The sequence below is a fragment of the Hevea brasiliensis genome, chromosome 10, assembly GCF_030052815.1.
Source record: "Hevea brasiliensis isolate MT/VB/25A 57/8 chromosome 10, ASM3005281v1, whole genome shotgun sequence".
Classification (NCBI taxonomy): domain Eukaryota; kingdom Viridiplantae; phylum Streptophyta; class Magnoliopsida; order Malpighiales; family Euphorbiaceae; genus Hevea; species Hevea brasiliensis.
In genome coordinates this window covers 6,767,660-6,837,924 of record NC_079502.1, presented here as the reverse complement: position 1 = coordinate 6,837,924, position 70,265 = coordinate 6,767,660, and the positions used below count along the sequence as shown (strand labels likewise).

Below are 70,265 nucleotides of genomic sequence, written 5' to 3'. Positions count from 1 at the left end.
TTTTTTAATTGACTTCTTACAAGCAAATCAGATGTTATTTAAGTTTAATTATTATCACAGTTAAGAATATAAATAAATTAAAAATAAATTAAATTTGAGTTTAACTCTAAGCTTGAATTGGAAGTTCAAATTTGACCTTGGTTGCATTTAATTCATTTATTGAGTTTAAATTTCACTCCTTAGGGGTGTGCATTATTTAGTTATAACTAAATAATTAAAATGAATCAATAAAATTTAATTATTTTGATAAAAGTAAATTCGATTCGGTTTTTTTGTTAATAATAATAATTATTATTAATTTTTTATTATCGATTTGGATTACCTTTAATTTGATAACCGAATTAATTAAAATAATTAAATTTTAATTAATTAATATATTAATTATAATTTTATTAATATTATATTATTTATAATTATTATTTTTGTGATTTTATAATAATATTTAATTTATAATTATTATCTTATTAATATTAAATCATATTTATTATTTTTTATAAATAAAAAAGAATATAAATACATTTTTTTAATATTTTATTAATTAATTAATAATATAAAATATATTTTTATATTTTTTAGTTAATTCGATTATAACTGATAATCAATCAAATATTTTTTATTTCGGTTAATTTTAATTTTCTCTTGTTTCTATTCGGCTAATAATTTTAGAGTCGGTTAATAATTCGATTCGTTGAGAATTCAATTCGATTCGTTGAGAATTCAATTCGATTCGGTTCAGTTAATTGAATACTCACCTCACTCATCAAAATTAACTAGCTAAATTATTAGAAAATTATATTTTTTATTAATTATCATATGAAACTCATTTTATGATAGATAAAAAAATTATAATAATTAAATTAATTAATTAAATTATATATAATTATAATTCTATAATTATATTAATATTTTTAAAAAAGTGAAGTTCTATATATCTATTAGATATTTAGACAGGGATAATAGTAAGAAAAATTATAAAGTTTATCTAATATATTAAAAAAATAATATATCACATATTCATATAAAAGTAGTTACAATATAAAAATAATCGTAGGCTTTGTGGCAATAACAGCTCCTTCAAATTTTAGTTCTTTTTTATAATTATTTCATTAAAATTATTAATAAAAATTTGTAAACTTTAATAAAAATGATAATAATAGAAAAATATGATTACGATAACACATATGATACAGAGGCAGGCCAATATTATTCACATGTGAGTCCAAATTCCAAGTTCTACCCATAATAAAATTCACAAACCCTAAACACTTAATAAAAATTAGAACTCCAAGGGATTGATTATGATGGTGAGGGTCTAAATATCGCCATTTATTTCTCAATGTCGCAGCATAGGTATGATGAGGGTCTTATGTGAATTTGAAAAACTATATAATTTTTATTGATTAGCCTATTTATAAATTTATGAGGTAATATTTGATTAATTAAATTAAATTGAACTAAACTTTTAATGTACTCTAAATTAAAATATTAACTAAATTAAAATTAAGAAAAAAATTAAAAATAATTAAAATTGAAAAATATTTTGTAGTTATTTATTGTAATTAAATTAATTGAAAAAGTATATTTATTATATTTTTATTTATAAAAAATAAATATGATTTGTTATTAATAAAATAATAATTACATATTAAATATTATTAATAAAATTATAAAATTATTAATTATTAATAAAATTATAGTTAATATAATTAATAAAAATTTAATTATTTTTATTAATTAAATTATCGAATTAAAGTTAATAAATTAAAAATAAAAAAATTAAAATTATAAAAATTTAAATTAAATTAAATCAAATATGTACTGTACATGTTACGTATACCCATTTTTTATTTTAAAAAAAAATTGAAAAAACTTATTTATCATTTATCCCCAATTAATTAATAAAATAAAATGGGAAAAACAAATTTTGCTGTTTTGGCAACGTACCCATACGGCCTTCATGTTCTAAAATCGAAGCTAGAGGGAGTCTGTGGAAGGCGAATCCTCTCCGTTCTGCCGCCGCCATTAGATTTGGGGTTTCACAGCTTAAAAAGGTTAATGGGTCCTAAACAATGCCAAGTCTGCAATGAAGCAAAATCAAAGTACAAGTGCCCTTCATGTCTTGCTCCTTAGTAAGCAAAGCTCTAATACACCCAGACCCATTATTCCTTTTTCCTAATTCTTGTCTCTGTTCACTTTATTTACCACTTTGTTTTCATTGCAGCTGCTCTCTGGGTTGCTTCAAGAAACACAAAGGTTTTTTTTTTTCTTTTAATTTTGTTTTCATCTCCTGTTTCGTTTATATTTCTCAGTAGATCTCTCAAAAAATTGAAGTTGATGAAGAGATTTCACGAAACACAAGGGTGGGGAGGAGGAGAAAAGAAAAATACGATTTTTTTGGGGGGTTTGTTTCAATTCTTAATCAGAATGTTTTCCTATTTACTTTTTTAACATTCGTTACGATTGATACAGTTGAACTTTTGGGTTTTCTTGATTATAGTTACAGACACAAAGGAGAGAGAGAGTGCGTGTAAAAGAGATGAATATCTGTGTTTGATTGCTGTTTATACTCTTGAAATAGGATATTTGCCTATTGCCAAGCTTGAATTGGAGTGATATAATTGGACTTGTAAATTCATAGTTTATTTTCTTGTCAAAAAGTATTTGTTTCACAAGATTTTAGGGTTCTCTGCTCAGAGGCTCAAATTATGATATACTATAGAATAGACAAAGTGATGGCAATAAAGTTATTCTTTCTGGGGCTAAATGATGATGACTGTTTACTAATTGGTGACATGATGTTCTGAACATAAAGAATGGCTGATAAGATTGGAAGAAGAATTGAATTTGCCATTTTAATAAATCATAAAGATTGGTAGAAGAATTAAATTTTCCATTTTGATACATCATAGGTGTCTGAGTGTGTGAGTGTATGTTCTTTGAGTGAAATGCAAGTCCAGTCTAGTTTCTAACTTTCAATGTAAAATTCTCGAGTTATCAGCATCAATGATTACGTGAAATTTTATCTACAAGTTCACCGTAGGAATCTAGATATATTTTGTAATTGCACTATATTTACATTCTTTTTGATGATGGCAACATGGTACTAGGAATATATCTGATTTCAGTTTCAATGAATCATGCAGAAACCCCTTGTGCTAAACCAGTATCTGCAGAGGAAAAATCAAGTAAGAATTTTTTTACTCAATTGCATGTTAATCGACATTCTGGTACATTGCTTTACTCATGTTCTTGTGAAGATTAAGATGTTTTAATTGTTTACTCTTAGATCTTAACTTGATCTGGTGTCCAAGATAGTACTGAGATATCTCTGTTCTTTAATTGAATATTTTCTTTCTCACTACCTCATCCTTGCATGTTGTATTATCTATGTGCTAAGCCAGTAATATTCTCTGGTTTGCTGGTAGCTTTCAGAGTTGCAGATAATTTTAAGGAAATTGAAAAAATTGCTGGTTCCCATTTTTTTAAAGAATTAAATTGTTATTGAAGCACTTATTCATACTCTAAAATATGATTTTTCTGTTGTTTATAGTTCTTCACTCTAATTGCTTGGATATTAATTCAAGAATATTGGAGAACTTCAGTAATTGCAACTGCATTTGTTTTCAAATCTGTCAGCTGCTGATCCAGAGCTAACTGTAGAAAGGTCATTAAAAGTTGATGATGCAAGTGAGGTGCTGCTAAAGCCACAACTAGAATCAATAGGTACAGTATTATGATGAGATTGAAGATAATACTTTGAATGGTTCTTTATTGCCAAAAGATTCCTTTAGTTTGTTTACAGTAAAAAAAGGTGGAACTTTATGATAAGTTAGGACATGTAAGGAGATTAGGGCTCTTTTTCTATGCATGATTTTGTAGATGAAAACAGAAAGCTTGCATAACTAGTATGTAAGGGTTTGTGCTTCTTGAAGATCATATCTTATTCTCAGAATAAGACCATGGAATATTCTTGGTCTATATATTCATTAGTCATTACTGTTGGTGGCTAATGTATTATGATAAAAACCGTTGACCATTGGATCTACTTCAATTGCTCTTATTCAGTCTTAATTTTGGTTCCTGTCCCATAAAAATTATTTGAGTAATTATCACAGTCGGTCATTTAATTTTATGAGTGTTTTCATAAAAGTTACTGAATTTTAATTTCTTTCATAAAACTCACTGAATTTCAATTTGATTTCATAAAACCCATCTTTATTTGTAAAATAGTTGATAGATCAGTAAGTTAATCTAGAAACCTTTAATTTTCGATCACAATGACTTTTATAAAATCAAATTGAAATTCAGTAAGTTTTACGAAAAAAATTAAAATTCAGTGACTTTTATGAAAACACTCATAAAGTTGAATGACCGCATGTAATATTTACCCAAATTATTTTTGATGGCTTAAAGTTCCACACTGCTTCATACTCCTTTCACATAATGGCTCAAACACTTAAACTTAAGAGCACTGAGTAGTAAAATTAAGCTTGCTTTTTTTCCCCCTCCATTTTTTTCTATTTTGAAAGCAAGAGTAATATTTGGTGAAACATCAAAGAACAATTTTTAAAAAGTTGAAAAGTAAAAAATTACTTCTGTTGTAGTAGCCGCATTTGAACTGAAATTTGTACATTTATTAAATATACATTCTCATTTTTGCTTTCTAGCAAAATAAAAATTTGCTGAGAGTACTTTTTAGAAAGCAAAAATCAATAAACAAACAAACTAATGGGTTCTATACGTCTATTAAGCAATCAATGCTCATATGTACTCCCAGAAGAAGCAAATCTTAATGTTCCTTTGATGCAGCTTCTTCCAGTGAAATTCGCAATGCTTTGAAGGATGACAATCTTCGGAAACTTATACACAGTATTGATTGTGCGCCAGATCCAGCAAGTGTAAGCATTCTAATTTTCAGTTAAATGAGAGGAAGAAATCCTTCTAAAATCTGCTGTTACCATTGGGTAGGAACTTGACAAAGCTATGGGAGTGGAGGAATTTCGCATCTTCACAGAGAAGGTATTTTAGGGTTTATCTTAATTCCATTCTGAAGTTGAATCGTTGCTTTCATCATTCTTAAATACAGTGATGATATAAAGCTTGTAATATAGAAATTTTAATGTTGTGGTGTTATTAATCAGCACTGACATTTCCTCTGTTCTCAGATTTTATCTGCTATAGGTCAATAACTTCAAGCAGTCGTAGACAGAAGGAGATTGTGCCGGTTTCATTTTTATTGTAACAAGTGTATGTAGACTTTGTGCCATCTACTTCAACTTCAATGTGACGTTCAATTTTTGGAGTGAGAACTCTTTAGGCGAGTCTTTTATCTAAAATCTATAATTTCAGTTGTTCATAGCAAGTTGAATTAATGTAACGTGGAAGAAATGGTGCAGCTTTCTCTCATTTTCTTGTCCAAAATAATTTCGTCTTTGGGTTATGCTCATGATGAATTGCCTTGTATGCAAACCACAACATAAAGAAGAGATTTCTTCCTGATTCTCTTTCTTCTTTCTTTGTGCACGTATCCTCATATGGGAGTAAACCTGGCCATGGCCCGAAACCACCGGTTCGGCCAGCCTCATGGTTCAGGTCAGTTTTATTTCATTACGGTTTCAGGTTGATGCAGTTCAATATGGTTCCCGTCTGGTCCCAATTCTGTTTCAATTCAAAATTTTTGAAAATTACAACAATATTAATATTTGATACATTAAAAAATATAAATTTATAAGTTTATACGACATCATTTGTTTAGTTTTTAAAGAATTAAAGAGACCCAATATATATATATATTAAATAATTTTTTGAATTGGGTTGGTTTTGGCTTGAATCACTGGTTCGGTTTCAGCTCAGAATTGCCGATTCAAACCGGCGGTTTAACCTGATTCCAGGTTGATTTATGAACCAAAACCATTGAACCAGGGTGGTCCTGGTCCCGTTCACAATTCGAACCAGCCCTTTACGAAAGTTCTGATTTGAATAGCAATTACTGTTTGCTAGAGTTTTGGTCCACAATCACATGATCTTTCTTATATTCCTGTATGGCTAAGCTCTTGGATAAACATTGAGAATGCGTCCATTTCAGAGAGAACATAACCAATGGACCAGGATTATGATAAGAATCTGAAGATAATCTATTGTCCCTTTCAGAACTACAAGTTGACAAGAGAACCATAGAACCATCTATCAGCATCCTCCTGCCTGAACTAGTGGACCCAACCTATTCATATTTATATTCATTAGATCTATCCTTCAACTTTCACAGGTTTGAATGACAAAAAAAATGTTAAAAAAGAAAATAAATAGACGCAGAAGAGAGCAGCCAGAACACAGAAAATTTCATTTCTATGAGTGATATATAATTACAATTTAGCTGTCTTATTGTTGTATTAGACATTCGCAAAAGCTGCTCTGGGATGTTGCTCTTCTTGCACTACAAAACTTGCAGGGTCTTCCATAAGAGATCTGCCCAAAACTTCAACCTAAAAGCACAGGAAATTCCATCACCTGTAATATCTTCTTGAGCAGAGGCAGTCTACCAGCAATCCTTGGTTGGAACAGTGATATTACAACGCACCACTATTATGAGAGGCCAGCACAACTATACAACTTATTGCTGCAACTTGTGAATGTTTTGCCAAGTGGGGATTCTATTTTTAGGCATGTCATGTCCCTACAGAAAACCATCCAGTGAAAAAGTTTGGAGCTTGAATATGGAGGTTAATTAAACAATAACGACTTATTTCCTACTCTATTTTCATTCCAATTTTGAGGAAAAGGAGACAGACAAGTCAAGAACCTAGCCTTAATTTTGTGCCGCAACATAAAAAAAATAAATCACCAACACCTCTTCCCAATGTTTTCAATTGCACCCATTTTGCTTTGAATTCGACATGATATCAAACACCTACTCATGACCAACACAAATTTTCATATGTTGCAAGTATACATTAGGGTATAGCGTAGAGTCAACGTAGAAGAGCAATCCATCAAGCAGTACAAGCTGTGTCACTAACCGATATATTCCCATCAAAACTATCTTTCATTATTATTATTTGCATCAACACTCTCCTGTGGCTAATTATACATACACTAGAACTGAATCACAAAACACCGTTTATGGTAAGAGTGTTTTGGGATTTTTTTTTCTTTTTCTTTTATAATTTTTATAAAAATTGTTTATATTTTTCGCACTAATCCATTTATTAATATATTCAATTTGAGATATTATGTTATAATAAAATTTACTAGTTAATAAGTGATTTTTTTTTTTTATCAATGAGTCAAAATCATATAAATACTATATATAAAGTTCAATTGATAAGTGATATATTAGTTTTTTATTTTCTTTATTAAGTCGAAAGTAAATAAACATTTCATACAAAATTCAAACTTGACATCCTTATATACTAAAACTCAACATCATTTCATTGTATGTAAAAAATATATTCTTTTTTTCAAATTTTTTACTTTTAATTTTTTTTAATTATTTATTCTTTTTTATACAATAGATTAAAACCACAACCACATTCACTATTCAAAGTAATAGAGCTTTTTTTTATATTTTTTTAATTTTTATACATTTTGCAAAAAAATGCCAGGCCATTCAATAAGCCAACCAGTCCATAACTCCACAAGGCACCAAAACACTCTTTTCCTTTAAATATTTTTGTAAAACTTTTTAAATTTTTTTATTTCAATTTATTTTAATTTTTCAACCATTTAATTATCACTTATATAAATATTTTTTTTTAATTTTCCGTTATATTTCATAATATTATTCCAGCGAATAGTATTTCTTCATTTTTATTTTTAGCTTCTTCAAATTCTTTATTTTAGATTATTCACTCGTTTTGTATAATATATTAAAGCCATATTCACATCTATTGTTCATATGAATAATGCTTCTTTTTTTCAATTTTTTACTTTTTAAATATTTTTTTTCAGATTTTTTATTTTTTTGCGCAATAATTTTAGACCATCCAGTGCTATATCCATTCATGACTCTACAACCCACCCAAACCCCTTTTCCTTTGAATACTTTTTTTTTTTAATTTTTTTAAAAAAATTTAATTTTCTAACCACTTAAGTATAACTTATCTGATCATTTAATTTTTTTCCTTTTCATTTGTTTAACTATGTATTTAATTTATTTAACTATTGAATTTATACTAACTATTATTTTTTATTAAAATAAACTTGAATGACTATATTTATATTTAACATTGTATATATACTGAAATTATATTAAAAAATAATTATATTTTTTTTATCATGAAAAGATAATAATAATCTCATTACTAATCAATATAAAGTATAGGAAAAAAAAAATTCAATGATTTATAAACCCTCGACAAGGCACGGGCAATTGCGCTTGTAAAACCCTATAATTAAAGAGATGGAGTGCCTACCTGACTGGTGATTATCAAGATTCTCAGCTGCTTGACTGGTACCTGGTTTGCTGGTGATTGGCCGAGTCTTTGCTTGGTTCTGTAGATATGAGCAGATGTAATTAGTATCAACTAATAATTCTCCTTAAATGATAGGTGATGAGATGGCTTAAAATAAATTCAGCAGAAATATGTAATTATATCTAAAAATATAAACAGATAGAGAAAAATGGAAATGAATTGGGAAGTTCTATATCAGCCCAGCCTAGACATGTCCTTACCTCAACCCTGAAAATTAGCTGCTCTTAAAATAATATAGAAAATACATCATGCACGCACAAGTGCAAATTCCTTGCAGATAACAATAGGATGCAACACAACAGTGGCAAGTGTCATAAGGACAACACATCATGCTTTTGCTTAGATGAAAATGAGAAGGTTTGAAGGAAAAATAATATACTACCTGTGATACTGGCGTTTGCGTCTGCTGCAGACCAAGGTACTGCTGATAAGGATCAGAAAAATTTAGTACTCGATGCTGCAGGTTTGGATTCTGTGTGCTTATTGCGCTTAGCATGGGATCTGACTGGTTTGTTGCTTGGATTCTGGATGGATCAGGAGCTGGTGTAGGGATAGTGGGCATATGAAAAGTTGGGTTAGGGAACCTTGGACCCAAATGAGCTGCTGCAGCCGGTGTAGGCATGGGTGCACCAGCTAGAACATTGGGAAATGGCATCATAGGCCGATTCATGCCCATTTCCGTTCCCATGCCCATCCCCATTCCCATCCCCAATGGCAGCATATACTGCTGGATGCCAGGAAACATCATTGGGACCATGCTGCATCCCATGGACATCATCTGTGGAGATTAATTACAATCTAATTTTGTCGTAAATAATGCATAACCTCAGAATTTTCCTTTCATAAAGATATAAAAGCATGCCATGCTCAAATTTGCGTAAGCAAGATTGATAATCTTTCATACAATCATACTAGAAGACAATTCGAAGTTCAAATCAAGTATCATGGTTTGAACAGGCTTGATGAATATCTTGAACAATATACTCCGTTAAACAACAGAGCTTGAGGGGAGCATATTGAATGGCTAGTCACTGTAGGCAAGGATTATGCTGGAGTTTTCTCCAATACAGATTTTCAATTCTAAAGGACAATATCCAATTGTAGCTATAAAAGCATGGATTCATGGAGGAAGAATTAGGAACAGACCTACTCCAGTGATTTTGTACTAAATGGCTATCTCAAAACTCAAGCATTCCCCAAAGCTTTTATTATTTGATGAAACTCTTTTCTAACATTCATCGAGTTGCAATATTTATCAAACTTCATTTATGAAAGACGCCTTTAGATTGGCCTGTGTGTTGCCTGGCCTTGCCATACAAACAGAGGACTTACTGCAAAGTATCCAATTATGACACTGTATCTTTTATTTGTTAAAAATTATACCCTTCATCAAAAAAGCATCCACAAACACAAAGATAGATGCTGAATTCAACATTCATTCCGCACTAACAAGAAAAACCAAATCATAACCCAAGTTTCTCCATAAAGCAGGTAAACAACAAAATTACAAACAGCTCAACCTTGAGTTACAAGCTGGTTGAGGTTTAGCAAAAGCATGACCATCATTTCCTTAATTCCGCTCGGAATTATCACGTACAAGAAAACTTTCACAATGCATTTGGTGGGTGGACATGAATGAGGCATTCTGAATGTGGCTCACTAAACTCATCATCTTTAAATTCGTGATGGTGATGTTGATAAAACATACAATATTTCCAATGCAATATTTCCAAGGCATGTAATATAACTTAAAATGCAAAAACAGGATAAAAGCTGGAGCTCAGTGCAAATGATTAATTAAGAATTTAAGACTTCATAATCCTAAAAATTAAGATCATTATTGGAGGTGGAGTTATGTCAAACAATATCCAATAAAACCACAGGACAAAATTAAATAGGAAATATTACCTGTATTTGCAACTGAAGTGATTTCAGGTACTCAATTGCCTCGTCTAACATAGAAGCTTTGTCTGACTGCAAATCAAATGAACAAAAAAGTTGAGGAGAAGAAGAAGAGATCTTCAAAGCCTACTAAAATATACATAACCTTGTTGCATCGAGGTATAAGCTCTTGCAAAGCCCTCATCTTTTCATTTATCCGGTCTCGCCGTCTCTGAAAGAACATAACAACTAACATATTTAAGGGTACTGACCATATGGAGAATCAACTGATCACCAACAATTTAGCAATACTAGTAGAAGCACAAACCCTTTCTGACAGGTTGTGAACTTCAGCAGCACGAGATCTTTTCATAGATGTTGATCCGCGTAGTTGTCTCTTTGCATCAGTAGATTCAAACTCAACATCCTTTGACAATATGAAAGAAACAGGTAAAAAGTAAATATAACCCATCTTTTGAGAATTATCACACAAATTTACTTTATCATAGACCAAACAAATAAAAATGATTCACTTTTTTTTTCTATGATAATTATGGGAAGGGATTTTTTTTTTTCCGTTGAACCAGAATCCCCAACACAAATAGTTCCACCTTTACCGATAAACTTTTAGATATATGCTTTTATTTCTTTATTGGTTTGATAAACGGCACCCTACTAGGCCATGAAACACCCACAACTTCATCTCTAAAATCTCTCTTAAACATTTGGACATGTTGGAGAATCTGATACACTCAAGCATGGGCAAAAGAAGCTTTAGCTAACCAACCTAAACAACCCTGATTCCCTCCCCATAAGCATGACAAAACCTAACCTCCCAATCTCCACCAAGAAATTAAGATATTAGTATGAACAAATTACTATAGATCTGAAGAACACGAGCTTTTCTGCAATAACTCAGGTGGTATCAACTCATATTTAGCACAACCTCAAAGGCCATTTGTATTAGAACCTTTGAGTTTGTCCCATTGACCTTAATTGTGCCATAGGGGATATTGATATCATTCACTATAATTTACAGTAAGGCCCACTCCATACCAATTGTCATTTCTTAATATTCATGTTATGGGGAATTTTGGTATTTCAATGAGATTGTATTATGGCCCGGTGATCTACTGATCTACACAAAACTAGGAAATTCACAATGGAGTACTTGTGAGGAACAATTTTTTATAGCTTATATTTAATACAAACCCGATTTTTGTATAAAAAAAATTTAATAATGATTAAATTAAATATTTATATCAAAATTTATATTAAATTAAATAAGATGTTTATAATTAATATAAAATTTAAATATAAATATTTAATATTATTAAATTTATTCTATATATAAGATCGAGCTTACCTGCACAATCCCAATATGGAATATATAATAGAACGAAAAAATAAAAAATATTAATATTAAACCAGGAAAAATGAAAAACAAAAAAGCATGGCCAAAAAAATGGTAAGAAAAATCATATCAAAAAGCACACGGACAAGCGGGGGAAATGGGAGGAGAAATCGCAGTGCCCGTGACGCGCCGTCAATCGAACATCCCAAAAAAAATTGTGGGAATTTGGATTCTCTGTGAGACATTAACTGCAATCCTACATCATCTACCGTCAAATCGATTAGATCGAAAACTATTCTCACCGAAAACGTTGCAACCACGTGTACGGACACAGAACCGAAAGCGACGATACTCTTATCGCGTACACCAACATGCACCGAAACCTTTTCTTTTTTTTTTAATAAATAATGAAAATTATAAAAATCTAAAAAGAATAATTTATCTTGCACTGGTGAAAGGTGCTCACGTTTACCAACGTCACTATGGCTGCGCACGATAGCCGAAAAGCAGTAAAACACAAACATGCTAAGAATGGCAGTTAATACAATATATTAACACAGTAATTATCTCGAGAGTCGAGACTCACCTCGCTGTGATACTCCGTTTCATCCTCCCTTCCCTTGCGCTTCCTGTCATCCGTCGCCAGCTTCTGAGACGGCGGTTCGGCACTGGCGCTGGAGCCACCGGGGGACGAAGTCACAGTCATCTCGCACGTTATCAAATCCTTATTATTACTCCCACCTCCCCGGGAAGAGGTACCAGCTACTGCAGCGCCGCTCATGATCCCGCACGCATTATCGCCGCTGGATACACCGGCAGTACTCCTCGCGAACGCCGCCTCCGAAATTCTAGATTCAGACACCATCGCTGGTGTATCACTAGAGTCCACAACCGTCGATTCCTTCAACACGGTTTTCAAATTTGACGGCCCTGATTCTGACACGCCACCCCTCGCTCTATGTCTGGAGAAGTAGGCGAAGTTCTGCACCACCTCCGCTCTCCTCGTCGGTGGTATTGGAGGTCTGGAAGCCGTAGCTGTATTCGTTGCTGTAGCCGTAGCAGTAGCAGCAGAAACCGCCGGGTGTAGGCGAGCCTCTGGATTGTGAGTTGAACGTATGGGAGCGGCGCTGGTATTTGTGGTAGTGGAAGTGACACAGGCAGTGGAAGGATAGAGGAGATCGGCACAGAAATCTTGGTCGAAATTAGTGTCGTTGAGAGGGTAATGAAGCCAAGGAGCCATCTCGTCCTCTTGCATTAAAAGATGCTGCTGTTGTTCATGTGACGATCGGATCTCCCTGGGGGTTGATTGTTCGATGGGAAGCACAGTGTTGTCGTATTTGTGGTGCTGGGATTTCTTAAGAGACATTTGGGTTTGGCTCTGGACGACCACCTGACCGTTCTGCCATAGCAGCTCCATGATCTCGTCCTCGGACCTATCAATTTCAGCTTGTAAGGATACAGAAACGTAAAATTTCAGGGGAAGAAAATAGAAATAAAGAAAAAGGGTTTACGTGATTGATCTCTTAGAACGAGTTAAGGTCGAAGAAGTGGGGATTGCGCAGTCGTCGTCCTTTTCGAAATCAGAAACATAGTGATTCATTTTACAAGTGAAATTCCAAACTAGAAAGGATCACAATAAAAGACTTGTTAGATAAATAAACCTGAAAATTTGTGGAGCAAGTTGAAATGTTGGATAGTGAAACTTACCTGAACCGACCTAGACTCAGAGATATATAGAAGCAGCCATTAGTTACACGGAGCTAGCAACACATGAAGCAGATTTCGACTTGCTGTTGTTTTCTACCAATTCCTTAGAAAGTTGAGGAGTATGAAGCTGAAGAGTGATTGGAAATGGAGAAAATCTAAAAATTTTGCTGAAAAAAATTTTATGTTGGTTGTTTGCTTTGCCTTTTGGGTTAATGTCAGCTTGAAAACCAGCCCCAAGATAAGGTCCTTCTCTCTCTCTCTCTCTCTCTCTCTCTCCGAATAATGTGAAGAAAAGGACGAAGTGGATTTTTGACAGTACGTTCTCAACTCAAATGCAGTGCACCCTCTTTTTTTCATTTTTTTCTTTTTTAAATGAAAAACAAATTATGGTATGTGGCTATAATGGGAGAGGCATATAAGCAATAAATGGGTTGACATAGCTGGTTTTGAAAAGGGATATTTCAATTTAACGTTAGTACTTTGACAAAAAAAAATAATAATGTTAGTAAAATTTGTTTTTTTTTTACTTTGGTTTAACGTTTTTCACATTGATTGAAAAAATAATTAAATTATTTAAATTATAATAAATATTTTTTAATTTAATTAAATTTTTATCGATTTCACCTATTTAAAAGAGAGGAAAAAAATATTAAAATGAATTTTATAAAATTATAAAAATAATTAATAAATTAATAGTAAATAGTAATTCTTTTATGGCAAATGAAAGTGAATGGGGGATAATATGATTTTTAAAGTGATTTTAATTCATTATTTAATTAGTTAAATAATTAATTACTAATAAAATTAATTATAGAGAATTCTTGTCTACACTCAAATATATATATTAATATTTTATTTTAACTTAAATTTTAGTGGGTCTCATTTAAAAATACATAAATGTAATATTTTACTTATTGGGTGTTTGCTCAATTACGATTATACTATCCATATTTGATGCTGTGTTTGAATATCAAAATTTATATTTATAATGTATCTTAAAGCCATATTTAAATAAGATATTTCCATAGTTGTAAATGAGCCTAGTTAGCTAATATAATATTAAAATTTTCATTCAAACACAAAATAAAAAAAATTGATCATATAATTTTGATTCTATTAATAATATAATTAAAAATATTAAAAATATCCTTTGACCATAAAAGGAAAAAAAATAACTTCGACCCTCCTCTCTCTCTCTCTCTCTCTCTCTGCCTCCCAACTGCAAATTCACCAAACCACATCCTCCGATCACTAGCCCCCTCCCTCGCAGCACACCCACTCACCTCCTCCCTTTTATCTCGCGATCTCTAGCATCTTTTTTTCTCATTGTTATACAATCACCCTCCCTCTCTCTCCTTCTGCCTTGCGTTCCACAGCCAACTCGTAAATAATAATAATAATACCCTTGTCTTGCAAACCTAGCTCACCCCATCCAATGCCCTATCACACAAACCTTACATATTATCTGGCTTTTATGGATACATCATTTTCTTCTTTTCCAATTATACTAATCGTCAACTGTTTGCACAACGAAACTTTTCAAGTGTGATGGCCAGGCTCAGTTAGATAATATTGTCTGCTGTGACTCATTTGAACTCACGAATTTATCATTTAAATTTTTTATTTTTGATCTAAATTTGCTATATTAAAAAATTAAGAAAGTATTTTTTTTTTAATTTTACTCTTGTTAATTATTATCTGGATATATTTATTTCTTTCTTATCACATTTTGATATTTTTTTATTTTTTTATTTTGATTAAATATAATAATATTTTAATTATTTTTTATAAAAATAAAATTATCTAATTATTTCTTTAATTCTTATAAAAAAAATTCTAAAAACATTTAAAATAGAACATAAGAATATATTATTACACTAATGACTATTTAAATGAAAATAATTAAACATATAATTATTAAAGTTTTAGTATAAATTTAAATTTCATTTAACATAATTAATTAAAATATAATTTTAAAAATAAATATTAAATTATATTATTAAGTGAAACAATAAATAATTTACGCAATCATCGGAAGGCCAAAATTAGCGTGGGAATCCGTGTAGGTTCGCGCCCAAATTGTAGTTGCGTGGGGCCATGCACTGACAAGTACCAATATATATATATGACCCAAAAATAAAAAAGGTGGCTCTTAGCCAGGAGCTGGAGTCGGAGGATCACAGTGCTCAAATTAAAAATAAAATAAAATAATAATTACTTTCCGAGGTATAAAATAAACAAATAAAAATACTCGCTCTTTTCCTTATACAGAAAACTATATTACCGTACAAAATCTGTACACCATTTAAATTTATTTATTAATAACATATTTTCATTTAAATGTTAATTTATCATTTAATGGAAATTTTTCGTTAACTCAATAATTTTGTACCATCATGATCTTTTTTGATAAATTTTAACAGTTATCTCAATACTTACCTAATTATAATATTATAATTTTTTAATTTAAAAATATAACATAAAATTTTATCAATTTTTATATTTTATATAGTAAAATTTTTTTAATTTTTAGTTATCAGTTTTTTAATTAGACACTGATCTGAGCAGTTTCAGGATGAAAGTTAATTAATATTTCTCTTTTCTCTCTCAAGCCATGTATAAATTGAATTATTTTTCTCTCTATAGATAGAATAATTTTTTACGCGTAGAGAGAATAATTTTATACTTTGCATAAGAGATGAGAAATAAATATTAATAAAATACTATGTGTAAACTGTTCACATCAATTTTTAACTGAAAAATTAATAATAGAAAATAAGAGAGATTTTATTATGTGAAATTTAAAAGTTTAAAGAGTTTTGTGTTACATTTTAAAGTTGACGGATTGTAGTATTACAACTATATAAGTTCAGAGACAACTGTTAAAATTTTATTTTTTTTCTAAAACACTTCAATTAATTTTCTCAGCTCTGAGGGAGATCTAGACTTTTATCGTCAATCCTCTCCCTTATCTCTTTCTTTTCTCAGTGTTTTTATTTTGTTTAGTTTTATATTTTGTGACAAATGTTTCTATATAGTCTTCAAATTTAGAGTTTAGTTCTTCTCCTTGAATGGGGTATGTGTTTTTCTTTAAATTTGCTTGTTTATTTTAGGGGTTCCCTTGCTTAGATTGCAACTCAATGGAGCAAGTAATCATTTATAGGCACTGATCTTTTTATGGGCTTAAGCAGAGTAAGAGGTCAAAGTTCTGCCATCCTTATCTCGAGTCCACCGACATATACATGGATCCTAGCTTTCTTTCAATTTGTTAGGGTCTTTCATTTTGGCTTGCCTTCTTTGAGGGAGACTTTTTGTTTGGGAAGCTTTGCTCCTTTTTTTGGGTGGAGGTAGGGCTTATAGCGGTACTTTTCTATGTCGATTCTCTCTCGAAGTCGACAGTTGAAGGTCTCTATTGTAGTGGCTACTGGCTGGAGCATTTGTCTTGTTTCAAGTAGTACCGGATCTTATTTTGCTGTATCCTTTACCCGGTTGTAAATGGATTATAGCATGAGCCTTGGGCTCTAATTATTTAAGGCTTGATAACTGAAGATAATTAAGAATTTTTGTATGTAATAAATGGGTTTATCTTATAATTTGTTTTCTATTAATGAAGTCCTTTATTTTCATTAAAAAAATAATAATTTTATACCAAAGTTTTATAAATTTAAGTTAGAATAAAGTGTTTTTTTTTAATATTATTTGTAACAATAATATCATACAAATCTCAATGAGTATATTCATTCTTCTGCATGATATATATATATATATAGAGTGCAGGTGCGTACGTTCAAATTAATTATTATTAATTGGTTAATCTGGATAATGATGGCTGTTTAACTTTTAATATTGTTTAATTTCTCCCTATGATTGGATCTTACCCCACACCCTCTCTTTCTATATATATTATATATATATATAGTTAATTAATCAACTCTGACTGTAAGCAAGTGAGATTTGCTTTTTAAGTAGATTTTTATAATTAACGGTAAACTGCTGATTCCTGATGTAAAGTTTAATTAATTTACACTCTCATTACCAGTCATTATACTACACGCGCCATATAATCTGCCCAAAGCCATGTTCTTTAACAACAACAAAAAAAAAACATAATTTTATATCTAAATTTAAAAAAAAAAATTTCATGACACCCTAAATTTTCATAATATTATATAATACACGATAACTTCTATTAAAGTTTTATAATACACCGTAATTCTTATAAAGTAAAATTATAATATCATTTGAATCTTAGTTAGCAGCTCTCTAAATTAACGTAATTGAAATTCATACTTTTTTTGTTTAAAAACTTAAGGATATCTTAATTTTACTTTATAAAAATTGAGATATGTTATGAAATATTTTAAAACTTTAAGATACTACGAGATTTTTTTAATAAAATATAGATGTAAAATAATGTATTTAGCCTAAAAAAATTATATGGCATAATCATGCAACATATATGATTGTGTGATATTTTAAATTTTAATTATAATTAGTAAGCAAAATTTTGAATAGTTTTTATTTAAATTAATAATAATTTTTAATTTTAATTGATTAAACAAGACTATATTTAAATTTTAAAATAAAAGTATTAAAGATAAAAATTAATATAAAATTATAACACACTCATTGTTTTAGTTTTTTTTATAATTAGTAAGCTAGTAATTTAATTGTCGAGTGTTTATATCATAGCATAAAAAAAAAGGTTTTAATTGCATACATCTTATAATTTTTGTTAAAATAATTTAATTTCAATATTAATATGATGAAAATCTCTACTAATATATATTTTATTAGAAATATAGAACAATTTACTAGTCTTATTTTATTTTTTTATATATAAATAATTAGCTCATGACATATTTACATTAATGATAAGATTTATTTTAAGTGGTATTAGAGTCATTTTTAAAACTGTGAGATTTTAAATTTGAGTAAAAATGGTAAAAGTTCTCAAACCCGTCTTGTCCTGTCCCGTCCCAAATTCGATCAATTTTCTTCGACCCTGATTTGTGCTGGGCGGAAACAGAAAGATCTTATCTTCACCTCGAAATCTCGTAACCCGCCTCACATAATAACATATTTATTATTTTTTATTAAAAAATAATTTATTTTTATATATTTATATATTTAAATATTATAATTTTAATAAAATATATAAATATAATATTAAAATAATGTATAAAACTTATATTTCTAATTATATTTTATTTTTTAATAAATAAATTTATATTATATACTAATAAATTAAAATAAAAAAAAATCACATGAAAAATTCCACCCTATCCCGCACAATAGTGGGAAATGCCTCGTCTCAACTCCAAACTCTTGTAAGATGAGGACAGAAAAAACGATCTCTACCCTTCACCTAACCGGTTGCTATTCTTAAATTTGAGTCTTAATCTTATTTAATTCATAAGGAAGAAGAATTAAAAAAAAAAAAAAAATTAAATATAATATTTAAAAGAAATAATGAAAGAAGGGCAAATTGCCAAATACTGTTGAAATGGGCCCATTGAATATGATGGTGGGTCAAGGCAGTTGAATGGTGGGATACAGAAGGATTATTCCCTTATCCAAAATATGCATTGTCCCTTAAGATATTTACCTTTTTGTGGACTTTTTTTATTCTCCTTTTATATATTTTGACCACTCAAATTTAGAGAATTTAATTATTTTTTTCTTTATTATTATTATACCTTTTTGTTCTTTACAGTTAAACAAATTTTAAAGAGCAGTGGATAGTAAACTTGGCTAACACTTCGGTCCGGGTTGGTTTGAAACCGAAATCGCCTGGTTAAATCATGACCAAAGGATGAATCAGAATCAGAATCAAAATGGTTGGCCATAGTCCGATTCAATTATAATTCTAGACGGTTCTGATCCAGTTCAATTTCAATTTGATTTTTATGGTTTGAATCTTTTTATTACAGTTGAAAAACGGTTTGGTCCATGTGGCAGCATATAAAGTTGCCAACAATTTTAAAAAAATCTGATTTGTATTAGGTCAGAATCAACTCTTTAAAACCGTAAGTTTCGGTTTAACTTTGATTTAGAGTCACAAGAGGATATTCCTAACCTGCCTCCTATAATTTAGTTCAAAGCCAATCCCATTAATCAAACCGTTGGTCCGAGCTGATTCCAATCATAGTGATGGCAATTTTTATCAGTGCATTGGTTTGAAAATATATGCCTCATCTAGAATTAGATCAACAAATCAGCAACAAGTAGAATAGAAGCTAAACAAATTAACAAAAAAATATTTGATTTAACTTATAAAAATTAATTTATATAAAATATAAATAACTTATAAATATAATTATTGTTAAAATAACTAATACACAGTTGATGTATTTAGTAAAAAATAACTTATAAATATAATTATTATTAAAATAATTAAAAAAATATTAAATGAGATTAATGATGAAATTTTAAAAATTAAATGAGGACAATATAATAAAATATTTAATTAAAATTACTTACAAACATAAAAATTACAGCACCAAAATGAAAAATTATGTCATCCCACTTATTTTTTTAATTTATAAATTCAATTTATAAACATAAAAATTATTATAAAAAAATAAATTAACTTATTTTTAAAATTAAGACAAACACACTCAAACTATACACTTATCAAATGAAAATAAAAATACTTACAAAATATTAACCAATCAATGGAGCACACATCATTAATCTTTTTAAGAAAGGCAGGGACATAGCGTGCCATATTGACTGGTAAAATCACATTTTAGCCTTCTTTGCAAAATGCTCTATGGTCCACCAATCTTCATCATGAATTTCTATTTGTATTTTATTTTCTCACTTTTGCATTTTAATAATAAATATTTAATTATACAGTGTTATATTTAGACTTTTGGTTTAAGATTTCAAAATTTTATTATATTTTTTAAAATATAATATTTTGTGGACAGGGGGAGGAAAGAGATGATGGATCCAAAGTTGGAGAATTGTTCAAAGCAAGGAATCATTATCCAATAATTAGTGGAGTTTAAGCAACTTCCCATAATAATATATAGAAATTAAGTTAGTTCTCTTGAATTGGCTGCATAATAATCATAGAACTTGAGACAAAAACTATATAAGAACCTTGCTGTCTTTGACTCTTCAGCCAACTAATTAATCCTGATTAGACTGCAATGGCCACTGGATTAACAAGTCATCAAGAGACGGAAGTGAAATTCGAGGAAAAGTTCTTACTTTAATTTTTTATAATAAAATAATAAAATATACAATACAGATTTGATTACATCATTGCCAATATAGCGTTAGAAGTGCCATCGACTGCAAGATTCTCAAGGATAGAAAAGGATTTTTCAACTTGTTACATCTCTTTCTCCCGCTCAATCAATGGTATTGAATATTATGAGTGGACCCAGCAGCAGGTGGAAGTGGAAGGAAGGAATTCCTTTCCTTCCTAATCATCCCAATTTTCCTTCCATCTCCTTTCCTCTCATCATTCCTTCTCCTAGTCCTTCCAACAGTAAGCAAGAAATGGTTGGATCACTGGTGTAAAAAGAGATGTCAACAAACTCAAAAAGTTTCTCTGAAAGAATACGAGGAGGGATTGGTTCTGTCTCTCTCAAAAGGACCTCCAGATGATATGATTATGCTGCAACTTGCAAATGGGATAACCTTATTTTTAATGCCAAACTGCCAGTGAATGTGAATGGTTTCTCAATACCTTATTTTTAATGCCAAACTATCAGAAAATGCGAATGGTTGCTCAATCATTGGAGAGAAACCTCACCCAGATAGAAGCTCACTGTCCTGTCCCCCTTGCAGTCATCCTTCATTATTTAAATAAAAATTAAAAACTTTGTAAAAAGCCCCTCTCTCTCTTGCCCTTTTTTACTAGCAACTCAAAAAACATTTTTACTTTGCCAGTAGATCTGTGGCTGGAGCTTATAGAGTACATACAACAAAAGTTTATAAGTTATCAACTTGAGAGAACTAGACTTGAGGGAAATTTGAGCTCTTGTATAAATTGCATATTTGTTGTAACTCAGCTTTGTGGTTCACTAAAAAATGATTTCTGTCAATGTTTAAACCGCAGCATCTATGTCACCCATGCCATTGCTGGCCCGGGCTTCCTTCTCAGTTGTAGTCATCAATGAATAGACACTGCAAGACCAGTATATGGAATGAAATTTAAACTTCTGCAAAAGGTAGTATTCTTGTTTAGGACTTCTTGTGTTTACCTTGCAGCATCTACCAATGCTTTTCTAATGACTTCCTATGGATCAATGAGTCCTTCCTTCAAAATATCAATATATTCACCTCGTACCCAAAAAAAATGTTCATCCAAATTAATCTATCAAAACTAAATACATGAAATCATGCTATTTATTAGCATTTGCATTTGCTTATATATAAGAAAATAGAAAACCTTTGGCTGCATCATTTCCAAGGTCAGGATTGTCCTGCTCCAATAGATTGCCAACGACAACTGGCCCCTCTACTCCAGCCATGGAAGCTAAATGTACACAGGCATCTGCAGACAAATAAATACTAACATGTTCAGAATATATTTTTGACATAGGTCTACAGAAGCAGGCTTGTTGTAAATATATAAATATATTGCCTATTCTACAAGAGAGAGAGAATAAAGAAAAAAGAGGGTGAATTATTCCTCAATCAAAAAGCAAATTGAAGCAAATACATACTATATTATCAAATGAAAAGAACAAAACTCTCTCCAATGTATTACGAATCTCTCTCCAGCCAATGAAGTTCTGTTAGGGTAAGAGTCTCTAACAAAGAATTATAGAAGATTTAGAAAAAAAGAGAAGAAGAAGATTAGAAGGGAAGATAGAAAGAAGAGAAGATTAGAGAGTTGTATTTCTTGATTATTGTTCCAGAATGAAAATACAAGAATAGCTATTGAGCTTTATATAACAGCTTAGTAACAACCTAACAACAGCTCAACAACTTTATAACTCAGCAACTTTAGTAACTACCTCTCTCTTAGTTTCCGCCAAACATACTCCCAAGCTAACTCTTTAAACTAACTCCCAACATTTCTAACTACTCACTATTTCTTTATATACTTCCTCCTCTGATACGTAACAACTCCTCCCCCTTTAGAGCTTTCTTATCCCCAAGAAAGTACAACATTGGGAAATTGGGCCTGTATAAAAGAATGGTCTTCCCAAGTTGCATCTTCAGGAGGTAAGTTTTGCCATTTAATCAACCCTTGCAACACAGTTTGCTGATCTCTAGTAATGGTTCTGGTTTGCAGAACTTGCTCAGGTGCCACAACCACTTGTTCTTCATTCGTAGTTGGCAGATCAACTAATGGAGTCACATTATTCCCCAATTTCTTCTTTAGCATTGAAACATGGAATACAGGGTGTATGGAAGAAGTTGGAGGCAGCAGTAGCTTATAAGCTACTGTACCATACTTAGCAATGATCTGATAAGGTCCATAGTACTTAGGAGATAGCTTCAAGGACTACCTGACAGATACTGAGGCTTGTATGTAAGGTTGCAACTTCAAGTATACCCATTCCCCCACATCAAACTGTCTTTCTGACCTCTGTTTATCCACCTACTGTTTCATTCTGTTCTGTGCTAGTAATAAATTCTCCCTTAACAACTTATCTAATTGCTGCACTTCTTGCAATAATGTGTCCACAGCCCCAACAGTAGGAGAGTCCACAGGAATTAGTGGGAGAAATGATGGTGAATAACCATATAATGCCTCAAAAGGTTCCATCTTTATAGCACTATGAAAAGAGGAATTATACCACCATTATGCAAGAGGAAGCAAAGTGCACCAGGTAGAGGGTTTCAAATGAGACATACATCTCAAATATCCTTCTAAACATTGGTTAAGTCTTTCAGTCTGACCATCAGGCTGAGGATGGTAAGCTGTACTAAATGCCAGTGTTGTTCCCAAACATTTAAACAACTCCTTCCAAAACAAACTAGTAAAGATTTTATCTCTGTCAGAAACAATGGACTGAGGTGCTCCATGCAACTTAAAAATCTAATCTAAAAATAGCTTGGCCACAGTAGAAGCTGAATATGGATGAGTCAATGGAATAAAGTGACCATTCTTAGTGAATCTACAAACAACCACTAAGATTGTATCTTTACCTTTAGATTTAGGTAAATGCTCAATAAAATCCATTGAAATATGCTGCCAAGCCTGAGTTGGTGCAGGGGAGAGGTTGTAACAGTCCAGAGGTGGCACAGTGTTCTCCCTTACACCTAGCACAAGTATCACATTGTTTAATCCACCCCAAAACATCCTTCAACATACCAGGCCAAAAGAGGTGTTTTTTTAACCTCAAATAAGTCACATTCTCCCTGGAATGCCCCCCCAAAAGACTGTCATGGTACAAAGCAATCAAGTACTGCCTCAAATCAGTGGAACTACCCACATATAGTCTGTTATGATAATAAAGAAACTCTTGTTTCAATTGATAGCCATTTACAGCTGAATTAGGCAAAGAGAGCTGTTGTATTATAGTAGTAGCTTTGGAGTCACCATCATAGCTATGAATAAGGTTGGTCATCCAAGTAGGAAGGTTGGCAGATTGAAGTGGACAACAGGAAATAGTAGCAGATTGGCCATTCCTATTAGGTCTCCTGGAAAGGGCATCAGCAGCTTTGTTTTCCACACCCTTTCTGTAAATAATTTTGTAATCAAGTCCCAAGAGCTTGGAAATTCCCCTTTGCTGCAACTTAGTGTGTAGCCTCTGCTCAAGCAAATATTTAATATTCTCATGATCTGTTTTAATGAAAAACTGACCTTGCTCTAAGTAATGCCGCCACTTTATGACTGCAAAAGTGATGGCTAACAACTCCCTCTCATACACAGACAACGCCTTGCTTCTAGGCCCAAAAGCTTTAGAAATGTAGGCCAAAGGATGACCTTGTTGCTGTAGTACAACCCCCATTCCCCAACTACTTGTATCATTTTCAATGACAAATGGTAAACTAAAATCTGGTAATGCCAAAACTAGAGCTTCTGCCATGGGCCTTCGCAAAGTCTCAAAAGCTTCCTGGGCTGCATCACTCCACTGAAAAGAGTCTTTTTTAAGCAAGTCAGTTAATGGTTTACTGATTATACTATACCCTCTCACAAACTTTCTGTAGTATCCAGTCAAACTCAAGAAACTCCTCAATTCCTTTACAGAAACTGGAACAGGCCACTGTAACATAGCTTGCACTTTCTTAGGATCAGTAGAAACACCTGCTGCAGTAATAATATGGCCCAAATACTCTACTTCTGTCCACCCAAATGAACATTTAGATAATTTTGCATATAATTGTTGTTCTTGCAATACCTGAAATACCTCCTCCAAATGTAAAAGATGGGAATCCCAATCCTTGCTGTAAATCAAAATATCATAAAAAAAAAAACAATACAGACTTTCTCAGATAAGGCTGAAAAATATGATTCATTAATGCCTGAAAAGTAGCAGAGGCGTTGGTGAGTCCAAAAGGCATGACAATAAATTCAAAATGTCCATGATGAGTTTTGAAAGCAGTTTTAGAAATGTCTTCAAGATTCATCCTAATTTGGTGATAGCCTGCTCTCAAATCAATTTTGAAAAAATATTTAGCCCCATTCAATTCATCCAACAAGTCATCAATAATGGGAATAGGGAACTTATCTTTTACAGTTACATCATTCAGTCTTGTGTAATCTATACAGAATCTCCATGTCCCATCTTTTTTTTTACTAACAACATTGAAGAAGAGTATGGACTGGTGCTAGGCTGAATGATTGAGGAAGACAACATATCTGCCACCAACTTCTCAATTTTAGCCTTTTGATAGTGTGGATACCTATATGGCCTTATATTAACTGTTTGAGTATGGGGCAGCAAAGGAATGATATGATTATACCTCCTAAATGGTGGCAATTCATGAGGTTCCTGAAATATCTTATTATATTTGTTGGACCAAGGTGTCTTAACCCATGTTTTGATAATAATAAACAATTAGTGTGCTACTAATAAACTTTAGAAGTATTTGTGTTGAGTTTGTAGGCCCTAGATTCAAAATTGCCAAATTGCTTAAAATCAAGATTAAGGAAGAGCAAGAGAAGGAAGCAAACATTTATGGACCCTACAATGTAACTTTTATTTATTTTATATCTTGTAAATATTATTTTATTAATTGAGTTGGCTCAAGTCTAGGTAGTACTAAGAATATCTTGTTCAACTTAGCTTTCACCTAATTCTTTATCAAGGAAAAATTAAATAAATTTTTCAAAAATGCAAAATTAATTTTGAAAAGTATTTTAGTTGTAAATTACATTGAATTAGCTTTCCAATAGTTCAAACAGATCAAAAATCAGAGTTTGGATCAAAAGTTATGAGTTTTTTAAACTTTTAATTTGTTAGTGTCTTTACTTGTAACTTTTTCTTGACCAAGGGAGAGTAAAATAAAATTTTCACATTTGAGAAATGCAAATTTGTTTTTGAACGTGTTTTCATTGAAAAGTTTATCAAATTAGCTTTTCAACGGTTCAAACGGATTGAAAAGCCGAGTTCCGGTCAAAAAGTTTCGCATTTCCGAAACCTAAGTGCCCTTTTGACACTTTCTGTCCACAGAGCACTTCGGCAGCCGAAAGTGGGAAGTTCGATTGCCGAAGTTCATTCTTTATATCATGGTTTTTGAGCGTTAAAAACTATTTTGTCCAGAGAGCACTCTGGTAGCCAAAAGTAGAAACTTCGACAGCTGAAAATAGAAACTTCGGCAGCCGAAAGTGACTTTTCAAAAGCTATTTTTTGGCATTCCAACCTTCGGCAGCCGAAGTAAATAACGTCGGCAGCCAAACCTGGGTTTTTGCAACTCGATAAGACAGAGCTTTGGGTGGTTGAACGGCTAGTTTAGCATTTAATGCACTCCCAACGGTTTTTTTCTCGTAAAAACTATAAATATGCACCATTTATGACTGAAAATAAGTTTTTAGAATAATAATCTTTTTGGAAATTTATTGTGTTCTAAAGATTTTCTTCATTCTCTCTCTCTAGAACTTGAGCTACCATAATTAATGTTGAGAACTTGATATTTGAGTTGTAAATTCTTTGTTCTGAGAGTTCATTCAAGGTTTTGTGAGCACTTACTATAATTTTGAGTGTGATAGAGCTTTAAATAGCTCTTGAGTGTAAAGAGATTTGTAAAAGAGTAAGGGTTTGCTCTTGTGGTGATTGTAATGGGTTTATTCTTCATCCAAAGAAGAATTTTAGTGGAGTTAACTCTCAAAAAGGGCTTTAAGGAGAGGACGTAGGCTTGGGATAGCCGAACCTCTATAAATTTCTTGTGTCATCATTCTTCCTCTACTATTCTTTGTGTTTGAATTTCTTTTAGTCTTTAATTTTGCAATTAGAATCCAATTCACCCCCCCTCTTGGGTTGCTACAAGGGACAATAAGTGGTATCAAAGCTAGTCTCCATTCTACAAGATTTAATTATCTTGGAGCAAAGATCAATGGCAACCCTCAATGCACAAGAAGGTCAATCGATAGTAAAACCCCCTTTCTTTGATGGACATGATTTTCTCTATTCGAAGAATATGATGTATTACTTCCTTAAATCAGAAGGAGTGGATTTATGGGATATAATTGAAAATAGTCCCTTCATTCCTATCAAAGTAGTAGATGGTGAGCATGTGCCAAAGACAAAGGGTGAATGGAGTAAGCATGATAAGTATATGTTTTCTTTGAATATAAGAGCTATGCATATATTGAGAATTTCTTTAAATGATTTTTCTTATGCTAAAATTTCTAAATGCTTCAATGCTAAAGATATATGGGATTCTCTTGATTCTATGTATAATTCTAACCATTGTTGTCAAGTTGATGAAGTTGAGTACACCAAAAACTATTCCTCATTAACAAATGGAGCAAGTGTCGCAAGTGGATAACACACTCATGAATAAAGCTTCAAAGAACACTCCATGACTTACATGTGCTTAATTGCTTTGAAAGACGACGAAAAGAAATCAAGAAGAACAAGAAGTATGGAATGTTCAATATCCACAAGATGTGAAGGTGAAGAGATCAATGATGAGGTTGCCAACATGTGCTTCATGGCAATGGAGGAAAGCTCCAATGAGGTAACACTAAATGATGATGTTGTTGAATTTTCTTATGATGAACTAGTTAATGCTCTTAAAGTTATGAATGATAAACTAAAATTAAGTTATAAGAGAAATAAACTTTTGAAAAGTGAGCTTGCTAGTTTAAGGAAGGAGAATGAGACCTCATCTAAGGTTGATGGACCTTTAGATAGTAATATACAAAAATCCTTAGATGAGCTTTTATTAGAAAATGAGAAATTGAAAAATGAAATTGTTGAGCTAAAAACTTCTCTTTCCAAATTTGCTAAAGGAAAGGACAAACTTGATGCAATTTTGAACACTCAAAGGTCTCCTAGCATCAAGTATGGACTTAGCTATAGTAAATTTGCCCAAGCACCTCCTTTCAATACCATCTTTGTTAAAGCATCTAGTTCTAATGAGCTTAGTCCCCAAGTGCCTAGTCCAAAGGTGTCTAATCCTAAAGGACAAGAGCCAAAGAAATCTTGTGGTAATGAAACTAGAAAGACTTCATTTTATCAACATGCTTCCAGACAAAATGTAAATAGGACATATACATCTAGGAGAGTTACATCTAGGCCAAACTTTTATAGGGGACATGCTACTAGGACTTATAACTATTATCACACTCACCGTGCCTCATGCTCACATTCACATAATGAACATAAAAATATTGATTATATGAGACCATTTGCTCACTCTCATACACGTAGAAGGTTCAATGGACATTGTCACTATTGTGATAAGATTGGTCACACCAACTATATGTGTGCCATTAGGAAAATCCATCTTGAATTTGGTAGAATATTTGATTTTAATGATGAAACTACTAACCCCCAAGGACCCAAGTACATTTGGGTACCTAAAGTAAATTGAATTATCATGTGTAGGTGTGCTTGAAATCCTCAAAGCTTGAAAGCAAGTGGAACTTGGATAATGGATGTTCAAGACACATGACCGGAAATACCAATCTCTTCCTTTCACTTGAAAAGAAAGATGGAGGTGTGCAAGTGACTTTTGGTGATAATGGTAAAGGTAAAATTGTGGGAATAGGTAAAGTTGGTAAGGAAAACTCCCCTATTTTTGACAAAGTGCTTTTTGTTGATGGTTTAAAACATAATTTGCTTAGTGTTAGTCAATTATGTTATAAGGGCTGTAGAGTTATTTTTGAGTCCAAATCTTGCTTTGTGCCTAGGATGAGTGATAACAAAATGTTATTTATTAGTGAAAGAATTGAAAAAATTTATATTATCGATTTGCATGCTTTGTCTAACAAAGATGTCAAGTGCTTTGTTTCTATTAGTGATGACTCTTGGACTTGACATAGTAGACTTGCTTACACGTTCAAGAAGGTCATCCTAAAGACCTAATCATTGGTGATACATCAAAAGGGGTAACAACTAGATCCTCTCTTAAAAATATATGTAATAACCTTGCATTCATTTCTCAAATAGAACCTAGGAGCATAAATGAGACCATTAATTATGAGAGTTGGGTACTTGCAATGCAAGAGGAGCTCAATCAGTTTGAAAGGAATAAGGTTTGGACCTTAGTTCCTAGGCCAAAGGACCATCCATCTATAAGCATCAAATGGGTGTTTAGAAACAAATTAGATGAGGATGGAAATATAACTAGGAATAAAACTAGGTTAGTAGCCAAAGGCTATAACCAAGAGGAGGGCATTGACTATGATGAAACCTTTGCCCCCATAGCTAGATTAGAAGTCATTAGAATCTTGCTTGCATGTGCATCATACATGAATTTTAAACTTTTCCAAATGGATGTTAAAAGTACTTTTCTAAATGGTTTTATTGATGAGGAGATATATGTTGAGCAACCTCCTGGTTTTGAAAATCATGAGTTTTCAAACCATGTTTTTAAATTGACTAAAGCCATGTATGGTTTGAAACAAACTCCTAGAGCTTGGTATGAAAGGTTTAGTAACTTTCTTTTGCAAAATGGTTTTTCAAAAGGAAAAGTTGATACAACTCTTTTTGTTAAAACTCATGCAAATGACATCCTTGTTGTACAAATATATGTTGATGATATTATATTTGGTGCTACTAATGAGTGTTTATGTGAAGAGTTTGCTAATACCATGAAGAGTGAGTTTGAGATGAGCATGATGGGAGAACTCAAGTTCTTCCTTGGGCTTCAAATCAAGCAAGCTAAGGATAGCATCTTCATCAACCAAGCCAAGTACACCAAAGAATTAATCAAGAGGTTTGGAATAGAGAATAGCAAGCCAAGTAGAACTCCAATGAGTACAAACACCAAACTTGACAAGGATGTAAAAGGAAAAACAGTTGATGAAAAGCTCTATAGAGGTATGATTGATAGTCTCTTATGTCTCACAGCTAGTAGACCGAACATTATGTTTTCGGTCTATTTATGTGCACGTTTTCAATCATGTCCTAAAGAGTCTCATTTGCATACTGCTAAACGTATTATCAAATACTTGAATGAAACATTGTATTTAGGTCCATAGTATCCCAGAAATGCATCCTTTGATTTATGTTCCTATTTGGATGCTGACTTTACTGGAAGCATCCTTAATAGGAAGAGTACCTTAGGTACTTGTCAACTCCTAGGATACTCTTTAGTTTCTTGGTGTAGCAAGAAAAAAAACTCAGTTGCACTTTCCACGGCCGAAGCGGATATGTGGCTGCGGGTCTTTGTTGTAGCCAAATACTTTGGATTAAGCAACAATTGAGAGACTTCAAAGTATCCCTTAATCACATTCCTATTAAATGTGAAAACACAAGTACAATCAATTTGACCAAGAATGCTATAGAACATTCTAGAACCAAGCATATAGACATTAGACATCATTTTATACGTGATCATGTATTGAATGGTGATGTTGTTCTTGAGTTTGTCGATACACATCACCAATTAGCTGATATATTTACAAAACCTTTATGTGAAGATAAGTTTAATTTCATTAAGAGAGAATTAGGCTGCTTGACAACCTTGATACTTGAGATTGTGATTTACTGTTCACATGACTGTTCACATTACTGTTCACATGACTGTTCACATGAACAAAATATTGGTTTCCTATTTTTTACTGCCATATGAACACAATACCATTCTTCATTATTTAAATTGTTCTCCTTGATTGTTCTATGAAGGTTATTTGCCAAAATTCTATTATTGCTTTGAATAGACTCCTTAATGGTTTTACAAGTCCTATGCAAATGAAATTAATAAATTTGTATTTTAGTCCTTTTAGCTCTTTAGGCTATTCTTGAGAATAGTTATTTATGCTGCCTCTAGATTGAGCATACACTAGATATGTGATTTGAGTGTCTAAACAATACAGTTGTATTCATGATAGGATTTCAAATTCAATAAGCTATGTCTTGTCTTAGAATTGCACCTTGTTTTGTCATCTTTATATATTGCCATATATTCTTATATCTTTTGGCATGGTGGTACGCCTTTGAATAATGCCATAGTTTTTGTATGTTTTTCCTTCTAGAGTGCATTTTGATGATGCCAAAAGGGGGAGATATATAGCTAGTGGATGAATTAGCTAAGTGGATGAATAATTTCAAATTTTAAGCTTTAAACATGATATATAAATGATGATTTAGTGGGATACATGTTTTGGGTATACTTATGTGATGCTTCTGGATAATCTTTTGATACATATTATGAATTGTTTTTTATATAAAAACAAATTTGCATCATCATTCACCTAGGACTCATGGCATTACATTCATTGAGTTAAAGCCTTTCTTATGCGCTCTCCAAATTCTATTTAGTAAGGCACAAACCGTTTTTGAAAGGGGGAGTAGATTAAGGGGTGAATTTTTGACAAATACATACTTCATTTGTGCTTAATTTTCCTCATCCACTAATTATTTGTCATCATTAAAAAGGGGGAGATTGCTGGACCTAGGTGTCTTAACCCATGTTTTGATGATAATAAACAATTATTGTGCTACTAATATACTTTGAAAGTGTTTGTGTTGAGTTTGTAGGCTCTAGATTCAAAATTGTCAAATTACTTCAAATCAAGGTTACGGAAGAGCAAGATAAGGAAGCAAACATTTATGGGACCCTACAATGTAACTTTTATTTATTTTATATCTTGTAAATCTCATTTTATTAATTGTGTTGGCTCAACTCTAGGTAGTACTAAGAATATCTTGTTCAACTTAATTTTCACCTAATTCTTTATCAAAGAAAAATTAAATAAATTTTTCAAAAATGTAAAATTAATTTTGAAAAGTATTTTAGTTGCAAAATACATTGAATTAGCTTTCCTATAGTTCAAACGGATTAAAAATCTGAGTTCGGATCAAAAAGTTATGAGTTTTTTAAACTCTTAATTTCTTAGTGTCTTTACTTATTACTTTTTCTTGACCAAGGAGGAGTAAAATGAAATTTTCACATTTGAGAAATGCAAATTTGTTTTTGAAAGTGTTTTTATTGAAAAGCTTATCAAATTAACTTTTCAACGGTTCAAACGGATCGAAAATCCGAGTTCCGATCAAAAAGTTACACATTTCTGAAGCCTAAGTGTCCTTTTGACACTTTCTGTCCAAAGAGCACTTCGGCAGCCAAAAGTGGGAAGTTCAGCTGCCGAAGTTTATTCTTTAAATCATGGTTTTTGAGCATTAAAAGTCATTTTGTCCAGAGAGCACTCCGGCAGCCGAAAGTGGAAACTTCGGCAGCCGAAAGTGACTTTTCAAAAGCTATTTTTTGGCATTCCAACCTTCGGTAACCGAAGTAAATAACGTCGGCAGCCAAACCTGGGTTTTTGCAACTCGATAAGACAGAGCTTTGGGTGGTTGAACGGCTAGTTTAGCATTTAATGCACCCCCAACGGTTATTTTCTTGCAAAAAACTATAAATAGGCATCATTTATGACTGGAAACAAGTTTTTACAATAACATTCTTTTTGAAAATTTATTGTGTTCTAAAGATTTTCTTCACTCTCTCTCTAGAACTTGAGCTACCATAGTTAATATTGAGAACTTGATATTTGAGTTGTAAATTCTTTGTTCTGAGAGTTCATTCAAGGTTGCGAGCACTTATTATAATTTTGAGTGTGATGGAGCTTTAAATAGCTCTTGAGTGTAAAGGGATTTGTAAAAGAGCAAGAGTTTGCTCTTGTGATGATTGTAAGGGGTTTATTCTTCACCCAAAGAAGAATTTTAGTGGAGTTAACTCTCAAGGAGGGCCTTGAGGAGAGGACGTAGACTTGGGATAGACAAACCTCTATAAATTTCTTATGTCATCATTCTGCCTCTACTATTCTTTGTGTTTAAATTCCTTTTAGTCTTTAATTTTGCAATTAGAACCCAATTCACCCCCCCCCCCCCTCTTGGGTTGCTACAAGGGACAACAATATTGTTGCAACAGTGACTGCAATTTTTCATTCTCCTCAGAGGTCAGTTAGCTCCTTCTCCTGTAACTACAGGTTGACTGTCAGATGATGAAGCACCTGCTGTTGTCAAAGAATTCAATACATACAGCAGTGGGGACTTGAAATTCATCCTTTTCTGCTGAAAGAAACTCTCAATAACATATAAAACAGGTGCTGCCCTTGCCTTCCCTACTCCTTGCAATACCACTTCTTTTCCTTCCTTCTTAAAAGAAATTTTAGAAGCCTTGAAATCAAATAATATTGGATTAAAGCTTTTTAGCCAATCTACTCCCAAAATCATATCAAAACTCCCCAGTTCCAAAATTCTAAAATCAAACTGGAACTTATAAGATTGCATTTTCCAACTAAAATGCTTACATTGATGATTACAGCTCAGTTTCCTTCCATCAGCTACAGCTATGGCAGTTTCAAGTGTCTGAACCAAATCCAACTTCAATTCCTTAGCCAATTTTCTATCAATAAAACTACTATTGCTGCCAGTGTCTATTAGTATTATTACTTCCCTGTTCTTATGAACTCCCAGCACTCTAATTGTGTCTACTCCATCACTACCCTCTACAGCATGTACTGACAGCATTAATTCCCCTTGCTCATTCACTTCTTCCATCTCTTTAGGTACCTCATGCCATACTTCCTCCCCATTTCCTTCCTCCTGTTCACACACATGAACTGCTACTAGGGTTTTAGGTTTGCATTGGTGACCAGGAAAATACTTGTCTCCACATTTATAACAAGGTTTTGGTTGATATTTAGTAGTAACAGAGGACTAACTAGTAGGCTTAGAAGAGCTAGAATTATTGGTACTTTGGTTAACAAATGCTAAACTGATAGTAGAATTAGATTTATTGGTAATAGGTAGGGAAATGGTGGATTTATGTTGTGAATCTGTGATAGGAGGTTTTGGAGGGTAAGGGTATGCTTGAGAATTTTTGGAATTGGAATAAGGAGAATTGGAATTGTAATTGGCAGTGCTTCTAACAAAATTAGAGGTATAGGTCTTAGTAAATGTTTTGGGTTTCTTGGTATCTAGCAGCTGTTCTTGCAACTTAGCTACTTCTATTGCCTCTGATAAAGTTGTAGGTTTCAACATCCTCACTATCAACCTTATTTCATCCTTAAGACCTCCCATGAACCCAAAAAGAAAATAGGCTTCCCCCAAATCAAGCATCACTCTCTCCATCCTAATCCTTAAATCCTCAAAAATATCCAAATGTTCATCTAAAGAATTTTCTTACCTCAACTTCATAAATTCCTCTACAATATCTTCCAATCCAAGATCCCCAAATCTCTCACACAGTCCCTTCTCAAATTCTTCCCAAGTATGACTTGCCCCTTTATGCCAATTGTGAAACCAAGCATCAGCCCTATCAATCAAAAATAAACATACAATCCCAATTCTTTGATCCATAGGAACTTTATACACTTCAAAGTATTTTAAACATTTTCTAAGCCAAACCCAAGGTTCTCTCCCATCAAAAGCAACTAATTCAATTTTAGGCAGAAATTGATTCATACCTTCAATAGTTGCAACATTCCCAATACTGCCTTAATCCTTTGTTTGTGGGTTAGGTGAATCCTTTGGAATTGGCAACAAACCCCTACTCTCGGTTCCTTTGATTCCATTTTCTTCAATTGGAGTTTCTGCCCCTTTTTCCTTTACCATTATATTCATGAAGGCTCTCAAGTCTTGCCTTAATGCATCATTATCAAGCAGAAGCCCGATCCAATTTCCCCTCCATACCAGTGAATCTTTCCTCTGTTGTATTAAATTTTCCATCCACATTCTCTTGCCTAACCTAAATCTTTCTTCCAATTCTGCAATCCTAATCATCTCAGAACTAACCACCACTGACCTAGTCATAATTGCGACAGCAATGCATTCCCTTTCGGCAGGCGGATACCAATTGTTAGGGTAAGAGTCCCTAACAAAGAATTATAGAAGATTTAGACAAGAAGAGAAGAAGAAGATTATAAGGGAAGATAGAAAGAAGAGAAGATTAGAGAGTTGCATTTCTTGATTATTGTTCCAGAATGAAAATAAAAGAATAGCTATTGAGCTTTATATAATAGCTTAGTAACAACCTAACAACAGCTCAACAACTTTACAGCTCAACAACTTTAGTAACTACCTCTCTCTTAGTTCCCGCCAAACATAATCCCAAGCTAACTCTTTAAACTAACTCCCAACATTTCTAACTACTCACTATTTCTTTCTATACTTCCTCCTTTGATACCTAACAAGTTCTTTTTCACCCAAAAAGAGTTAGATGGAATTGCTGTGTGACTGACTATTTGTGCTTGCTATTGATTCCATAAAACTGAAGTTTTTGTATTTTGACTAGAACAAAAGATAAAAACCTTAAGAGCATTCTTAAAATCTGGACACCAATCTTCTGATCAAAGTTTGCAGTTTGCAACTTGTCCAGCTCTTTAGAAGCATAAAGCACATAAAAACGCAGAGTATAATTGCACAATATGTCAATTGAGTCAACCTACCTCACCACCTGTGAGAATGGCAAGCTCTTGCATATTGGCCTTCCTATTTTCTTCAAATTCCAGCGCTTTTATCTCACAAACCTTCAATCAATTCAAAACGCAATGCCATTAGGAAAGCAAATTAACTTGCCAACAGTTATCTTCTTCTTTTTTTTTTTTCCATATGCATATGATTTCTTTATATGAAAAATTATATATAAGAACACCTTGATTGCAACACGAAGCTAGTCCAGAAAGAGAGTTGCTAGTGCTTTACTTTCCACATCTTCAGCAACAATCGACAAAGATCATTGCCTCAGACAAACATAACAAATTATCCAATAATTTGAACCCAATAAATTGGTCCCTATAATCAAATAAAATAATAAACAAAATTTCATTATCTACTTACAAGGCCAACAAACTTCAATGCCAATTATAAAACCTTGATTAACTCAACTCAACTCAACTCAACTAAGCCTTTATCCCAAAAATTTGGGGTCGGCTATATGAATTCGCTTTTTCCACTCTGAACGATTTTGGGTTAAATCCTACAAACCTTGATTATAGCATTTAAATTTGAGATCTTCTTCTCATGAATTAAAATGAGAAGATCTTCTAGTTCCTGTGCCATGTGAAGTAAACCAACAATCAAAAATTAAAATATGAATATGATAAGGTGGAACAATTCATACTCCAATTTAGAAGTGCCTACACTTTTTTTTTTTTTTTGTATTGGTGACAAAATAAAGAGATATATTGATGTAGACTTGGTGTCTAACAGAGCTGAATGGCGAAAAGGGATCTATATAGCTGACGCCAACTAGTTTGGGACTAAGGCTTAGTTGTAGTGGTGGTGGTGGTGGCGACAAAATAAGGAGACATGTAGCCTCTGTCCAGCTTCATTCCTTCAATGAGCTCTAACTTATGTTGAAATGGTTTTGAGAGGAACAAAGTTAGCATGCTGAATGATAGGAATAAAAAAATAAAAAAAAAGCCCAACAAACATCCAGTAAGAGCAATGAAGTTGCAGAAGCTAACAACAAAAATAAGGTTGTGCAGCTCAAAGGTCCACAAAATAAGGTTCCTAACATTATAAGAATCGAAGGAAATACAAGGGAAAAATGGAACAACTCAAAAGCATCCTACCTAGATGCTAATGACACCCTCTTTGCCAACTTTCTCCATTGCTTTGGCTATCAGCTCACTGATCTTTCTTTCTCCATTTGCTGATATTGTTCCAACCTTTTTAGAAAGGTCATATTAGTAGCATGGTTAATCAAATCCAATGTCTTAAGTCCGTGGCATTCATTCCAGCTTCCACAGACTTGCATCCTTCAACAAATATGACATGGGTGAGGACTGTTGCAAAAGTGGTACCTGCAAAATTGTATAAAACAATTTCATAGCAGTCAATACCCCTCACCATACAGTTCAAACATTATCTTAGCAGGCGCAACAAAGTAGATATATTTTTATACAAATTTATGCATACATAATCACATACAAATTTCATAAAAGAACTTCATAACAGTAAGAACCCATCACCATACAGTTCAACCATTATCCTTGAGGGTGCAACAAAGTTAATCCATTTTTACTACAAGCATTATCTTTTTTCTTTTTTTGAGAATATACAAGCATTACCTTTGCATAATTGATCATGCACGCAAACAAATTGTATCAAAAAAACATATTAACTTCACTAACAGATAGCCTTAAAATCGAGAAGAGAAATACAAAAGCTAAATTTCAATGTGCGAAATTCTCACCATCGCTGGCCACATCGCCTGCCACATCATTTGTAGCACCTGCAACCTGCTTTACAGGGCTAGCACCTATGTTCTTCACTTTGTCTTGGAATTCAATGCTCTTTGATACAGTGACACCATCTTTTGTCACTTTAGGGCCTCCCCAACTTTGTTCCAAAACAACATTGCGCCCCAGTGGGAAGTCAAATACGAAACAAGAACTCAAACGTCTAAACTACACAATATTTAATTGGAGTACGAGGAATTAAACCCCCTCCTCTGCAAACACCAAAAGAGAGAGAGAGCAATTATATAAACAACTCAGAGGAAATAAACTAAAAACAACAATAGCTCAATCAGAAAATTTATTGTTCAATACTTGCTACTGTGAGTTCTCCCTGATGTTATGCTACCCATAACAAAAAAAAATATTCAATCACTGAGCGAAACAACTACTCACTTTAGCCCCATAGTCACTTTAACAGCATCAGCGAGCTCCTCAGCACCTTTAAGCATCAAAGCGCGAGTTTCAACGCCAAATTTAATGTTTTTGACCGCATAATTTCTGCTCCAAACCAACCTACCGCCAATCTAACGAAAAATGAAAATGAAAGATATCACAATCAATTTAGAAAAGAAAACACTACTCACATAAGACATTGGAACACAATTAGATCACAATCAAATGAGGAGTAGAATAATATAGAAAATCACCTTCTGAGTACTGTTCTTTGCCTGCTAGCCAACCTAAAATAAAGGACAACAAATTACATAAAAATGAGAAAGACCCAGATTGGAAAATAATCAAAAGAAGCTATTTTTGCCATGCACGGACGCGCGCGCACACACACCGACACTCACAGGTATTCGGCTTTGGAGAGGCAGTTGGTAATGCTCGCCTGACCATTGGGCTTAATGCCTTAACTTGCCTCCAACTAGACATGGCCCGGTCCTTGTTTGGACCGGAACCCATATGATCAAAATCAATTAAATTTGGGGTTAATTATACATATATAATAATAAAGTAATTAAATTTTAATTTATAATATAAAATCTCATGATTTTTAATTTAAGTAATATAAAACCTACTTAAAGATATTCAATAGTTGATTTATAGATTATTTATGTTGATGTAACATTTTCAAATTGAAAATTTATGTTTTGATAAATTGATAGTTTTAAATAAATGGATTTTAAGTTACTGAAATGTCTATCTACATAATTTGAATCATTGGAAATATGGGTAGAAAAATAATAGAATTAAATTTTTGCATGATATGTGTCAAATTAATAAGAAAAAAAAATATAATTTTTAATCTAATAAGTGTTATATCAATAAAAATAACATAAAAACTGACTGTTAAATGCCACTATAAGATTTTATGTTATTTAAATTAAAAATTAAAGATTTTGTATATAAATTAAAGTTTAGGAACTATATTATTAAAAATTAAATTGACCATCAAATATAGTCTAATAGGATGAATCAAATCTAATTATGCTTATCTCCAACTAGAGTTAAATTATGTGTGAATAAATTATAAATCTTAAAACATCTCGCATCCCCTTATTTGTATATTAATAATTGTGAATAAATAAATGTGAATTGATTAAAATTAATTTGATTAACAATTAATTTTTCATTCCTAAGCAATTATATAATTTTTTAGAAGCCGAGATTGAAATGGAATTAGACTATATCAAACTAGAATTTAAGCACAGAAAATTGAACTAAATTAAGATTGAAATATTAAAAAATAAAAACCAAACTAAAAAAAAAAAAATTCAATTGTATTCAGTTTGGAATTTGATTCTGCAAGGTGTATGACAAGACTCAAGCAAACTTTATGGTTAAACTTTAACTTCCAAATCTAGCTCTATATCAAATTGTTGGCATGCAATGAAAATACACTCGAATCTTTAGAACTCATGCATGCATTATGAAACTATTGAAGCATTGTGGTTGATCTTGTGGAGGATGGAAATGAGCTTAGCACTCGTCAAAGGCTTCTCTTGGTAATCATCCAAACCAGCTTCCATAAATTCTTGCACTCGTTCTTCCATGGAACGCGTAGATACACCAGCAATGGTGCTACGTATGCCCATGGCACGCAGTTGCTTGGTTGCCTATATATAAATTGGCAAAGAAATTAAATATCAACGTATCTCTGATAGAAAATAAAAATAGATTTAATGTACCTCAATGCCATTCATGATAGGCATATCCATGTCCATGAGAATGAGGTCAAAATTTCTGCCAGAGCAATGGAGATCAATAGCTTCCTTTCCATTTCTCACCTCCTGATTTTCTATGCCAAGATTTTGCAACAGCCTCCTGTGAATGGTTCGATTGGTGGTGTCATCATCTACCACTAATGCTGTTATTTTTGCTTGAAATTTCTGATTCCCATTTACCATTTTTCTCTTATTCCTACCTGCAGCTGCTTCAAGCTCCATGCATGAACTAATTAACGACTTCTCCTATATATAGTGAGAGAAAGAGAGAGAGAGAGAGAGAGAGAGAGAGCTGCCGGCCCCAACAAGAGGAACAAGAAGAAGAAGAAGGGCATAGTCAATTCAAGAAAATAATAAAAAGTTAAGAAATGGGTTTGGTAATAACTTGATTTTGAACATCTTTTTCCAGTCAAAGTGTGTGTTTATTTGTGTTTGGTGTAGGGATCATCATGAAGAAGAAGATGAATATGACCTAATACCCAATCAAGTGCATTCATTTATCTTCCATCCATTCATTCATCCATATCCTGAAAATTAAAGAAGGAATTAATCAACTACAAGAATTTGGATACTTACATAATTACCAGAATGATTTATGATCCAGAAATGGGTTTTTGGAGAAGAAAGGATTAGGATGATATATAGAATCGAAGAATTAATGGAATGATTTCCATGGCTGAATTGATCCACTTATAAATGAGGTAGACAATAATTAAATGTAAAGATATGATGAAAAGTATGAGTTGGATTGTGTTAAAAATCACAAGATCTACAAGATTTGATTTCTTTCCTTATTTGAGGATATGATCATCAAGTTTCCATGGAATCTTTGAAATTTTTGCTCAGGATAAATAACTTTAACGGCAGCCTGCTTTCTTTTTTCTTTTTCTTTTTTCCTTCATTTCTGCAATAATTTTATTAGCTGAAAGCATATTTTAACTCTTAATCCACACTTGAAAAAGTATAATATCAACCTGACATCTAATCTCATACGTCAACTTTTTAAAAATATAATTAATTAAGTGAATTTGTCATCCTGATTACCATAAAAAAATCAGGAGAAATTAGATTAATTGAGGGTGATATTAAACTTTTTTTAATAAAAATCATTGAAATTTATACATTCAGTCCAATTTTATTACTTATAAAATAGCCTAATTTTGAAGTTTTCAAAGAAAAAGATGGAAAAGATTTTCTATTATTTTCACAAATAATCCCTCATTTAATTCATAGAAATTAAAGAAAATCTATTAGCTAGCTTCTTACTTGGCAAAGATCTTATCCAGAATCTGTTGCCTTTTATTGTCCCATTTTCTTATATATATATATATATATATATATATGATCTAGCATGTCATATGTAGAGTAGTTTGGATATAAGTCTACAAGATATTAAATGTCTCTTTCTGCCACTTAATTTAATAGAAGTACCACTGTAAATGGACTAATTTATATTATTCAATACCTTATAATTTTAAAAATATATAATTATTATTATTTGTGAATTTTTAAATGGGACACATTATATAGATACAATATTATGAGGATCAATGGATAAAAATAAGCATTTCATTTTATTTTAAATATATTCTTTTAATTATGTACACATTTTAATTGATTTTATATATAAGCCTATAAGACAATATACAACTTAAGTTTTTGAAGTGTATCAAAACCATTGCTGATTTTTTTAGTAATAATTTAATATTTAAATTTAATTTTTTTTAATAAATTAATCTTTACCATTAATAGCTTTTCAATTTAAAATAAAATTTTATTTTATAAGCAAAATATTCCCACATGCATCTAAATTTATTTACCATTTTTTAATTAATTTTTAAATAATTTAAAAAATATACCGACCATTTGAAGTCATTGGTGATTAATTAAATAAAATTCTAAAAAATGTAACGACCAAAAACATATTAGAGATTAGTTTATAGATTTTACTATACCTTAAAAATTTAATCATAAATTACCCTGTTATATATTGATAAAAAAAATATTTACATATTTTTGATGCATTATATCAAATTAATAAATAAATATAAAATATTAAAAAATATATTATAATAAATTCATTTTTTTTATTCATTAATTCTCATGAATGAAATAAAAATCTTGCAAAATCAAGCCTCACAAGAATTGAGCTAGAAAATCCATTAGAAAATCATTATTACACATAGATGACCTACCTCTTGTTGGTCTGGAAGGAGACTAGTCAACTGGCCAAGAAAATGAGAAATCTTGAAGTGAATGCAACTTATAGAATGTCTTATTTGATCATTTATTTTATCTGATTGAAAGAAAATACATTGCAGCTATTGTGGGCTTCAACCATTCTGAAGAAGCAAGCAACTGCTAGATATATGTTTGACTGATGACTTTCATATCAGTAATTAATATCTACACCAATAAAACTGGAGAGAAAATTTCACTAAATCGCTTATAACTCTCCAAATTCTACGCCAGTAGATTTTCTCAAACAATTATAAAATCTCTATCAGTGAGTGCCCTTCGTTACCATCATATATCTTACAAAATATTTCATTCAAGCCTATATTACCCAAATCAGAAAAAAGATTTCATTTGCATGATAAAATTGGTTGTAACACTCCAACAGACAGAGGTCTCTCTCAGAACGTGATTTGCTTTCTACTTGAACATTCTCAAGAGATCATCAAGGAATTGAATTGGTTGGTTAGTCAGCAAACGGGACGCTTGAGAGAAACATACCAACAAGCAAACTTGTGCTTTACGGCTATACTTTAATCCTCATGCAATGTCTTTGCTTTTGTTTGCACCTTTCATTCTTTTTTTTTCTCCCTGGTTTTATGGTTAAATTTTGAGCTTTAAATGGTGAAAAACAAATTTTATCAGCAGATATCATGAGATTATAGAAAAGATTGTTTCCATAATTGATCTTTCAGTTCCTTTTAACCTCTATTACCACATGCATATAAGATTATGATGCCTACAAGAAGTAAAACTATTGCTATTTCACATTAATTTGGTGAATTATTTAATCCATTTCTTGATCTAGAAAGGTTTTCACTTCGCATTATGTCACATATAATTCTGCCAGAGTTATGTAACAGTCTAGGCCATAGGGCATTCACATAATGAAGAAGAACAGCAGACTTTATTCATGTTGCTGTTATTACTGCAGCAAGACTATCATAGACTCGGTTATATTTGACTGAAACATAAGACTTGTATCAAAACATAGAGAAAAGGACAAGCTGAAAATGGTAAATAACTAAGGTAGGATTCTGTTGACTTGGCATAGCAATAGAGTCCTCTATGCAACCCATTATGCTTCATAGCCGCCGTCGAGCTCTGTCAGAATTATCAACAGCGTCTCAGAACTCAAGGGCTTTTCAAAGAACTCGTCAGCTCCAGCATTTAGAAATGCTTGTCTATCCCTTTCACACCAGCAAGAAGTTGTGCCAACAATCTTGGAGCCTACGCCCATGGCACGCATCTGCCTAGTTATCTGTCATATAAATCACAAAAGAGCATCACATAGCAGAAGTAAAAATTAGCAGATACTTGATTTAATTGATAATAACAAGTAGAAGAAGACTGCAATGAGATTGTTTGCTTGGAACATTTATTACCTCAGGTCCATCCATGTCAGGAAGGTTAATATCAATGACAATGAGATTGAAACTATTGCCCATAAGCACGTTTATTGCAGCTGTGCCATTGTCCACATTTTGGGTGTCAACACCATAGTGTTGAAGAATTCCCTTCTGCACCATCCTGTAAATTCTATCTCCGTCTAAAAGAAGAGCAGTCGGCCTGTTCCTATTCACCACAGAAAAATATCCATTGCTTGGATTTTGAGATGGGCCTCCAAAATGCATCGGCCCTCTGCCACTGCTTGAGTTTCCTCCATGTCCAGATGAATTAGACGAGGCAATTGGCGGTTCCATTGCTTGTCCAAGCTGAAAATCACGAGGGGGAAAAATGAGTTTCATTGCAAGCAGTGCTGTGACACTAAGCAATGTAGTTCAATGCAGTTTATACTGTTTCTCATTTAACTGAAGACTCCTCAAGAAGCAAGAAAAAAAGAGGGTGAAAACATCTAAGTTATTTCTTTTAATGGATATAATTTGGAAAAAATAAATTGCAACCAATTTGCAGAGTTTAGCTATAGCTTCTGTCAATGTTTATATTAGCTGACTTATTGTGAAACCTATGTGATCCTAAGATTCCCAATAAGTTGAAAGGAAAATTTTACCGTACAGCCATACAACCGGCTATGTTATATGACCGGCTATGTTATATGGTAGTGAGTGTTGGGCACTGAAAGAGTCGTATGCGTCTAAGATAAAAGTTGCAGAGATGAGAATGTTAAAGTGGATAAGTGGTATACTAGACTAGATAAAGTCCCTAACTAGAGTATTAGAGAAAAGATAGGAGTGGTGCCAATTGAAGATAAGTTGAAAGAAGGAAGATTGAGGTGGTTTGGTCATGTGAAGCGTAGACATACGGAGGCTCCAGTTAGAAAGAAAAAAAGAGGTAGATCTAAATTGACTTGGAGGAGAGCAATATAACGTGACCTAGAAGCATTATATATTTCTGAGGATTTAACCCAAAAAATCGTTTAGAGTGGAGAAAGCAAATCCAAATCCATATAGCCGACCCCAAATTTGGGATAAAGGCTTAGTTGAGTTGAGTTGTATTGTGGAACCTCGTACCTCCACAAGTTTTATCTACAATACCTGTCAAGACTCTAGCTTACAGTAAGAAAGAGCAACAGATTGAATTGTCTTAAATTTAAACAAAGCCTTTATCTGCAAATCTGTCTAGGCCCTTGCTCATTAATAATGATTAAGGAACAAACATGAGCAGAATGTAGGAAATAGACAAATTTAAGGTGAAGGCCACTGTAAGATCAAACACTTTTCCCTGCCCTTAAAGAAATAAGATCAAGCCCTGAAAAATGAGCAATAAGCACTGTGCTGAAACATGATCATGATTAATTAGTGCTATGGAAAAAGAAAAATGTATTATAATTAGTACAGCTTATAAAATATTAAACAGCACTCGAAATTATCGAAGTCTTCCAAAGCTGAGTGTTTATGACAATGCAAGTTCCTGCACATAGGCTTATATAGACAGAGAAAGGCTCATATTTCCACTCACCACTAGAGAAATTCATGGGGCTAATATGGAGGGAATGACAATAAGGAAGATCTGAGAATCAGAGATTTTGGGTCTGGTAGCTAGATTTTTTTTCCTTTTTTCAGTAATTTCTCAGATTTTCTACATCCTTACCATTAAATTTTATAAAACTGGAAAATATCTAATTACCGCCACGTGACGTAACTTGACGAGCATGGATCTTTAATTCCTTCCATTTCTGTTCTTCTGCTTCTAAGCACATGAGTTCAGCATAAGTTTACACTCTATTTCATGAGGATTTTGATTACTATTATACTTCTCATGTCTGAGCATTTTGTAACAAGACTGATAACCCTTACAACTATGCCTGGAAGAAGAAAAAACAATCACTATTTTTTGGTAGTTAAACACCTTTATTAAGAGGGCAATTTCATTGGCATCCCTTAATATATCAAGGCCACCAGGTTAACATTTATTCTTAGCTGTTAAGTTCCTCCAATGAGGATCTAGCAGATGAATTGAATGGAGGCTTATCAATCTTCACCAATTAGATGAATTTGATCACAAAAACAGCATATAAATATAAATAGCAATCAGCTTGATTTTCAATATCATTTCAACTTGTAAATAAATCCTCCCCCAAACCCCACACCACCACACCCACAACAAAACACCCCACAACCCCCAACCCACACAACCCACCCCCCCCGCCCCCCCCCCCCCCCCCCCCCCAACAATCCCCTCTTTCTCTTTAAGAAACAGGGGGGAAAAGTCACTTATTCAAACCTTGTAGTCTTGTACTTGGGTATCAACTTATATAAATAGAAAGTATTATTATCAATTGCAAAACAATCAACGCAGCTGGTTGCAATGACATAAAAGCAGCAACATATACGAAGTAGCAGCTGTATCTCATGTGAAATAAACTATTTATTTACATATTTTTAAAGCAATTCTTTTTTTTTTTTTTTTGCTGTTTGGGGGAGAGTGAATGGAACTGAGTGTGTGAAGGATAATTTTCTATTTGATAAAAGGTTACTTACGATTTTTATTTATTTATTTATTTATTTTTTACAAAGTGGTTTCTTGCAGCAGAATGGAATTCCTTGTGAAGTTTGTTTGTTTTTTTTTTTTTTTTTTAATAGTAATGGAACTAAGATATGCAGGAGTCGCCGAAATGCTACTAAATATAAAATTGGGTGCTTGACGGCAGGATTTAGTTACGAGCAGCTCGACTTTTTGTGTTTACATTAATCAACTTGACGTGATTGACTGGTCCCGGCCCATCTAATCATGACTGCCATATTAAAGAGAGTGAACTCAAAATATTTTTATCGTGTGTTCTTAATTGGTTAAAAAAATAATAATTTTTATCTTTAAAAATAAGCTATTCCCCTCCCGCTTTTCCCGGGCCATATACGTTGATGTATTTTCTTGGAATCACAGAAAAAACCCTTAGCATTTAAAATAAATAAATAAATAAAACCCTCTTATGGTTCCAACCCACCTAACCAGCCTTCCGATCTAAATTTAAAGGGCTTCACAGAATAATAGGTACTCGAGTGATTTGGTTTCCATCCATAGTTGATAGTTTTTTAAAAAATACCGATTTCCTCATGATATTGAGTCCAGTCGAAAACAGGTTCCTCACCTCCCTAGCCCTCACACCGTTCCAAGCAGCGTGATCACACTTTTATCTGAATTCAAATGGACACTTTGTTATGACAAGCACACATCAAATGTCTGGCTTAAATGTTTTAAAATTGCAACCAGAAGAAAAATGTTCCAGAGAGTTTCACCTAAGACTGCGGCTTATTTGTTCTTTCTATAAAAAAAGTGATCGTGTATTTGTTTAAACAATTTTATCCTTGAATTCTTTTATCCCTAAATTTCTTAAAATAAAAATGCGTCTCGTGTTATAGTATTTTTTGAACCAAATATGAACGCATTTCACTAACATTATGAAGAATAAAATGTTTCTCAAGGGAGGGGAAACAGAACATTTCCATCTTCCCATATTACTCAGGCTGTTTTCGAAAATATTGATTACAATATTTGCAAAATAATACAAAATAATTTGTTTCCCACTAAAAGCACTCTCTTCCCTCAAAACCAAACAATGACAAACACAAGGGATATATGAAAATAGAAGAATAAGAAAATAAATATCTAAGAAGAACAAGCACTAGGCAAAAAGAACCACTCTCACACTGCATTCACACAAATATACAATAATACACAACAATGAATAAACCGATACCCTAACCCCACAAATTACAAACTCAACAAACCAATGCTAATCATGGCTAGCATCTACAGAGATGCCTGTTCTCGCTTGTGATATCCGATTAGCATATATGGTCACCAACCGCAACTGTGTGCTGTTAAGCCCCTCCAAGTATGGCAAAAATGCTTTCCCAAGCATTATATATATGTCTACCAGGCAGAAAACAACAGTCTGTACCACCCGACAAAGATATAACAAATGAAAAGTTAGAAGATTACAAAACCAAATTCAGTGTCAAAAGGAAACCCCTGAATATTTATTTGAGAAGAAAGTTGGTAGTGAGATGTCCTGGACAATATTATTGAAAGTAATCCTGGTAGTACTATTGCCAAAGTATTGATTAATCAGGTATTTTCTTATGAATCGGATCAGTTTGTAAAGTAAGAAAGATGAATTATTTGATGCATACAAAAACTAGTCTTTATTACCTTGCGAACATCTGCACTCTGATTTCCAAATGCTTCAAAAAGTGCAGGCAAAAATGACGGTAACTGGGTCATTAGCTCCTCTTGTGAAAGACGGCCCACAAGCTAAAGAGGAAAACGAAGGGCTTAATAAATATAATCCTTTATATCATTACAATTGCAAGTTACAAAACAGTGATAATGGGCATGTAAAGCATCAGTCGTAGAATAGTATAACATGTTGAAAATTAGTGATTCCAAATTCAGTTAACTTGTTCAAAGTTAATACTTACCTTTGTCAAACAGTTTATGCACGTAACAAGAGTTTTCTCATCCTCAGTAACCAATAAAGGGACAACCACCTGCAATCAGTTATTGAATGCATTACTTCACACAAAAGTTTAAACCCATTGACATAGGACGCACAGCTTTCATTGAAGATATTGCAGGAATAGGTGCCATCTCACAAGATACACATACAAAAAGTTTCAGAACCACATACACTTAAACATTTGAATGGATCATACTGAGACAACAAGATGCTCAGGCAGTGCTCAGCTTCATTAGAAACCTGAATATGGTATAAAAAGACTCAGACAAGAAAGCAAAGCAAAATAAGAGTCACAAAAGTGGTAAAAAGGTTTACTTTTGGAACAGCATCCTTCGTAACATGAAGCAGCTTCTCAATCACAATCTCAACGGAATCTTCCATTGCATCTTTCTGTAAACATGGCAAGAAAAGATAAAAGATTTTCTTAATGATTATTATTAACACATGGAAAAATTAACAAAAAATTGAGGTCTAAAGGTTAAAAACTGCAAACCTTTGCATTTTTTGCCATTTAATAAGCCTTTTAATTTTAGCAATTTTATACTAATTTCAAAACTTAGTCAAAATTAGACAAAATAGGAATAAAAATAACATTTTCTCATAAATTTTATAGAAAAAAAAATGATTATAACATGTCAATGACTTGCAATTAATTTTGACTACTGATTTAATGATGATAAAATTACTATTTTTAATCTCATTTGGATTGATTGGACAAAGTTGCAACTGAATTTTGAAATCAAAACAAAATTCCCAAAATTAACAGGTTTTGGCAAAATTGCAAAATCATGCAAAGGTTTGGATCCAAAAAAATAATAAACCATACCTGGTTTTTAAGCATTTCAACAATCAATGAAAGAGCAAGTTCCCGGATTGAGGACTCTCTGTCATCCAACACCTCAAGTACAGCTGTCAAAATTTGATTGAAGTACTGCAAATGATAGAATTACCATCAGCATAGAGCAATTGGAACAAATCATGTGCAAGAATTCTATTCAATTTATAAAAGAATTCTTATGTTTAGAATAAATTTTCAAGCGATAGATTCAACTGTATTCTTCCTTGAAATAAATAAATAAAGAATGAAAGTATTTTATTTCCTTTATTACCCTTATCTTGAATGAACTAGTAAGACGGGTAAATGTATTTTTATAGTTTGACAGTGGACTCCACCATTTGAGAAATCCCAACATTTATGGCTTGATTTCTATTTCTTTCAAACTCACACCTTTTTCAAAAATCTTCTAACACTAGTGAACTTTTTTAAACATGATAAGTGGGTAAATAAAATTCAATTGAATTGAATACCATTATTTATAAGGTTCCCAGACACAGACACACAGTGCAGTTTAGTGACAGAAAGCAAAAGGCTTATTCAATCTCAATGCCCAAAAGGGAGACAAATTCTCCAAAGAAGAAAGGAAACTATAAAGTTATCCTATGTCTAACTTATTAAAGATCACACAAAGTTGTTTAATGTAGTACCAGTAAATGAGGTGTTGATTCAGTTAGATTGTTTTGAAACCAATATTTCCGGGAATCAGGATACAGAAGAATAGCTGGCAAAAGTAGTAAAAGATAGGCAAGTTCATAGGTAATGAGAATGTCAAGTCTTCACAATGTTGCTGTGGCCTTTTCTTTCATGAGAACAAATAATAATTATCCAAAGACATACATATCACATAATAGCATAAAAAAGACTTGCATTATAGAAAATAATTTAAGTTATATTTGCATTAACAGTAGATACAGTGTCTTGCCAGTGTTTTCATGCGTGGGACTTGCTTAATTAAGACAGAAACTATGTACAAATCCTCGCACATTGCTGCTGATTCTAAAAGACATGAAATTTTTTTTTTTTTTTTTACAACATTGTTATTCAAAAATCCGAATAGCACACCAAACTTTCAGGATATAGTTATTTAATTGTGACTGATAAGAACCATTAGAAAAAGTAGTAATAATATGAAAAAAGTGTTGGGTTTGGGGTTGGGAGGGGGCGTGGGGGGAATTAGATAGAGAGGGAGAGAGAGAAACATAAAAATAAGCATACCTTGGACCAAACAAAGTGATCGTTAGCTATAGATGCTTCAGTTAACTGCTGAAGAGCTCCTCGCCTACTTGCAGGACTTTCATCATTATCTTTACAAATCTACAAAAGGCGGAAGATCTTCAAAACATCCATTCTTTATACAAGAATATAAAAAATTTTATCTAGATAAACAATTTTTTCACAGTATTTCAGTGGAAAATTGATTACTAACAAAATAAATCATTGAGGTTACAGATCTCACCAGGTGAAGAATTTGGGGAATGCTAGGACCTGAATCTGAAAAAGAGTTGATCTTTACAGCTTCAGGCTTATGATGATTAAGGTCCAAGTCAAGCGAGGCATCATTTTCATGCTGAATGCCTTCAGCATCCACCAAAGCTTCAGAACTCATCAGTCCGTTAATGTCCAGATGACGAGTAGACAAACCCTCCAAATTCAGGCTGTTGTCCACATTTTCAAGGCAGCCAGCCTGGGGTCCCACATTCTGTATGGTAGAATTGACCATGTAGGAAAAATCCCTAGTTTTTGAACTATGAATATCAACATTAGAACCATTCTCAAAATCGTGATACAAGTTCTCCTGATTTTCATCAGAAGCTGCTTGGCCAATGCTAGTGATCAGGGTTGATTCTTGGGTAGAACTCCATTTCCTGCCACCATCACCATCAATGGAACCAGCAGAATACCTTCCAAAGAACTGACTCTTTGACACACCAATATATCCTTCCTCTGAAGATGTTCCAACAACATCAGATGGGTCATAAGAGGACTTCGAGCGCTGTCGCTCTTTCTTGTTCTGTAAAAAGTTCATTAAGTCGACTTCAATACGAGGAGTGTACTGTTTAAGGGCTCGTCTCAATGAATTCTGTTCTTCAACTGACAAACTAAGAATGAAATTTAGGACAGCTGTTGGATCATAGTGGGAGTAAACTGATATAATGCATGTAATAGCTGCCTCCTTGAGCTTAGTATTTTTATCACGGGCTAGAGGAGTCAGCTTAGCTAGCCACAATTTCAGAATGCCTATGTTACCAGAACCTTCAGAATTCATTGCATGTTTGTTAAGGGAACTGATAGCAAACTCAATAACAGCCAATTTGGCCTTCGGTGATCGTTGTTCATCTAGTGAACGGAGCAAAGCTGGTAAGAGAGTATCGACACTGTACGTTTTGCTGACAATTTCCAGAGTTGTTGAGCAAGGTTGCCTAACTAGTTCCTTGGGATCAATTAATCGAGAAAATACATGAGGTAAGATCCTTTCCATGTAACTCTCAAAGGGCTTTCGGCAAGAGGGAATAATATCTGCAAGTGTTGAAAGAGCTGCTTGTGCAACTTTATGATGAGGATCATCCAAGTGCTGGAAAAACAACTTCATTACCTTCTCGAAGTTCTGGATCACCTCCTGAATACCTTTAGGCCCTTGCTGCAGCAAAGACCGGAGATGATTAAAAGCAGCAACTCTAGCATTCCAGTCAGAACTTGGACTAAGTCCCTCACTCAGTGCGTCAGTAAGAGATGCAGGGCCTTCTACATAATTTGACATCTCCCCAAGTGAAAGTTGGCTGTCATCAAAACTTCTTCTCCCAGCAGACATCCGTCCAGTTACATGCTTTCTTAAAAGTGGCCTCTGAAAGTTGGGAATGTGACTGTTCTGAGAATCCCTGAAGTTTACATCTTTGTAAGACATATCTACATACTGCCTGTCAATGTGTGGATTTGCAAATCGCCTAGCTTCCCTGATGTCATTGTTCTCTTCAATGGAACCTCTTTCTTGGAGTCTTTCAGAAGCCCTCTTAGCTGAGTATGATGAAAATGATGACAAAGTCTCAGTTGCCACGCTACTTTGACATGATAATTTAGCAGAGTCTTTGGAAGATTGAATTTGAGTGATGATATCAGACAAAACTAAGCCACCATTGCGGTTACCACTTTTACTGATGCTAGCAGTTGATTCTAAAGTTAGAGAGTTTGTGAGATGATTAGAAGCTGGAACAGTAGCCGGGAATGGTGGATCACGAGATGATGGAGGGTCAACTCCTGCACTAGGGACAATAAGAGAAAAATTCAGCCGCTCACAAAATGATTCAGAATTTAACTCACCAGACATCTTTGACAGATTTATTGCTACATTATTGAAAAAACTTTTCATATGCTGGAGATCACAAATTGATCTATCAAATGAAAGGATAAAATTTCATAGGCAAAGTCATGCAATACCTAGATCCAAACTAGATGACCGAAGAGCTGAAGGATTCTGTTTGTCTGATACTTCCAAACCTCTAAGCATGCTTTCAATTGCAGTGACCTTCTGTTTACTTGCATGCAGTACACTCTCCAGACTACGTTCAGTACCTTTACCTAGGGTCTTTGCTTCAGACATGAGGCCAGAAGAGAGAGACGTTCCAGAGGACAAGCTTGAAGTTCTATCTATTGCAACAATTGCAGAAGTTCCATATCCAGGTAAATTCCGAGTAGATGCTTGAGAGGCAAATGACAATTGTGCACTTCTATCTCGGAGGGAAGGAGAAGCATGTCGCCTATGCAAGCCCCCATCCTCTTCATTAATAATCTGCACATGAAAATGATTACAGAACAAAATAAGAGGAAAATTCCTAGCAATTAAGTGATGTAGATACATCCATTAGATAGGACCAATAAAAAAAAGATATACCCGTTGAATTACAGGATCAAAACATGAAAATAAGCGGCGGGAACGGTCCGGCCAAGTTTTTGCAAACATTCTATGGCACATTCTTGCAGTTGATCGCACCTGTCAGGTTACATACATTACGCATATTTATCATTCCTTTGAAGATATTACCCAACAATAGATGTTATGGCCAGCAATAACTTAAAGGGGAAAAAATTGCAACAGGGTTTCAATTGATACATCATAGCTCTTCACATCTAGAATATTTAAAAAGAGTTACAGAAGACTTTAAGGAACTACATTGAGAAAATTTTCATTGTTTATGACTCAACCAAATCCATCAAAGCAAATCATACAATAATAGAGAATATTCAACCAAACAAAGTTTCCTTTTTCAATCCCTAATTGTTAGAGCATCACAGGCAATATTATCAGAGAACAAGGAACATATACAAGAAAAACCCATTAAAGAACCCCTTAAAGGAGAGAAGAAAAATAATGGAAAATAGGCAACATCTCAAAAACTATCAATTTCATTTCATGCACAATTTCTCTACTTCAGTATCGGTTCATTGAATGACACCACATGAAAAATGAAAATAGTACCTTCTCAGTAAATGATTATAAACTATTCTAGATCTAGTTTTGACAATCTTAAGAAACTCTCAGCATTTTTCTACAGTTTAATTAGGTGTCAGAAATAGTACCTTCAAAAGTATTAAAGCACTCTTATCCTAAAGAAAATTCAGCAAAAATACAAATGATAAAAAAAGTTCAAAAAAAAAAAAAGCTACTGATAACTCAAAAAATAAGCAAGAGATGCTCCGTGGCAGAAAGGTAAAAGTAAGTGAAGAACCCAGCACTTATCCAGGAAATCCAAGAAACAAAAGAGCTAGCAACAAGGAAGTACATAATTTTGCTTTAATGTACATGCAAAGCTCTAAACCCTGAGAGAATAATTAATCCTCTAGGACAAAATGCTCCACTTAAGATATACCAGAACCAGACTACACAGTTCTGTGCTTTCCAGCCCTTTTCCAGCAATAAGCAATCAACAACTTTATCTCAGTATTTCCCTCTAGGCATGACCTACATCTAGCATGTACATGTCCCTCTAGTCACATCTTAAAGATAAACCTTGCATTTTTTTTTTTTTTTTGAGAAGAAAAAGGAAAGAAATACTCTTAATACTTTTCTCACAAGACCATTCAGGCTCCTCACAAGTCACAACAGGCACAGTGGAATACTGAAATTAAGCTCTTATAATTAAATTGTATTACATCCTCCCAGTTTTGTATTTCACCTACTAAATCCACAAGAAAACCTGTAGTGCATACGCATTGGCAATTTATGCCACAAAACATTTTGGGACTCTAGTCCCTGTCCTGAAGCCAAATCTGCATACTAAGCTGATCTTAATGAAGTTTCACTGCTAGCACAACAGTTGCAGAATTCTGAGCATAAATACCTCGCTCATTGCATCTGCAACACAACACCTTATCAGATCTTCATAAAGATCAGCTGACCGCTGTATTTCTGGAGCATCAGCCCAGTATTCTAGTATCAGCAGCGCATATTCACAACATCTGCCAAACAAATAGACAAATGGAGAAATGATCAAACTAGATAATAACAACACAAGAAATGCTTTCCCAAGAGAACAAACCACGTGGTCACACCTTGCACGAAGTACTGCACTTTTATCATTCTTTGCACAATCAGCTATGCGAGGAAGCACACGGGCAACTTTGCAGTTGCGTAACATCTGAAATCAGAAAAGGATGTAATCAGAGAACTGCATCTGGAAGACAATTGTAGCAATTAGAGAGAGAAAGAGAAAAAGGGAGAGTGGGGGGTTACCGTTTTTATGCAGTTATCTGCAGACTCTGCAATTACAAGTACAGTAATTACAACCAGCTTGAAAAGGACCTGATTATCATAACATAAAATAAAAGAACTTTTTGAGTACATTATGCAGTGTGGAAGAAGAAGAAGAAGAAGAAGAAACTTACAGGAATAAACATCTCAGCACACGCCTCAAAATCTCCCAAGAGTTCCTTCGATAAAAAGCATAACAGATGGCAAGCCTTGGAAAATGAAAAATTGTCTTAGAAACAGCGATAAATGGCCTCAGAAGGCTCAGATATCTTACGGGAACTAAAAAAATAAACATCAGCCATTGAGTTCAACAACACCAATTACACCAAGTTTTCAGGAGCTAAAACCTTGTGGAAAGAAATTGGCTGACAAACAGCTTGATGCCAAAAATAATTAATGAGCAAGAAGTAATTATTTTTGGTGCAAACACCTTAAAAGCAACATATCCAACTAGTTCAAGCTATAAGTACAAAAGATGACAGCAACTATTTTCGTCACTGCCTAACCTTTTAATAGCATTCCCCAGCATTTTCAAATAGCATGTGGAAAGAAAATGAAACCAAACAAAGTTCTATAGAAGGGGGTCAGTCTTGCATTTCTGGTCCCCTCCCATTCGGTTCTACTTCTAGCAAATGAAAAATATTGAGGCCCATTTACTTGTAGAAAACAGTTTTTGGTTTTCCATTTTCCGTTGTCTAAGAAAACTCCCATTTTCATTATCCATGGAAACTAAGGGAAAATATGCAAACATTTTCACCTATCAATAATAGAAAATAATTTTCTAATTCAAAAATTAAAAAAAAGCATATTTTCATAATTAAAAAAATAAATATTATAAAATATATTTAAAGACTTTATCTTTAAAATTTAATATATGTTATTTATTTATTTTATAATAATATGATTAACTTTTAACAAATAAATATTTTCCTAAATTTATTTTATAATAATAAAATTAATTTTTTGTCATTATAAATAAATATTTTCCTCAATAATTATTTAATTTTAATTATGAAAAAAGTTATAATATAATTTTAGCGAAAGAAAGTCATCGTTTTCTATTTGAAAAATAGTTGATAAATTTTGACAACTGTCCCTGAACTTATCTAGTTATAACATTACAGTCTCTCATTTTAAAAATGCAATATAAAACCCCATCAACTTTCAAATTTTGCACAGTAAAATCCCTCTAACCTCCAATTACTAGTTTTTCAGTTAGACGCTGACCTGGACAGTTCCAGCATAGAGCTTAGTCAGTATTTCTCTTTTCTCTCTCAAGCCATATGTAAATTGAGTCATTTTTCTCTCTATAGACAGAACAATTTTTCATGTGTAAAGAGAATAATTTTGCACTTTGCATAAGGGAGGAGAGAGAAATATTGACTAAGAGCCATGCAGGAGCCTTTCACATCAGTTTCTAACTGAAAAATCAGTAATTGAAAGTCAGAGAGATTTTACTGTGCAAAATTTGAAAGTTTAAGGGGTTTTATGTTACATTTTAAAGTTAAAGGACTGTAGTGTTACAACTATATAAGTTCAGGGACAGTTGTTGAAATTTATCCGAAAAATAGTTGGAAAACTGAACTTTTGTTATAAAGGAAATCAGTGGAAAACAACTTAAAGTTGAGTTGCTTTCCAAATCTTAAATTTTAGAGAACTGAAAAACTAGTTTCCACTTCTCCATTTAGAAAACTGACACATGTGAATACAAAACTTTATTTTTCAATTTTCTTAGAAAACTACTCCAATTTTCCACAAGTGAACAAGCCCTTAGTTTCACAACTAGTGTGCATCCAGAGCATGCTTAGGTTAATGTTGAGAATCGAGATCAATCCATCATCAAAGCAGAGCTAACTTCCAAAACAAGTTCATAACATTTCCAAAACTGTTGATTAGCAAGAAGAACATCTCTGAACAAAAGAACACCAGCAACTAAGAGGAGATCAAGAAGCATGAGCTTTCCTATTAATAGTCAAAAAAGATCTATCTTTTTATCAAGAGAAATTAAGCATGATAGTCATGGTCTGGCTGAGACTGTCAATTCTTTTAAGGCAGGTCTATTGAGCATCTACCTCTAACCCTTAAAACTACAGAGTGTAAAGCAAAGCAGTCTAAAGTCTAAGTACAATCGCTTGCTTCAGTAATAAATTTATTCATAGGCATAAACTATAAAGCCTCTATATAGGGCCAGCCAGAACCAGTAGCTCCAGTTCGGTCCAGTTTTGATCAAATCCAATGGTCCTTTTTTTTTTCAATTTTTTTTAAAATTAAAAAAATCTGGTTTTGAAACCCCCCACCCAAAAAAAAAAAAAAAGGGCTGGTTCCAGCACGGTTGAGTCATGATTTTGACCCATTTTGGTCTGGTTTCGGGTCTACCTCTGTATCAGTACTACACAAAAGTTCAAAATAGTCGCAAGCAAAAAAACAGTAAACAATGTGACTCCTCAACTCCTATGTGCCAACAACTGTGCTCCATTATGAAAAACTGTGGGTTTGAGTCCAGTAAATAACCATCTGAAAAGTCCAGACTCATCATATAATGAATGTGCAAAAGTCAATTTGCCATTTTATTTTTGCTACTCTATTAAACAATGTATGGATGCCTACTCTTCAACATTTCTTTATGCCTAATGCCATCATTTCATCATATAAAAAAATGATTTTCTCAAGCAATGTTAGTCATTTTGTGGGTTAGGGCAGAGTCCACAACTCCAAACTATAGCAATTATGGGCTGATCTCTCAAAAGAACAAATCTATGAATCACTATCTGGCAACAAAACAGAAGCATAATCACCTGCTTCACTATGCTAGACCTTCGATCAGATAACTGTGTACTTAGAGGGCCAACAAGTTGCTTTAGAAGTCCCCGAAAACATGAGTAATCAGCAGCACCTGATATGCAGAGATCATTATTATTGCTTTCTTGAGAAAAAATACTTAAAAAATCTCACAATGCATTCACTAGGTTCCTCTAAACATTCAAAGCAGGTTAAAGAACAAAAGAAAAGAGATGTAAAGAGAACATCAGCAAAAGCATTGTACAGTATAGTTAATCAGCATTATTTACAGCTCCCAGAAAAAGAAAAACAATCATTGGCAAAATATGACTTCTAATGTTTACGGTTGACATATTTGCTACAGGAATGATGTTCTAGGCTAAAAGAAACAATGTACACACATGCATGCACAAAGGACATGGAGAAGGGGAAGATAGAGACCAAGTGGAATGCAATGAACAGTGCTGCAAAGGGATGAATTTTTAGAACATATGGAATTAGCCACCTCCGTGAGATATAACAGTGACCTAATACCTTCAGACACCAATAAACACAGATTTTACACCCCATCTCAAGTGGCCCCACAACCCTCGCTAACCCTCATGATCTATTTTACAATCTGCAATATTCAATAATCATCAGCATCATTTGTGAAACATTTCACAAGTATCACAACCACTGCACTAGCAGATCTACATGGGGAAAAAAAAATTTAATGCCATCATATAATGAAAAATCAGTAGCACTGGTCATGACCAATAACTACTGTCTATCCCATTAACTGAACAACAGTCACAGCTGCAATTGCAGTTAGGTCAAAGACATAATGTAACCGTCATGACCATTGGGGCACAATTTAAGACCCAGAAAGTGCATCAAATGCATTGGTCTACAAGATTTGACTAAAAGTTAAATGAGCAACTAACATATTAGCACAAAATGGTAAGAAATGTATATTCATAATTTTTAATCATTACCTATCAACTATGTCCAAGTAAAAAACAAAGTAATATGAGATTGAAAATCTAACAACGATTAGCACACATGCATCCCAAAAGGTAGTACAAACACAGTAAATATTTAACATGCATTTTTCAAAGAAAAGATTTTAAAAAAATGCAACACTGTGAGCTATTTAAAATGAAGAAAACTTTTAATATGTTAGGCTTAGCCAAAGCAGACACCAAAATAAATTTAAAACCCTTGAATGTAAACTGAATCTGATTAACTTTTTTTTTTTTTTGCTTCTGGCCAGCACAATCAAATTAGATATTTGAGGTTGTAAGAGGCTTCAATGTTCCAACCTTTTCCAACATATGCTGGCCAGCACAATCAAACTATATATTTGAAGTTGTAACTTGTAAGAGGCTTCAATGATTACATGCACCTTTCTTTCTTTTTTCTTTTTTTTTTGAGGCAGGGGGTGCACAGCGCTGGGGCTTTAGATAATGGCACTAGATGTTCTTTTCCAGAACCTCAATTTTTGGGAGCTGTTACTCAACAATCATTACTATTCCAGAATTCCATCCTTTGATTCACATCTTTTAAACACTTCCAAGCAGACATTCATTGCATCTGGCAGCTTTCTTGAGTCTCTTTTTCTTTCTTTAATAAGCCACATTTACCCGTTTCTTTTAATCAGAATTTTGCTTCCATGTTTTGCCAAACACAATTAATAAACAGAATTCACCCAAAAGTCATGGATGAAACTAACAATCACCAAGTCTAAATCCAAAAATAATTTGACAGGGAGGACAACAGAGACATTAGGAGAGACCAAGAATGAGAAAGAAAAATGCATACGTCCTAAAACAAGACCCTCAACTCTCTGCATGGCAGCTATTCGTATGGACCAATCCTTTTCTGGAATAAGGGTAGAAGCAATCTTCTCAATTTCCCTGATTAGCTCCTTTTCTGAGTAAACCTTAATTGGCTCAATGGGTTTCTCTGTAACATCACTTTCTCCTGCATAAAATGGAATAGTAATTGAAATCAACACCAATTTATGCAATGCATCACAGTTTCTCTTATTTCTGCAGAAAATGGATAGATCTCTTGAACAAAGCTTCATACCACAAAGTGAACAATTGTTTCTGCAACATGCAAACTGAAATTTACAAATGTAACCTTAAATACAGTTTTACATCTTTCAGAAAGAAAAAGAGAATGACCATTAACTCCACAATATCAAAAGTTCCCAACAACTTGCTGCTCTTTGGTAGCATAAAAAATCCATAAACTTCCAAACCAGAACTTGAGGAAGACAAAAGGCACATAAGACTGGAGAAAACAATAATACATGATACAGGAGGAATATTATCTCTAAGAGAGAGAGACACACACACACACACACACAAGAAACTCTTACCAGTCAATCAAACCAATAGCTGGAATTTGTAATTTTTGTAGCTATTGACCAAGCAATCACTAATATCCACAAAATTCTAGATAAAAGGATGCTCACCTCCAAAAAGAGACATCTCCCTTGCAGAACTCTTGGCCTTTGGACTACTTTTCTTGGGGTTAAGGGTAATAGGCTTCATCTCTCCAATAGCAAAATTACCCGTTGGTCCATCTGAAGGGCGTATTTGTGGTTCAATCTTCTCTAGTCTAGCATTAATATCTTTCATCTGCATTCATATATTGTACTACAAAAATTTTAAAAATAAAGTAATAATAACTTCTTATATGTGAAGCAACACTAGAATACTAACCAATCTAGAGATTGAATTTCATGCAATACAACATTCATCTTAAACCGTGGCAGACTCAAGAATCAACACTAAACTAGCCTACAATAGCAAATTCAAAGAATATGGAAAAGAGAACTCTAAATAGGAACAGTTATACTATTATTTTGACATTCACCATAGACATAGGAAGATGATGACGGTGAAGCTCATCACGGAATTGAGGCCCTGCCTGTGTATACATATCCTGAAAGATAAATAGTTGGATTAATATGGCCAGAGTTCATCTCCCAAATCTACAAAGAATGCTTAATATAGTTAAGCTAATACAGGAACAACCATGCTACAAGTGCTACTAACCTCAATGCACAATATAGCAGCTTCCCTCACACCAGGATTTGGGTCATTCAAAATCTGCAAAATCTGGAAAAAGAAAAAAAAAAGTTAATTCATCTTGCTCTATGAATTAATCATATAAAAAATACTGGTATGCATCTGAAAATGATATTGATCCTACAGGCGGGAGAATAGCCCGTTGAAGAGGAAGCTCAGTAGCTGCAAAAAGACCGATTGCTGATGTGACAGTCCTAGCAAATTCTTCACGAACCCTCCAGCTTTTATGTGTCCAGGCATAAGAGCCTGCTCTCTCAACAACTATTGTTGGTGAAGAAACCTAAAAAACAAAAGCATATAATTTAAATCCTTTACTTGTTTTTTTTTCTTCTAGATTAAGTGATATGCTAATTATATTAAATGCTAAGAATAAGAATCACAGTTTTATTTTAAGTAAAATCGCACACAAAATATATGAACTTTCATCCCTAACAAGCAACACCATGAAACACTTCCTAAAGGCACTTAAACTTGCGCATAAGTTGGCAATTTATCACATATAAAAATAAATACACATATGAACATGTACAAGTGCACATTCAAGCACAACACACTATGATGTCAATCAATTCTGTGATGAAACTACATAATCCAAAAAGTAGTGACCTTGACATTAGCGCGAGAAGAAAAATTACAAAAAGAGAAAACTATTCACACCTAAATAAGTAAATCAAAACATCAACTGTATGTATAGTCATGACAGTCTAGATCATAAAGAGTATCCATTTCCTGAAATATTGAAAAACTCTGTGCTCAACAAACAACATTCATGCAAAAAATCCACATATAATGGTTTGATAAAATGCTCTCACATTTAATATTGATCACTACACCAAGGCTGTTATTATGATATACTTGGCATACATGATTAAATAAAAATAAGCAATAATTAAGTACTAAATGAATTTTTAGCATATAACTATCAATATGCATTGTTGAGATAAACATAATGTTATTGGATAAAAAAGACATCAAAACTAATTCCCTTAATTTGTTGGTTAAGTTATGGACAAGCTAGAGTCACTCAAAAGTCAAAAATATAATAAATTAAATGTGAACAATTTGTTTAGCTCGATATTAAGCTCAAACTTGGCTCAAGCTCAAATTATATTTAGAATGAACCAAATATAAGCACTGTGATAGTCAGCTCAGCTCAGCTCCAATACAGCACTAACCATTCATAGGAGACATATTTTCATATCGTTGGAAGACATTATATTTCATAAGAAAAACACCAACTTTTGGATATGAACTCATTAACTTTATCACATGCAGATTTATAATTGTTTCCTTATAGAAATTTAATATAACTGGCCCCCTAGGAATATAGTGGCTTTGGATGATCGGATTATCAAGTGTCATAATAATTGTAGAGTGAATGGAGGCAATTCAAATTAAGATAGTATTAGGATAATAACTGGTCAATTGTGCAGCAATTGTAGTTCACCCTGTTGGATTAAGGCACGCTTAGCTCTTTCCCCTCTTCATAACTACGCATTGCAATAATGACAACTCAAGCAAACAGAGACCGAGAGATAGTTACTCACCAGCATTTTCCTTTAATTACAACTATAAATCCTACAAACTGTGATCAAATAAACAGTAACAAATAAAACAATGCAATGTTTAAAAAAAAATAAATAAACCTTAAAAAATAAAAGGTATAGTCGGCCTTCAAAACGGTATACAATTAATAGGCAAGTACCTCCATGAGAGTGAGTAAGAGCCGTCTGGCAGCGTCTCTAACTGGTTGTTTAGCATCGCCTAACCGCTCAACGACGGCGGGGACAAGCGCATTGAAATGCAACTTCAAATGCTCACCGGACAACACAGCAGCCGAAGCCAAAGCCTGCAAAGCACCTTGAGAAACCTTGAAATTATTATCTTTCAAAAGATCCAAGCAGCAATCGACTAGAGAAGTGGTTTCCGCGGAACTCAAACTCTTCCTAGAAGCTTCTAGAAACTGGTGCAACCTCTCCACACCGGCCATACGCTCCTTGGTGTCCTTGGCACGCACCAGTTCCAGCACCTCCTCCATTGAAGAAACTAACAGTGAACAGAGGGTTTTGCGCTTGGATCTGGTGCGACAGGGCTCAGATCTGACACCAACGGACTGAGATTGTGAAGAATTAGAGCAGAGAGAAGCGAAATGCTAGTGGCTTAATCAGGATTAGGAAATAATTTGGATTAAGTAAGAGCGAAGTGAAGTGAGAACGAGAGAGATTTAGCGGAGAAGTGCCGTTAAATCTAAATTTAGAGGAGAAAAGCCAGTGTTTAGAGAGAGAGAGAGAGAGAGAGTAAAGGTTATAGATTGACGGAGAAGATGATACGCTAGACTATGTGGTTGTGGTTGGGGTAGGTGGGAAATTCGCCACCCCCTTTGGGGTAAATTTACGGGGATGAACCACTGTCTGACTGTGTTTTTCGTGGTTAATGGCTGGTATAACAGTTAAAAACTCTGCGATTTGTTCCCAAGGAAAAAAAAAATTGAGCGATTTGGTTGCTGGGTGGGTCGCTAGGATGGTGGTGGAGGTGGCCCATCTGGTTAAGAATTTGGATATCGAGACATGGAAATTTTTTGTCCAATATGTACCATGTATCAGTCCTATTTTACAATGGCTGCTAGTTATTTTGTTAAATTATTAAATATTAATAATTAATTATTTATATAATAATTTAAAATAAAAAATATTTGATAAAAATTATTATTAAATTAATTATTAAATATAAAAATAATAATATAATTTTATTAATTTTAATTAAAATAATTTTTCAACATCTAAAAGTTAATAAAAACAACTTAATCACTTTTTTAATATCTAAATATTAATTAAATATTATATTATAAAATAATATAAAATAAGAAAGATGGTATAAACACCGTGAAATAAAATTATTTAAAATTTATAATAAATTAAATTTAAATTAAAAAAAAAATCTTATGAATGTTTACCTCTAAATTATTTTAAATTAATTTATTATGTCCTTAATTTTTTTCTTTTCTTACTACATTGCGCAATTAGCAATTAAATATAAATTGATCCTATCCCTAGTGGCTTGTCAATATCCAAAAAAAAAAAAATCAACAATTGCCTCAATTATCGTTTATCATGCTTTAAATCTCTCAATAAAATGAACATATCATTCATCTCATTCTCTCTCTTCTTCACTCTCAATCATCAACTCTAAACTATAAATTAAAATTATTGTTACTTTATTTTGTGATTTAATTTTTTTTTATTTCTGTCTAAATTCAAATAATCTTGATAATCTAGAAACCAAAATCATCTATGCTATTGATTTTCTCACTCAAAATTGAAAGAAAATTGATTGAGAAAATTATGGACAACAATGTAAATAATTGTTGGTTGTACATAAAACTAAGCTGGTGGCGATGAGTGTGGCTTGGATATTAATTGCCTTCCATGATTAAGAAACGAAAATGTTTGTATTTTTATTAACAATGATCAGTGTGAAAATAAATAATAATAAGCAATAGGGTCAAAATCTAAATATTAATGTCCTTGAAAATTAAAGAACAAGATACCATGATTGATATTAGATATTAGTAATGGATGTAGTAATTGGATATTGGGATGAGGTTAGAAAATGTCTAGCCTTAGAGGGAATAATGTAAATTTCATTTCATGGGTTCACATTTCCATATAGAGCTCATTGCATTTAAAGTGAACTCAACTCAAATTTGATATCTTTCTCCCCCACTTCTTGGTGGAGAAAAGAGAGATTCAGTGAAAGAATGATTGATGATAGACAAGAGATGTAATTTTTATATCGGTTGATAATTAACTTGATTTCAAGCCATCATTGAAGTTGGAAAAATGCTAAACATAGTCCTAAGTGATGCAATGCATATATATATATATATATATATTACAATTAGCTTTGATTGAAATATTTACGCTCGGAGATTTCATAATTTTGAAAATATTATGATATTATCATTTTTCACATGTTTTTTAATTTGAATATATTAATTGAATTCCTAATGTTTTTAATTTAAAATGAAATATGCTTTGTGTATCAATTGCCCAAATGGATAAGGGTATGCTTTAAAATCAATGGATGTAAAAGGATTACTCTATCCTAATTAATTATTATCCACAAAACAAAGAACCAAACAATGCAAAATAAATGCCAAAACCCATTCTCTCCTCTCATATTTATCTCTTATAGTTACAAAATATAAAGATATTTCATGAATTATAAGGTACACCTAGTACATTAAAACGTATTATTCATTATTTTGTGAGTAATAATACACATGTACAGAAAATATTCAATAATTTACCCATTAAAGGAGTATGAGCTTGTCTTCTCTTAGATCTCTCTATTTGTCTCTTTCTTACCAATTACCATTCAACAGAGACTTGTCAATCTTCTAAGCTGTGAAAACTGAAGCATTGATTTAGAAATTTGCTAATTAAAAATATATGTATTTGTTTGTAGCATATTTTGGTATTTGTATTTTTAAATCAATTATTTTTTTTTATTTTTAATTATTTATTCCCTTCTTAAGTAATAAGAGTTTATTTTGTTTTGTATTCATTTTTATGGAATTGTTCTTCTTAATTGGATTTTATTTTGTTTCCTTTTTAGTTTTTAATAGAGTGTTTGAATATATTATTGTACTATTTAAATTGAGTGAAACGTGTTTTTCGCTAATTGATCAAATTAAATGTTATGTTAATACGATGAACTCTTTAAATCAAGATAATAATTTTTAGTTTTTTATATAAATTTATTTACATTGATTTTGGTTATATAAAATTATAGTTTAAAATTATATATATATATATATATTTTTCAATTAGAAAACAATATTTTTATTTTCTCTAAAAAAAATTATCCTAATGGTAAGAGAAATAAATATCTTATTCTAGGCCAAGGATTTAATTACTCTCCCATGCAAGTTTTACGTTTTCAAAAATTAACAAATTAGTGGATATTGAATAAATAAATAGATAAGTTAATGAAAATTAAATGAGACTAAAAAATTATAAAAAGAGTAAAATTCAAAATATAAAGGGACATTAATTACTTTATAGATAGAAAATAAATTTATAAGTTGATTTTTTTAATTTTTGATACAACAAGTTATCTTTTATATCTATTTTATGATTTATAAAATATTAATTTATTCGAAATTCGTATATGAGTTATCCCCTTGAGAGTACGGTATGCCTTACCACTGTACCCAATACTTATTGATCGAATAAATTGATTTTATAGCGCTGTCCATTTAAAATTTTGTTTTTTTTTTCTAAAAATTTAAGCATTCAATAACAAATAGACAAAATCTAAAAAAAAAATAAAAATTTAAAGGGATAATGAATGAGTTTTATATTGAACTCCTGTCCTACATAATCATGTTATTGAGTCTCTTTGATGCCCCTCACCTTCTTGATATTTTAGTGCCTCATTTATTGTTAAAAACTTCAAATTTTTACCTTTATTATGATATCTTAGAAACATATTAACTTGCTTTAAACGCATCATTCATAAAAACCTCACTAAACTTGTATATGGTGAAATAAATATTTAATCATTGAGTTACCAATGGATCAAAATGGTCACAAGCATTCAAGTTAAGTAAGGAGTTACTGCAGCAATTTGCCTTTTTTATTTCCACCAGAATGAAAGTAGATTCAAGGGCGAATCCAGGATATAATTTCAGAAGGGGTAAACATAGACATCTTATGATAAAAAAGAATTAGTAAAATAGTGGGATAAGATTTTCTTTTTTAATGTGAGCAATAACAAAAATAAGACATATATTCATTCAAATTTTTGTGGAGCAGTGGAGGCAAGTGCCCCATTGCCCTAGTGTATATCTAAGAGTGAGCATTCGGCTCAAATTGAACCGAACTGAATCAAATCATGAAAATCGAATTACATATTTTAGAAACTAAATCAAATCGAAATGGATGAAAAATCGAATAAAACCAAATCATTTTATTTCAGTTCGGTTTAGTTCAAATTGATCGGTTATTATTTTTTATTAATTTTTTAATTTAGACTTGATTTTCAAGTTATTTGATCTGATTTTGACATTGATTTGAACCTAATAACCATTAATCAATGAAATTAAATAATTTATATATATATATATATATAATTACATTTAATTCATAAATTCTCTATAAAAATAAATCAATTCAAAAATCAATAAACCTATTTGGTTCAATTTGATTTAACCGATTTTTTCCCTTCAAAACCAAACCGAAATCAAAATAACTTAAATTTTTATAATATAAAACCGAACAGAACCGAATTACCGAATTAAGACGGTTCAGCTCGGTTTATTCAATTTGAACCGAATAATGCTTACCTTTATGTACATCCGCCCTTGAGCAGATTTATGAGGATCACCATTATATAATAATTTTTTTTGTTGGTCTACTTCAGGCTGCATGAAATGATTTAAGATTGCCTCAAATTTTAACATTGATAGGAAGTTATACCTGAAAGAGAATTGTTTGTTCACAGGTCATTCTTTTTGTACCCATCATATAATGTTAATTGATAAAAGAGTTTAGGAGGAGATAAGCTTGAAAAGAGGGTGATTGATACAAAGCATAATTAGGGGAAAAAAGAGGCTTACTTCATGACAATGCCAAACCAACAACAACAACACCCTCTGGACATTATCTATCTTTTCATTCATCATGATAGGTTTGTGTGCATTTTTTTATAACAAAGAAAATATTCCATATTATTTAATCAATAATTAAGTGGGCTTGTAATGTATTTTATGACTAATGGGACCTTTGCCAGACCTAATTCTAAATTCATTTGACCTAATTGCCATTATTAGCAACAATTTTTTTAGCGGGAGAAATATTCCTTAATAAAATAAATAAATATTTTCTACATATGATAAAAATCTTAATTTTTTTTTATTAAAGTAAAGAGAATTTCAATGCATAAAAAGTCATATAAATCTAAGATTCAAGACTCAAATAAAAGAAGCAGTTAACCCATCTCTAATTTTCAAGGCCTAAACCCCTTGCATAAATAAACCCAGCAACCCCAAACCCTTTTATAATTGATAAGGTAAGATGGCCCAAGAAACTGTAAGTGTTAATAATAAAAAAATTCAAACCCTTTTATGTTGGGTGACAATTGACGCCAAAACGAAAGGTAGTGTATATAAATTGAGAAAACCAGAAGAATTGGTCATGATGACAAATTTGAGCAAAGGGTTGGGAATTTTTTTTGAGGGCATTAACTCAGCCTTTCATGTCTGGGATATTCAGTTTCTTGAGCAAGAACAATCATTTTCTCAGGCAACAACCCACGGAACAGAGTTCAGAATAATGAGTCTGCATTTTGTAGTGAACTTTGATAGTGGACCTTTACCAAAACTTGCAACAATATGCTTCTATTGATGGCAATGAAGTCTACTCTCATAAAATGATAAATTGTCATCAAATTACATGAGAATGAGATGTAATATTGCTCTAAATGATTCAGATTGATTTAAAATCAGAAAAGACAAATTAGCAGCAAAATCTGTCCAAGGCACTTTCACTGTTCCAAGCTTGTGCTTCGCATATTGCAATCTAGAAGCAGGTGGCTGATAATGCAAATAGAAAGTTAACATATTGGGCAATGGTGTACCACCAGCTAGGAAAAGAAAAGATATATAAAGGAAAATCCATGGATAAATCCAAAACCAAATCTGCAATATAAATATCATATTTGTATTTGATTTTTATTTTTTAAAATTAAAAATTTAAAATAAAAAAGAATTAAAATTTTTTATTATAAATATAAAATTAATTAAATTGAATTTTTATAAAATTTTAGATTGTTATGTAATTCAGATTCAAACTCCAAACAAATTAAGTTCAGTCACGTTTTTCTGATTGACAAAATGCGCAATGTCAACTGAAAAACAACAGAAGAATTTTTTTTCAGAACTCTTGAATTGAAGTTTGATCCCAAATAATGGGGGAAAGGGGGGCAGGTTGGGGTCCTAATCATATGCAATGCAAACGTCTCTCTAACAAGCCAACGGCTAAAAATTGAACAATTCTACCATCATTCCTTTTTGTAGTTCCAGAAAGCCAGCCCAATGCCTCCAATATTAAGTTCTGTGATAGATGAGGCCAAAAGTTTTCCCAAACCTCCAGCTACTTGGCTGGCGGACAGTAATTCTAAAGTCGATCCATCTCAAGAAAGAAACACAAAACTATAAAGTGCAACTTCAATGCCAGCATTAGGCAAACAAACCTGCCAAGGCCATTATCTGCAAGCGAGAGAGAGAGTACAGAGGTCTTTTTAGGGTTGGAAGGGTGTCTAAAAGTTGAGTTACTCCATCACAAGGAAGCTCACAATTCTCTATATTCAGCTCTGCCAATGGAGAGTATCTCTCTAAATTCATATCTAAGACTCCCCACATCATTCTGATAAAAGATTAATTCCCTAGATGAGCATTTTTACAATGCATGAACACTCTCTGAAAACTAAGGGACAGCACCTACAATGCTCTCAATGATGGGTGGTGGAGAACAGCCATAGGCACTGCTACACCTGGAATTTCTTATGTTTGAAAATTTTTTAATCTATTATTATTATTATTATTATTATCCCAATTTCTGGACTGTAAAGAACAATATTTGAAAAAGCAGTGATTCCCTACCTCCGCAATTTGCAAAGGGCAGTAATCATTATTTGCAAAAAGCCAAAAGAAAAACAAACAATTTTCACAAGAGTTGCAATCTTCACTGTCATCGACAGGAATCTCTCAATCTCTTTCTCTCTCTGGCTATCTCGATCTCTGGTTGCGCGCTTCAATCATCCTTGGTCTAGCTGTTGCAGTTGGGATTTGGGGTTAGAATTTCAATTCCACCACAAATGCGATGCAATTGCTGTCACATTTCATTGGCATTCCTGCTCAAACTATTGAATTTTCTTCAAGCATTTTTAGGTGTTTCCATAATTCTCTACTCCGTATGGATGATCAATCAATGGAACTGCCGCGTTGCCTTCTCTCCCCCGCCCTTTGTTTCTCCCTCTCTAGATTCTTCTCTTTCCCTTTTCCCCAATTCACAGTCACACTCACTTATGTCTGAACGGAGGAAAGAAAATAATAGAAAGAAAAAAAAATGTAATGAACGAAGAGAATAACTTTTTTATTTTATGTTTGGATTATGAGGAAAAATATTGAGAGGAATGTTGCTTTTTTAAAGGGTAAAATTATAATATTATCTTTATATTAAAAAGAATCAAGAAAATATAAGAATATTTTTATAATTTTAAACACTTTTCTCTCACTTTCTCTCCAATTTAGAGAGAAAATGAGAGTAAAATCCAACTATTATTTTCCTTTTAAAATTTTCTTTCCTCATTTTTTTTTCTCTAACCAAACACAAGTGAGTGGAAAATAATATTATTTTCCTCTCAAATTTTATTACCTCTATTATTTTCCTTCAATCCAAACACAACCTAGGGTTCTTAACCTCGTAGCCAATGTGGCTTATGGGATCGATGATGATGGCTTGGTTTGAATTCTTTCAAGCTTCCAGCTCCTGGTATTTTTATTTATTATTATTATTTGGTTTTATATGGTTTGAATTTAATGGTGCCATAATTTAATTGGATGGGATAATGATTTTGAGGTGCGCCTTCAATCGAGTTACATCTTATAAGAAGAAAGATATTAAATGAGCTGATATCAATTTTTTAAATATTTGTTTAAGAGTGATAAGAGTATCCCTTGGACATGATATTTGCGGATGATATAGTTCTGATAGATGAAACGTGAAAATGAGTTAATAGGCCGAAGTGGTGATAGAGAAGGAATTAGGAATGAACTAGTTTGGATGGAGAGGTATTATCCAAATTAATCACCTTCAATTATAACACCCCTAATTTTTAAATTTATTATTTTGTAAAAAAATATTAATATTTTATTTTATTTAAAATTTAGAAAATTATTTGAAATTTTTCGGATTTGAGAAATTGGGTTCGATTTTTTGAAATTATAAAACTTTTATGATTTTTAAAAATTAATCTAAAGACCACGTGACAAAACTAAAAATATATTTGGATTTTACGAATTTTTCTGAATTTTTTCGAAATTTTTGGGCCTCGTTTTCGGTCTCAAGGCAGAGTAAAAATTCAAAATTTTGTATCTTGAATCGGACCGATCAAATTGAACCAGACCAGATCGGACCGATCGAATCGGACCGGCCTTATTATTCTTTTTTTTTCTCTCCCCGCGCGTTCCTATCGCTCTTCCTCTCTCTTCTGTTTTCTCTCTCCTCCCTCCTCCCCATGCTGCGT

The 70,265-nt window shown here is 32.6% G+C and overlaps 6 protein-coding genes across 14 annotated transcripts; 1 reads left to right on the top strand and 5 right to left on the bottom strand.

Annotated features, from left to right (window-relative positions):
- The first annotated feature begins 1,928 nt into the window (after window positions 1-1,928).
- LOC110637720 (uncharacterized) lies at window positions 1,929-5,502 on the top strand. Of its 2 annotated transcripts, XR_002491562.2 has the most exons (8): window positions 1,929-2,129; window positions 2,222-2,253; window positions 3,144-3,185; window positions 3,637-3,723; window positions 4,810-4,898; window positions 4,969-5,019; window positions 5,166-5,302; window positions 5,397-5,502. XR_002491562.2 is itself a non-coding variant. In XM_021788012.2 (7 exons), the coding sequence occupies exons 1-7, from the start codon at window positions 2,056-2,058 to the stop codon at window positions 5,187-5,189; spliced, it is 399 nt and encodes a 132-aa protein (XP_021643704.2). In that variant the 5' UTR covers window positions 1,929-2,055; the 3' UTR covers window positions 5,190-5,502. The 2 variants fall into 2 exon arrangements, 1 of the variants encoding a protein (XP_021643704.2); XM_021788012.2 differs by having other exon boundaries at window positions 5,166-5,502.
- Window positions 5,503-6,316: 814 nt separating this feature from the next.
- On the bottom strand, window positions 6,317-13,718 carry LOC110637742 (transcription factor PIF1). 3 transcript variants are annotated; one of them, XM_021788052.2, is made up of 9 exons: window positions 13,414-13,712; window positions 13,218-13,326; window positions 12,293-13,139; window positions 10,681-10,779; window positions 10,519-10,584; window positions 10,380-10,445; window positions 8,854-9,249; window positions 8,412-8,490; window positions 6,317-6,673 (listed from the first exon to the last, which is right to left on the bottom strand). In XM_021788052.2, exons 2-9 carry the CDS (start codon window positions 13,304-13,306, stop codon window positions 6,666-6,668), a joined length of 1,650 nt encoding a protein of 549 aa, XP_021643744.2. In that variant the 5' UTR covers window positions 13,307-13,326; window positions 13,414-13,712; the 3' UTR covers window positions 6,317-6,665. The 3 variants fall into 3 exon arrangements, with proteins under 3 accessions (XP_021643744.2, XP_057985071.1, XP_057985072.1); XM_058129088.1 differs by having other exon boundaries at window positions 6,317-8,490; window positions 13,414-13,716; XM_058129089.1 differs by lacking the exons at window positions 6,317-6,673; window positions 8,412-8,490 and having other exon boundaries at window positions 8,905-9,229; window positions 13,414-13,718.
- A 22,226-nt stretch (window positions 13,719-35,944) lies between these two features.
- On the bottom strand, window positions 35,945-38,053 carry LOC110637739 (chaperonin CPN60, mitochondrial-like). Of its 3 annotated transcripts, XM_058129087.1 has the most exons (5): window positions 37,984-38,053; window positions 37,837-37,869; window positions 37,583-37,713; window positions 37,144-37,289; window positions 35,945-36,751 (listed from the first exon to the last, which is right to left on the bottom strand). In XM_058129087.1, the coding sequence occupies exons 3-5, from the start codon at window positions 37,636-37,638 to the stop codon at window positions 36,651-36,653; spliced, it is 303 nt and encodes a 100-aa protein (XP_057985070.1). In that variant the 5' UTR covers window positions 37,639-37,713; window positions 37,837-37,869; window positions 37,984-38,053; the 3' UTR covers window positions 35,945-36,650. The 3 variants fall into 3 exon arrangements, 2 of the variants coding, with proteins under 2 accessions (XP_057985070.1, XP_057985069.1); XM_058129086.1 differs by lacking the exon at window positions 37,984-38,053 and having other exon boundaries at window positions 35,946-36,751; window positions 37,837-37,977; XR_009140663.1 differs by lacking the exon at window positions 37,984-38,053 and having other exon boundaries at window positions 35,959-36,751; window positions 37,144-37,401; window positions 37,837-37,977.
- Window positions 38,054-38,899: 846 nt separating this feature from the next.
- Window positions 38,900-40,109, bottom strand: LOC110637738 (two-component response regulator 24). The gene is made up of 2 exons (XM_021788047.2): window positions 39,322-40,109; window positions 38,900-39,249 (listed from the first exon to the last, which is right to left on the bottom strand). Exons 1-2 carry the CDS (start codon window positions 39,577-39,579, stop codon window positions 39,061-39,063), a joined length of 447 nt encoding a protein of 148 aa, XP_021643739.2. The 5' UTR covers window positions 39,580-40,109; the 3' UTR covers window positions 38,900-39,060.
- A 2,368-nt stretch (window positions 40,110-42,477) lies between these two features.
- LOC131169754 (two-component response regulator ORR41-like) lies at window positions 42,478-46,337 on the bottom strand. Of its 3 annotated transcripts, none has more exons than XM_058129084.1 (3): window positions 45,998-46,337; window positions 42,978-43,307; window positions 42,478-42,853 (listed from the first exon to the last, which is right to left on the bottom strand). In XM_058129084.1, the coding sequence occupies exons 2-3, from the start codon at window positions 43,293-43,295 to the stop codon at window positions 42,671-42,673; spliced, it is 501 nt and encodes a 166-aa protein (XP_057985067.1). In that variant the 5' UTR covers window positions 43,296-43,307; window positions 45,998-46,337; the 3' UTR covers window positions 42,478-42,670. The 3 variants fall into 3 exon arrangements, with proteins under 3 accessions (XP_057985067.1, XP_057985068.1, XP_057985066.1); XM_058129085.1 differs by having other exon boundaries at window positions 46,142-46,337; XM_058129083.1 differs by lacking the exon at window positions 45,998-46,337 and having other exon boundaries at window positions 42,978-43,696.
- A 127-nt stretch (window positions 46,338-46,464) lies between these two features.
- On the bottom strand, window positions 46,465-62,459 carry LOC110637740 (CLIP-associated protein). 2 transcript variants are annotated; one of them, XM_021788048.2, is made up of 21 exons: window positions 61,660-62,459; window positions 60,079-60,234; window positions 59,922-59,984; window positions 59,740-59,808; window positions 59,336-59,501; window positions 58,675-58,836; window positions 56,889-56,986; window positions 54,228-54,302; window positions 54,076-54,144; window positions 53,895-53,980; window positions 53,684-53,801; window positions 52,237-52,335; window positions 51,783-52,134; window positions 49,807-51,602; window positions 49,566-49,664; window positions 48,339-48,443; window positions 47,828-47,902; window positions 47,684-47,752; window positions 47,475-47,543; window positions 47,206-47,307; window positions 46,465-46,948 (listed from the first exon to the last, which is right to left on the bottom strand). In XM_021788048.2, exons 1-21 carry the CDS (start codon window positions 61,990-61,992, stop codon window positions 46,787-46,789), a joined length of 4,323 nt encoding a protein of 1,440 aa, XP_021643740.2. In that variant the 5' UTR covers window positions 61,993-62,459; the 3' UTR covers window positions 46,465-46,786. The 2 variants fall into 2 exon arrangements, with proteins under 2 accessions (XP_021643740.2, XP_021643742.2); XM_021788050.2 differs by lacking the exons at window positions 60,079-60,234; window positions 61,660-62,459 and having other exon boundaries at window positions 59,336-59,519.
- Between the last annotated feature and the right edge of the window lie 7,806 nt (window positions 62,460-70,265).

What these genes read in the sequence shown, in the direction of transcription:
- LOC110637720 (XM_021788012.2), top strand. Translation starts at nt 2,056, where the DNA reads ATGGGTCCTAAACAATGCCAAGTCTGCAATGAAGCAAAATCAAAGTAC. An exon ending in TTGCTTCAAGAAACACAAAG is followed by an intron (nt 2,254 to 3,143) that starts GTTTTTTTTTTT and finishes TGAATCATGCAG; the next exon opens with AAACCCCTTGTGCTAAACCA. An exon ending in GTGCGCCAGATCCAGCAAGT is followed by an intron (nt 4,899 to 4,968) that starts GTAAGCATTCTA and finishes ACCATTGGGTAG; the next exon opens with GAACTTGACAAAGCTATGGG.
- LOC110637742 (XM_058129088.1), bottom strand. Translation starts at nt 13,306, where the DNA reads ATGAATCACTATGTTTCTGATTTCGAAAAGGACGACGACTGCGCAATC. An exon ending in CGTTCTAAGAGATCAATCAC is followed by an intron (nt 13,140 to 13,217) that starts GTAAACCCTTTT and finishes TGAAATTGATAG; the next exon opens with GTCCGAGGACGAGATCATGG. An exon ending in TTATACCTCGATGCAACAAG is followed by an intron (nt 10,446 to 10,518) that starts GTTATGTATATT and finishes TTTGATTTGCAG; the next exon opens with TCAGACAAAGCTTCTATGTT.
- LOC110637739 (XM_058129087.1), bottom strand. Translation starts at nt 37,638, where the DNA reads ATGCTTAAAGGTGCTGAGGAGCTCGCTGATGCTGTTAAAGTGACTATG. An exon ending in AAAGTGACTATGGGGCTAAA is followed by an intron (nt 37,290 to 37,582) that starts GTGAGTAGTTGT and finishes TTTGGAACAAAG; the next exon opens with TTGGGGAGGCCCTAAAGTGA. An exon ending in AGGCGATGTGGCCAGCGATG is followed by an intron (nt 36,752 to 37,143) that starts GTGAGAATTTCG and finishes ACAATTTTGCAG; the next exon opens with GTACCACTTTTGCAACAGTC.
- LOC110637738 (XM_021788047.2), bottom strand. Translation starts at nt 39,579, where the DNA reads ATGGAGCTTGAAGCAGCTGCAGGTAGGAATAAGAGAAAAATGGTAAAT. An exon ending in CTATCATGAATGGCATTGAG is followed by an intron (nt 39,250 to 39,321) that starts GTACATTAAATC and finishes ATTTATATATAG; the next exon opens with GCAACCAAGCAACTGCGTGC.
- LOC131169754 (XM_058129083.1), bottom strand. Translation starts at nt 43,340, where the DNA reads ATGAAACTCATTTTTCCCCCTCGTGATTTTCAGCTTGGACAAGCAATG. An exon ending in CTGACATGGATGGACCTGAG is followed by an intron (nt 42,854 to 42,977) that starts GTAATAAATGTT and finishes TTTATATGACAG; the next exon opens with ATAACTAGGCAGATGCGTGC.
- LOC110637740 (XM_021788048.2), bottom strand. Translation starts at nt 61,992, where the DNA reads ATGGAGGAGGTGCTGGAACTGGTGCGTGCCAAGGACACCAAGGAGCGT. An exon ending in GGAGATGTCTCTTTTTGGAG is followed by an intron (nt 58,837 to 59,335) that starts GTGAGCATCCTT and finishes CATTTTATGCAG; the next exon opens with GAGAAAGTGATGTTACAGAG. An exon ending in CGAAGGATGCTGTTCCAAAA is followed by an intron (nt 47,753 to 47,827) that starts GTAAACCTTTTT and finishes TACCATATTCAG; the next exon opens with GTTTCTAATGAAGCTGAGCA.